This window comes from Nansenia antarctica, assembly GCF_963989245.1.
Source record: "Nansenia antarctica genome assembly, chromosome: 6".
In the NCBI taxonomy this organism is placed as follows: domain Eukaryota; kingdom Metazoa; phylum Chordata; class Actinopteri; order Argentiniformes; family Microstomatidae; genus Nansenia; species Nansenia antarctica.
This window is the reverse complement of record NC_137676.1, coordinates 27,710,878-27,778,148: the sequence shown is the minus strand read 5'-3', so window position 1 is coordinate 27,778,148 and position 67,271 is coordinate 27,710,878. Positions and strand designations below refer to the sequence as shown.

Here is a 67,271-nt window from a genome sequence, read left to right as displayed (position 1 = left end):
TAGCAGTAACAGTAGTAGCAGCAGGGCTAACGTTAGGTGTCATAGCAGGTTTCTTTGATAAAAACCCGACATTTTCTAGGCTTGACGACCCGGTCGGCAGCAGTGGCCTTTTTTTGGGCGGCATGGTAGCTACTGTATGTATATACTCCTGTATAGCTAATGAATGAATGTTTGCTTCTCAATAATAGGCTAGGTGCACAATCTCACTACTTCCTGAAAGGCAACTGGTGTCTCACTCTATTGGTTTAATTGATTAATCAGCTGTGCACTGTGTGTTCCAACGGTTTACCGCACAGCTGATTAATCAACCTTTTGCTGTTGCACAATATTCTACTGCGCCCCATGGTGTCTTGGTGGTGAAGTGCAGGCAGTCAAAGGCATACTGTCATTCACATGAGATTAATGGTGCGCGTAGTTCTTTTGGAAAACGTGTTTATTTTACAATATTTATAATATAAATTAAATAATATTCATTACATTGACATTTTGATCAAATAATAGTTGTGGTAATGTATTATTAGCGACCCCCACAGCTTTTTGATTTTACTGCCTTCATGGGAGCTCAGAGAGCCTCAGACCATCTCTATGGGAGCTCAGCTCCCATTGGCTCCCACATAACTCGAACCCTACTTTTAACCGTAAACTCGATGAACCGGGAGTTCACCCGGCCGCTGCTGCTGTGCTGTCCAGACATTTTCGCCGTTCACTCATGAGTCAAATGCCGGTTTTAACAGGGAATTCGCTCCGCGCTGTGTCCACGGTGATAGGAGTGGAGGATCGACTCCATTCAAAAACTTTTGAATTCCCTGGCTTCTCCTCTTTCCGGACACGTTTGAATTGTTATCCTAACCCCCGGTAAACCGAAGTTATTAACCCGCAAACGGCACCGTGTTTGTCTGTTAATAACACCGGCTGTGGAGGTGGTACAAACACAATACTCCTTTGCTAACTTCACCATCTGTCTATGGTCATTTTGAGCCCTTAACCACCGCGCTGACACCCCGAGAACAGGGTTTCCGTTAGAAAAATTTGCCGTCGGACATCGTGTCCGGGAAGAATTCGATTTACCGGACAAACGTGATATATTCCGGTCATCATATAAAATATAATATTTTTTTTTTTTTCCAAAATCATATTTTTTTTCTTCAAATCTAATATAGCTGTTTGTCGCGGTGATTACTGTTGTGTAGCGGCCTATATATGCCATTTAATGTCTATTTCTCATCCGATACGATTAGATGCGAGCTATATAATAATATAACATGATTTGACGCATGCGCGCTATGCCATGCGTCAAATCCAGCGCTGAACGGGTCCAGCGCTGAACGGGCGCCTCACTGGGAACTGAACAGACAGCATCGATCAATGAACGGACTCCACATTACGTTAACTGAAGTTTGTTAAATTGTTTGGGATTAATGTGAGTTTTCTATTTTCTCTTTCCAGTTTTACCCTTTTTTTTATTTTTATCAATAAAACAACGTCATTTCTATAACCAGGGGGGTGTTCCATCGATGTCGCTGGAGGAAAGTCTGGGCTTGTTTTGACAAGTCTCGCGAGATCTATCAAGATATGCCTGGATCTTTTTAAGAGTCTCGCGGGACTTGGCGAAGTAGGCCTAGGTTTTCCTTTGGCGACGTTGATAGAACACCCCCCAGGTCTCGCTGGTTGGGAAGGCATTTCGTTTAGCTGCCTGTCAAATCATACTTAGGGGATAGCCCTGTAAGCTCATACGGGTCTGTATGTCGTCCTGAAAACCGGTTGTTAGATCATATCGCTGAAGTTTGTCTCCATCTTAGTGTAAATGTTGTCCGTTTCGTTTGTTATCCTTGTTATTGTGCGATAAAGTTAAGGCTTTCCGCTTCGGGCCACCATTTTCAGCTGGGCACCGGACACATACACACTCGTGCACGCGCGGCACTGCCCGAGAGAGAAGGACCCGCCCCCTTTGGTTAGCCTATAGGCTGGCTGGAGGGGGCGGGTCCTTCTCTCTCGGGCAGTATTGTGTGTGTGTGTTTGGTGCTCAGCTGAGAATGGTGGCCCAAAGCCAATTTGAATACAAAATGTGAACTTTAGCGAATTGTATTCAAATTGTGCTTAGATGGAATTATTTTCACCGGACATTTTGTCCGACGAGTTTTCAATTTGTCGGACTTCGACAAATTTTACCGGACAAAGTCCGGGAATTACCGGTTAACGGAAACCCTGCCCGAGAAGTTATGCTTTTAACCGTAAACTCGATGAACCGGGAGTTCACCCGGCCGCTGCTGCTGTGCTGTCCAGACATTTTCGCCGTTCACTCATGAGTCAAATGCCGGTAGATTCGCGTCTTGTCGGCGTTTCCCGATGATGATACTACAGTTCATAAAGCAGACAAGTGAAGGCAGTGGTTTTAAGGGTTCAAAAAACATGACTTTATTATGTGTACATAGCTTCCTCTCTCTCTTTCTCTTTCTCTCCAAAAAAATCACGGCTGTTGTTGCTGTGTACACCCGGAAGCTTTTTGCCAGGCTGCGTGTGACGCGTAACTCCGCCTACTATCGTCTACTCCTCCTACTAGTCCGAGTCGGTTTGTGTATAATGGAAAACCAGAACAGATCAAAGTGACCCGACCTGACCTCGAACCGATACGAACTGCACTAACCCGGGCTGCTGATGGAAAAGCACCATAACTGAGGGGTAAGTAGACTATAACTGAGGGGTAAGTAGACTATAACTGAGGAGTAAGTAGACTATAACTGAGGAGTAAGTAGACTATAACTGAGGAGTAAGTAGACTATAACTGAGGGGTAAGTAGACTATAACTGAGGAGTAAGTAGACTATAACTGAGGAGTAAGTAGACTATAACTGAGGGGTAAGTAGACTATAACTGAGGGGTAAGTAGACTATAACTGAGGAGTAAGTAGACTATAACTGAGGAGTAAGTAGACTATAACTGAGGGGTAAGTAGACTATAACTGAGGGTAAGTAGACTATAACTGAGGGGTAAGTAGACTATAACTGAGGGGTAAGTAGACTATAACTGAGGGGTAAGTAGACTATAACTGAGGGTAAGTAGACTATAACTGAGGGGTAAGTAGACTATAACTGAGGGGTAAGTAGACTATAACTGAGGAGTAAGTAGACTATAACTGAGGAGTAAGTAGACTATAACTGAGGGTAAGTAGACTATAACTGAGGGGTAAGTAGACTATAACTGAGGGGTAAGTAGACTATAACTGAGGGGTAAGTAGACTATAACTGAGGGGTAAGTAGACTATAACTGAGGGTAAGTAGACTATAACTGAGGGGTAAGTAGACTATAACTGAGGGGTAAGTAGACTATAACTGAGGGGTAAGTAGACTATAACTGAGGGGTAAGTAGACTATAACTGAGAAGTAAGTAGACTATAACTGAGGAGTAAGTAGACTATAACTGAGGGGTAAGTAGACTATAACTGAGGGGTAAGTAGACTATAACTGAGGGTAAGTAGACTATAACTGAGGGGTAAGTAGACTATAACTGAGGGTAAGTAGACTATAACTGAGGGGTAAGTAGACTATAACTGAGGGGTAAGTAGACTATAACTGAGGGGTAAGTAGACTATAACTGAGGAGTAAGTAGACTATAACTGAGGGGTAAGTAGACTATAACTGAGGGTAAGTAGACTATAACTGAGGTGTAGGTAGACTATAACTGAGGGGTAAGTAGACTATAACTGAGAAGTAAGTAGACTATAACTGAGGAGTAAGTAGACTATAACTGAGGGGTAAGTAGACTATAACTGAGGGGTAAGTAGACTATAACTGAGGGTAAGTAGACTATAACTGAGGGGTAAGTAGACTATAACTGAGGGTAAGTAGACTATAACTGAGGGGTAAGTAGACTATAACTGAGGGGTAAGTAGACTATAACTTAGGGGTAAGTAGACTATAACTGAGGGGTAAGTAGACTATAACTGAGGGGTAAGTAGACTATAACTGAGGGGTAAGTAGACTATAACTGAGGAGTAAGTAGACTATAACTGAGGGGTAAGTAGACTATAACTGAGGAGTAAGTAGACTATAACTGAGGAGTAAGTAGACTATAACTGAGGGGTAAGTAGACTATAACTGAGGGGTAAGTAGACTATAACTGAGGAGTAAGTAGACTATAACTGAGGAGTAAGTAGACTATAACTGAGGAGTAAGTAGACTATAACTGAGGAGTAAGTAGACTATAACTGAGGGGTAAGTAGACTATAACTGAGGGGTAAGTAGACTATAACTGAGGAGTAAGTAGACTATAACTGAGGGGTAAGTAGACTATAACTGAGGAGTAAGTAGACTATAACTGAGGAGTAAGTAGACTATAACTGAGGGGTAAGTAGACTATAACTGAGGGGTAAGTAGACTATAACTGAGGAGTAAGTAGACTATAACTGAGGAGTAAGTAGACTATAACTGAGGAGTAAGTAGACTATAACTGAGGGGTAAGTAGACTATAACTGAGGGGTAAGTAGACTATAACTGAGGAGTAAGTAGACTATAACTGAGGGGTAAGTAGACTATAACTGAGGGGTAAGTAGACTATAACTGAGGGGTAAGTAGACTATAACTGAGGGGTAAGTAGACTATAACTGAGGGGTAAGTAGACTATAACTGAGGGGTAAGTAGACTATAACTGAGAGGTAAGTAGACTATAACTGAGGGGTAAGTAGACTATAACTGAGGGGTAGGTAGACTATAACTGAGGGGTAAGTAGACTATAACTGAGGAGTAAGTAGTCTACTTGTGCACGTCAACCTACGCCGTAGGCAAGGCGGGCCCACGCGGGACTACGCAAGGCTACGGCGTTGATTTTACGCAGAAGTCTAAATCGGCCTTTAGTCATGGCCTCATACACGATAAAATAGCCATTACACTCGACAATGTGGACATTAAACACAATATTATGGACATTATACACGATATTATGGACATTATAAACGATATTATGGACATTATAAACGATATTAAAGTCATTTATACCTTTCAGAGGCTGTTCTATCTTTCTTTGTTTATACCCGCGAGGCCATCTTGCTACCTCCGTATGTGCTTTCTGTCCTAATAAACTGTAACACACGACTGTTAAACATATACGTAGCACGTTAGGGTTAGTTTCTACTTACTCTGTAGTGAGCCATGGCAGTACTCTAAATCTGAATCTCTCGGTAGATAATAACTGACTGATGTCTTCAAACGTTCACCAAGACAACTTCCCTGACAGCAATCAACACACAGGCTCGCTCGTGCTAAGCGCATGCGCAGATAGCAATCAACACACAGGCACATTCCATTCCGTCCTCACATTCCTTTCGGCCCCACATTCCTTTCGGCCCCTGGCTGCAAGCCTGCAGCTGGACCCTTCTCGAGTGAATCGCTGCCTGAACTACTGGATCTCTTGAACTCATATGGACAGCTATCAGGATACAAGATAAACATGACTAAAACCCAAATACTCACCATTAATTACACTCCACCAAAGGAGATCAGGGAAAAATTCAATTTAAATTGGAATCTAAAGAAAATAAATTATTTAGGGATAGAAGTGACTATATAGGGCAAATTATGATTAACCGAGAATTATTAAAAGACATACATCGTTGGTCCACCCTAACATTGGATTTTAGCTCTAAGATTGATTTAGTAAGAATGAATGTATTACCCAGAATCTTATATTTATTCCAGGCATTACCAATCCTAAATTTCGTTGTTTGGTACCTGTACTGTAGCAATGACAAATAAAGTCTATCTATCTATCTATCTAATAGAGATACCACAAATACAATTCACATCATGCGACAGGATGATCTCTAGATTCATATGGGGGGGGAATAGGCCTAGAGTGAGATTCAGAACTCTCCAACTAAAGAGGGAGAAGGGGGGCTTGAGTCTACCGAACGTGAAAGAATACTTCCACGCAGCCCAGTTGAAATATATAAATTGTTGGTGTAAACCGGATTATAGAGCAAAATGGAAAGAAATGGAAAAATAATTTGGTATGTGCCCGATACAGAGTGTCATAGGAGATAGGGAAACATTTAAGAAGGTTAGGAATCAAATGGATTCAATCACAAAATTTACCCTGGAAATATGGTTCAGAATACTCAAACACAACAAGGCGGAGAAGGATGCAAATTTATTGAAACGGGTGGCTTTTGATAGCAATTTTAAACCAGCTGGGCACGATGGGGGTTTCAGACAGTGGGCGGATAAAGACATTACGGCTTGGTGCACACTGGTAGATAAGGGAAAGGTAGTGAGTTTCCAGGACTTGAGGGTAGTGGTGGTCTAGTGGATAGTGAGTTGGACTTGTGATCGGAAGGTTGTGAGTTCAAATCCCGCCTGAAGCCACACCACTACTAGTGTGCCCTTGGGTAAGGCACTTAGCCCTCAGTTACTCCAGGGGGAATGTCCCTGTAATTCGTAATTGTAAGTCGCTTTGGATAAAAGCGTCTGCTAAATGGCAAAATTTAAAATTACATACGGCCTGTATTGGAGGGAATTCTACAAATATCTTCAGATGCGGGATTACTTTGGGAAACGGATTGGACAGGAACTCTCCCTAAAAGTAAATGAGGTGGTACAAGTTATGATTGATGCATATAAAGGGACGCAGGTCAGGGCTATATCTAACTATTCGGATACAAGGAAGTCATGTTGGAGGAATTGTGGGGTATCTGAGGCTAACCATGCCCATATATTCTGGAATTGCCACAAAATAATAGGGTTTTGGGAAATGATACATGGGATAACACTTCCTTTTTATGTTTTTCTTTTGTTGTTTTTGTTGATGTTGAATTGTTGTATTATTGTTCTTATTGTTGAATAAAAAGAAAATTGCACAAAAAAAAGAATATAGATATAAGATATAGAATATAGAATAAAACTGGAAAGTTTGGTATATGTAAGTGCTACTGAAGTGGAGATTTCTGAGTAAGAGAAAAACCTCATTTTGAGAAAACGCCTTTATAATTGGTGAATTTAGGAGAATATACAGACGCACATAGACAAAATATAGTAAAATAAACACCAAATGTGTATTTTTTGGACGTCTTCTTTCCACCAGTGTGAAAGAAGACATGTGGAAGCAAAATAGCCCAAAATCTCAAAATTGACCAGTGCATGAAAAAACTATGATTTGGCCTGCCATGTCTCACCTTGCGAGAAGTCAAACTAGGGGCTTTTCATGATTCTGAATCGATTTCAAGCATTTATTTTGCACTAAAACCACTCCTTGGTGGAAAAACAGCCACGCCCACCTTTCCTGCTCATCGCAAACCCTTTTTTATGATATATGGCTGGGTACATGTAAATATGGCTGGGAGCATGCAAATTAAAGGTAGCTTTATTAGTTTATTTATTCATATACTTATGCATATGCCATGGTAACTACTTATTCTTTCTCACACTGAATGGATATGATCTTCCATGTAGATATTCAGGAGAAAATATCATGAAAATATAAAATATGTAACTCCTCAGCAGCCCAGTGAAGAGATGTGACGTGTCTTAGAAGCATTACTACTATAGATAAATAGAACTGACACTAATCAGATATGGGATCAATAACATTGCATTTCAGTCAATTTAGCTTGACTGTAATTCAAATTAAATAATTAGAAGAGTTGAATTTATTTTTCCATTCTCGTTTGGAATTCAATTTACTTCCTGAATTGACAGTTGACTTTAATGCAGTGATGAAAAAGTATACAAGCTAACTACGCATCATTTTGACCAACTGTGTACATTAACTGAACCTATTAATATTTTCATCTACAGTAAGGTTGTTTTATCTATTAAGTTTCAACACTTCAGTGAATAAAGGGAAAAAAACTACTTTCACTTCTCTGTCTTATAGTGTTGCCTTGTTACGTTTATCAGTGATTAAGTACAGTAGTTATAATAATAAAAATTATTATAAATATGCTATCAGATAAATATCTAAAGAAAGATTGAGCAACAGTAACTGTGTTGCTCTTGCAAGAACCAAACCAAGGAGTTTCACAGCATTAGGCAGAAACACAGCAAACAACTGTTCACTCATCCTATACAATTTATTTAAGTAGATCTTGAACATTTTTCACATGATTCTCATGACAGAAATGAACATAAAATGCAGATAAAATCATTAAGTGTCAAATGACACCAAACGAGGCTATTTAGTGCACGGAAAACTATTGAAAATAATACAAATGGAGTTCATCTCTTGATTGACATCCAAAGTAGGCACCACTGAGTATTCCTGTCAGTGTGATGTATGTGTCTTCTGCCTTGAACAAACATGTCCAACGCCTCCCAATATTCAAACTATGGCAACTGTAGTTAATAGCTCAAGCAACATTGCAAAGATTATGTGTAGAAAATAAAAATAAAAATACACATTTGCGGTATGTAAGACCAGGCCATTCGGTGAGTGTGATGAGAACTGTTGAAATGAACACATTGTGAGGGAGAATGTTGGAAGATTGGAATTGTATTGGCATGGGGTCAACTGTGGCATGAGGTCAACTCTAGCACAGGGTCAACAACAGTATAGGGCCTGGGCTCATCTCAGAGCTCCTGGGGTGTTTGAGTGGGAGTGTTGTTGGTGCCACAGTTGAGAACCGAAAACTAGCCTGTTCTCAGCTAACCTTAGAGGCATGCCAAATGAAAACCTCATCCAAAATGGATTCCTTAATTATACATAATTATTAATTATATATATTAATTTTATACAAAATGATGATAAAGTTATGTGCTAAACACAGAGAGAGAGAGGGTTTAGCTTGTGTATTTGGTCTCAGTATCAGCATAGAAAGTGATTCGACAGCTGCGGCTTCCAAAAACAGGTCATGTTTCACTGGAGTACAGAAAAATTAAAAGCATTCTTATTTCAAAATTCCATTTTCTTTCATGTGCTTACTGAACTTGACCCTGATCTGTGGTGGGTGGGAACTATTCGCCGACAACATCTGAGTGAGCCTCCATGCTGGAGACCCCAGTGACCAGTCTTGATGTAGTATCTGAAGATCTTCGCTAGAAGCCATCAGAGTCATCTTCGTGACATTTATCACCCTCATATTATTTTATTTACAAGTATATAAATTAAAGACAACATCAACAGTAAAGTCTCACATTTCTTCATGGTGGGGTTGATCGTGTTCTCACCCTTCAATGGACGTCTTGTTGTAATGGCCACCCTTGTGTCCATCAACCCCTAAATCCTACCTCCTACCCCCCAGGAACTTGGTAGGTAGGGGATACAGGCTTGAGAGAAGTTATTGAGGGGATGAATCTAGGGGTTAAGAGGGTAAAGGCTAGGGAGTGGAGGGTAGGGGCTAGGAGGTAGGGGCTAGGAGGTAGGGACTAGGAGGTAGGGACTAGGGGGTAGGGACTAGGAGGTAGGGGCTAGGAGGTAGGGGCTAGGAGGTAGGGACTAGGAGGTAGGGGCAAGGGAGTGGAGGGTAGAGGCTAGGAGGTAGGGGCTCGGTGCTAGCTAGCCTTTACGAGTGTCTCTCCCTCTCTCTCTCTCTGTCTCTCTCTGTCTCTCTCTGTGTCTCTCTCTCTCTCTCTCTCTCAGGGGAAGAGGTGGAGGTCCAGTTTGGGCGCCCACCCCCCCAGGGCAGTGTTGACCACGGCCAGGGCGGCCGCTCCCAGGGCTACGGTTAGGCCCATGACGGCCAGCCGCACGAACCGCCTGGCGGCGGTGGGCCGGGCCACCGCCATGACCCCCGCGCCCCCCCCTGAACCCTCCATCCCCGCCTTGTCTCGACGACGCCTCCGCAGCACAGCGTCGGGCCTCTGCTGAGCCGAGGCCAGCTCAAAGTCTTTAAAGGTGGAGGCAGCGGTCCTGGGGGGAGAGGAGACAGGGGGGAGAAATCAGTGTTAAAGACTCTTAAGTTCAGAATAGATTTCACGGAAAAAATCAAACTAAACAAAAGGCTGTTTTATTATTAGCCGTTTATGATCCGTTGAATCGACTGTTGGAACGTTGGTCATTTTGTGCGAGAAGTTGTTCTAATGTTTAGATCGATCTTGGGAAATGAGAGAGGGGTCAAAGTCGAGAGGGGGAAAAAGAGCCTCGTTCGTTGATCCGGACAGCGGCGTGCGTGAATAAGAGTGCCCTCGGTATCGGTGAAAGAACGAGAGCGAGTGAGAGAGAGAGAGACACAGAGAGAGAGACAGAGACAGACAGAGAGAGACAGAGAGACACAGACAGACAGAGAGAGAGAGAGAGAGAGAGAGAGAGAGAGAGAGTTGGGGAAAACCTGCAGGAAGGTAGCTCTCCAAGAGGAGGGTCTACCCTTGGGGGTAGATAAAAAATAAAAAATAAAAAAAAGAAAGAAAAGAAAGACATTTGTTTGATTGTGTGTGTGTGTGTGTGTGTATGTGTTGGTCCTACTGTTGGCTGTGCTGCTGGGCGGCCTCCCTGGCCATCTCAGATGGGGGGAACTGGACGAAGAGGTCTCCGGCGCGGCTGATGAGCGTCTCGTAAGGCAGGTCCTGGGGGATCTGGGACAGCAGGTGGTGCAGAGACGCCATGTCACACTCACAGTCCAGCACCTCGTCCTCCCGGTACAGCACGATCTGAAACACACCCCGACGTCAGCTTCAAAACATCCCCCCCCTAGTCCAGCACAATCTGAAACACACCCCGACATCAGCTTCAAAACACCCCCCCCCTAGTCCAGCACAATCTGAAACAGACCCCGACGTCAACTTCCAAACACCCCCCAAAGTCCAGCACGATCTGAAACACACCCAACACACCCCCACCTCAGCTTCAAAACACCCCCCTCAGTCCAGCACGATCTGAAACACACCCCCACCTCAGCTTCAAAACACCGCCCTCAGTCCAGCACGATCTGAAACACCCCCTCACCTCAGCTTCAAAACACCCCCCAAAGTCCAGCACGATCTGAAACACACCCCCACCTCAGCTTCAAAACATACCCCCCCCGGTTTCCAGTTGAACTCATTCAGTGCCAAGGGTGACTTTTTTAAGTCTAACCCAAAAAGGTCAACATTCTAGAGTGCGCCCTGGGTGACCTCGACATGAAACACTTGGCATCTTAGGTGGCGAGTCTTCTGGAATTCTTTGGCAGTTGGGGAGTTAATGATGACAACCCTATGATCACTGTTGTAGTACTAAATAAACTGAATAAAACACCCTCATGTAAACACTAAAAATAGTTGAGTGACCATTCTAGGAAGGGCTGGGTTATACCTTTGATTAGATTAGATTCAAACGTTTTGTCATTGCAGAGTACAACAAAATGTATTTTTTTGCTCTAGGCACAGGGTCAGCCATAGTTAGCACCAGTGGCGGCTGGTGCTAAACATTTTGGGTGGGGCACAGGTTATGGGGGCATGCTCCACGGGGAAGAATATCAACTTTAAAATCTGGATTTACAGTCGATTTTAGCATGAGAATAGCTCTACCCCCCTGTACAGACCTCGCCATCCCCTCTACCCCCCTGTACAGACCTCTTCATCCCCTCTACCCCCCTGTACAGACCTCTTCATCCCCTCTACCCACCTCTACAGACCTCTTCATCCCCTCTACCCACCTCTACAGACCTCTCCATCCCATCTACCCCCCTGTACAGACCTCTTCATCCCCTCTACCCCCTGTACAGATCTCTTCATCCCCTCTACCCCCCTGTACAGACCTCTTCATCCCCTCTACCCACCTCTACAGACCTCTCCATCCCCTCTACCCCCTGTACAGACCTCTTCATCCCCTCTACCCCCCTGTACAGACCTCTCCATCCCCTCTACCCACCTCTACAGACCTCTTCATTCCCTCTACCCCCTGTACAGACCTCTTCATCCCCTCTACCCCCTGTACAGACCTCTTCATCCCCTCTACCCCCCTGTACAGACCTCTTCATCCCCTCTACCCCCCTGTACAGACCTCTTCATCCCCTCTAGTGAGTGTGTGAGTGTGAGTGTGTGTGTGTGCGTGTGTGTGTGTGTGTGTGTGTGCGTGTGCTGGGTGAATACATAAACAAACAAGCGAAAAGACGACATTAGAAAACGTACCATGCTGACGATTTTACTAAATGTTTGAAGTAGCTTTTATCTTAGCTGACTCTCTTACCTTCAGGTCGAGTTTGTGTATTCTGGCTTCGCAAAACACCAACAGTAGCAGCCTAACAGCCGGTGCGGAGATTGCGACCACAAACGAAGTTTGACTTCGGTAATAGGTCCAGTTGCAATATCCTCAAGTTGGGAACAAAAGATGCCTCCTTCTAATCCATTTGTTCAATTTGTTTACAGAAATAAATCCTCCTTACATTGTAAACAACTTAATTTGTTAGGAGAGCAGTCCGGAAGCCCGGAAGTCGGAAGTCCTCAGCATAATGCATTGTCTGCTATTACAACCGGATATTCAGGACGCAACTTTTTGCGCCCCGGCCGAGAAATAGAGACAGCCAATTGGAGCGCTGCTACAGCTCACGTGTAAGCGAAAAGTATTTGGCCTGCGATAGACTTGCATTCGATCGGCGACCCGACTCCTCCCCCTATGTATTTTAACAGTGAATTTTACACACACACAGATAAAATGTTTATTGTATTGGAGGATTTTTAATGAATGCTGATAGGCGCCGACAGAATATCAGCCGCATTTTGTGAATAAACAATGTTTATTTATTTTTTAAAACTTTTACAAATCGCAACTAGGAAGTGAAGGTGGGGGCGGCGCCCCAGCGCCCTCTATCGGCCAGCCGCCACTGGTTAGCACCCCTGGAGCAATTAGGGGTTAAGTGCCTTGCTCCAGGGCACAACGGCAGTGGTAGGCAGCTTAGATATGATGCCAGCAACCCTCCAGTCACAAGCAGTTCCCTCCTGAGGCAGGGATCGAACCAGAGACCATCCAATTGCTAGCCGGCCTCTCTAACCTCTAGGCTACCTGCCTCTCTAACCTCTAGGCTACCGGCCTCTCTAACCTCTAGGCTACCTGCCTCTCTAACCTCTAGACTACCTGCCTCTCTAACCTCTAGGCTACCTGCCTCTCTAACCTCTAGGCTACCTGCCGCCCCATAAACCGTTTGATAGGCATGTAAACGCTCATTCGGCTTACTTGTCCAATCATAATAACCACATTTCTAATGCACATGCATTGGTACGCTGGCACAGCTTCCAAAGCCGTACAAAACACAGGGTTCCCAGACCTTCTGAAACATCCAATTCAAGCACCTTTCAAGGACTTTCAAGACTCAATTCCCTCAAATTCAAGGACCCAACACGGCATAGTTTGAGACAGATCTAGATGAGAATTTATATAATAGGAACTATCCGCTCACAGACAACAATTAAAAAGAGAGGCTTGAATGGTTGAACACTAGACGGTCTCTTGCCTTCTCTACCACATCACAGCAAAACAATATATTGTGAAATATGTGTAAAGTTAAGCAAGCAGTACAGAAACGTATTTACTAGTTGACGAGCTAAGTAAAAACATTTTTAATATATAGATTTTTTTTTGAGAGAGAGAGGGGAATTCAAGCACTTTCAATGACCCATGTCTATTTTCAAAAAAAGTTTTGCTCAAATTCACAAACTTTCAAGGATTTCAAGGACCCATGGGAACCCTGAAAACAGTTGCCAAACACATCATCAACAGGATGTTCAGATCAAACACATCATCAACAGGATGTTCAGATCAAACACATCATCAACAGGATGTACAGTGGCCTGGGTAAGGACAGTGGCGCATATACACTTCGTTCCAAATTATTATGCAAATTATATTTTTCTCTGATTTTCCTAAATAGTCGATGCAAATGACAATCAGTATAATTTTCAAGTCATCAACCGTTAGAGTATAATTCAAATTTTATTGAACAAACCTCCCAATGATAACAGTATTTTTTTTTTTAAATAAAAAACTCAAAATGCACTGTTCCAAATTATTATGCACAACAGAGTTTCAAAACATTTTATAGGTTGTAAAGAACAAAAAATGGTAATTTGATGAATTTAGGGTTAGGAGGTCATATTAGGAGGTAATATTTACTGAAATCAAAAGCTATTTCAAACAAAACATCTTAACAGGTCAAGTTACATGTTAACATAGGACCCCTTCTTTGATATCACCTTCACAATTCTTGCATCCATTGAACTTGTGAGTTTTTGGACAGTTTCTGCTTGAATTTCTTTGCAGGATGCCAGAATAGCCTCCCAGAGCTGCTGTTTTGATGTGAACTGCCTCCCACCCTCATATATATTTTGCTTGAGGATGCTCCAAAGGTTCTCAATAGGGTTGAGGTCAGGGGAAAATGGGGGCCACGCCATGAGTTTCTCTCCTTTTATGCCTATAGCAGCCAATGACACAGAGGTATTCTTTGCAGCATGACAGTGGGCTCAGAAATACATGAAGACTAATTTCCAAACAGTCTTGTTTACTGATGAGTGCCGTGCAACCCTGGATGGTCCAGATGGATGGAGTAGTGGATGGTTGGTGGATGGCCACCATGTCCCAACAAGGCTGCGACGTCAGCAAGGAGGTGGCAGAGTCATGTTTTGGGCCGGAATCATGGGGAGAGAGCTGGTAGGCCCTTTTAAGGTCCCTGAAGGTGTGAAAATGACCTCGGCAAAGTATGTAGAGTTTCTGACTGACCACTTTCTTCCGTGGTACAAAAAGAAGAACCGTGCCTTCCGTAGCAAAATCATCTTCATGCATGACAATGCACCATGTCATGCTGCAAAGAATACCTCTGTGTCATTGGCTGCTATAGGCATAAAAGGAGAGAAACTCATGGTGTGGCCCCCATTTTCCCCTGACCTCAACCCTATTGAGAACCTTTGGAGCATCCTCAAGCAAAATATATATGAGGGTGGGAGGCAGTTCACATCAAAACAGCAGCTCTGGGAGGCTATTCTGGCATCCTGCAAAGAAATTCAAGCAGAAACTGTCCAAAAACTCACAAGTTCAATGGATGCAAGAATTGTGAAGGTGATATCAAAGAAGGGGTCCTATGTTAACATGTAACTTGACCTGTTAAGATGTTTTTGTTTGAAATAGTATATAAATAATATGACTTCCTAACCCTAAATTCATCAAATTACCATTTTTAGTTCTTTATAACCTATAAAATGTTTTGAAACTCTGTTGTGCATAATAATTTGGAACAGTGCATTTAGAGTTTTTTATAAATAAATAAAATACTGTTATCATTGGGAGGTTTGTTCAATAAAATGTGAATTATACTCTAACGGTTGATGACTTGAAAATTATACTGATTGTCATTTGCATCGACTATTTAGGAAAATCTGAGAAAAATATAATTTGCATAATAATTTGGAACGAGGTGTATGTCTTCTTTTCGCTCTATACGGTTTGGTTGAAATCAAACAATCCCAATCTCTTATTGAAGTAGCGATTGTCAGCTTTTATTTCAAGTTATTTTTGTATAATGTAGGGTTTCACCATTCAGAAATGACAACACGTTATTTTTTCCATGGTCCTCCTATTTCAGGGCACCAAAAGTAATGGGAAAACTACCGTATTTTCCGCACTATAAGGCGCACTTAAAAGCCAATTTTTTTTTAAAATAACGACAGTGCGCCTTATAATCCGGAGCGCCTTATATATGGATCAAAATGTAAAAATTACATGACCAATATATATATATTTTAATAATAATAAAATGTTTCAGTACGACTGGTAAACTACAAAGCCGCACCGCTTGCAGCATTACGGTAATCAGTAAACGACGGCCGCCATCTTGGAATCTCCGCGAATGCTATGCTATTGTTATGCTATCATGTGCTCTGAATGGATGCCGTACTCACCCAACTGTTCAATTCGGACACTGAAGAAGAATAATTCAAGGGATTCGTGGACGAGGAATGAACTGAAAAAGTGAGCTTTACGTGTTATACATAACTGAACAATGTTGAGTTATGCACTAACGTTTGATTTAGTGGTATCAGACTGTTTCTTTTACTACGTGTTTACTGAAATAAAGTTTGAATGTTTGACTGAATTGAATTAATGAACATCTCATCCCTCTGTCTCCATGTCATTGTAGAACACCCATGCCTTTGGAATGTGAAGCTTGAGGTCTACAAAGACAAAGACATCTTAAATGAAGGAGGAGAACCTGACGAGACGGAGGATAACATCCTGTCCTTTTCTTCACAGTTGCCCGTGTATCATAGGCTTTAGATTTTGAACTTAAGATCACTCTGATCATTACGTTGTTATGAACCCCAAGAGAAGAGAGAACATTATCGATGGCAGTAGATACGTTTCCGACGACACAGTATACCTAACGACAATACTATCAGACTGTTTCTTTTACTACGTGTTTACTGAATCAGGGAAAAGTTCCCCTCCACGTTTGGGAGAAGAGTGAACAAGGCTGGGAGATATTGTTAATATTGTTAATATGTTATTGTTAATATTGTTAATATTGTTAATATGCACATTAACGTTTGAACAACGTTACCATGGGAGTGAACGGAGTTGTCAGAACGCTTAATAAAGTTTGACTTTATCTGACTGTGTTGTTGACATTCCCTTTAGCACAGCTCCATCTAGTGGATGCATAACGCAACCCCAGTCAAAAAAAACAAAAACGACAGTGCGCCTTATAATCCGGTGCGCCCTATATATGAAAACATTTCTAAAATAGGCCATTCATTGAAGGTGCGCCTTATAATCCGGTGCGCCTTATAGTGCGGAAAATACGGTAATGTTCTTAATTGACTTGCATTGATTAGACAGCTATTATAGTTTACCTGACTTCCGCCTACTTCGATCGTTCTAATGCCGAGGCGCCACGATTGCTAGTCCAGGGTTAACACTAGAACAGCCGTGCCGTTTCAATCTTTTTCAATGCTCACGCTGCTATTTACACACAACGACCACTAGTTGGCCGCTTGTAAATTAGCCTGCTTCCTACACAGAAAAACTAAATAGCTTTATACTAGCTTATCCTGATGTGATTTTGAAAATGTAAGGATACTGGGTGGTAGAACGCACATATCTAGGAAAAGTCATGAAAGGAGGGTCCTGAAATTTGATCGAGTGCAAAGACATTGACTTTTTTTTCCAATCTGAGAAGCTTCTCTCATCTGGAGTACTTGACCTTCTCCTCTCCTTCGGCCTTACCCTGTCCCCCTCTCCTCCGACTCATAAGGCAGGCAATCAGCTCGACCTTGTCTTCACCAGATCTTCCCACACTTCCAACCTTACCGTTACCCCTCTTCCAGTTTCTGATCACCACTTTATATCCTTCTCCCTTCCCCTCAAAACTTCCTCTTCCCTCTCAGCCTCAAACTAGGGGTGTAACGGATCACCTAACTCACGGATCGGATCACGGTTTTTGAGTCACGGATCGGATCATTTTTCGGATCAACACAAAACATTTTTGTTTTTATAAAAACTGCTTTTTCCTTGAATTCTGTAAAAACACCACTTTTACTATGTGACAAAAACCAACAACAAGATGTCAAAACTGGTAATATATATATATATATATATACATACATATATATATACATATATATATAATATATATAACATATTCTACACTCAAACATTACATAATTATACTGTACACTCAATTTAAATGATAGGAGAGAGGGAGGAGGCGCCTGGTTGCAGCAGTGAGTCACTGGGCTCTTTAAAGCAGATGAATAAACATGTTTTATGCCACTTTTAACTAAATAATAAAGTGAACCCTTATTTTGAACATGGTATGAAAAACATGCCTACATTATCAGAAGTTGTCGAGCTACCTTTTTCGTGCCTCCCGTCATAGTTGACAGAGAAGCCAAAGTGCTCCCATACATGGGATTTAAATGACGAGGGAGGCATTTCGAGTTGTTCTCCGCGTTCGTAAATTCGCTTTGAGAGCACCGGAGCGCACACTGGGTCCGACGTCATAAAGCGACCAAGTAATTTGATTGAAAAGAGGCGTTCCTTGAAAGCTGATCAGATTCCAGAGCGGATTTACGAACGCAGCCTTGTTGTTGTGGATTCCCAGCTTCACGTGTAGTGAGCAAACAACAGATTCTTTTTCTTTCGCATTATCAACCTATCATTGCGCTTTAGAGTAAAACAAAGGCCGCAACTGTCGCGTCTATCTTTTCATGGCAACTCTACATTGTGATTTACAAGAGATATTAAGCAATATTATTATTTGTTAACATTTTGCAATTGATCCGCGGTACACATGCGTTCCGAACCGTGGAGGGCGATCCGAACGGATCACGGAATTTCCGTGATCCGTTACACCCCTACCTCTAACCACTTAAGACCCTCTCGTCGTAACCTACGTACCCTGTCCCCCAGCACCCTCTCTTCTTCTGTCCTATCCTCCCTACCCTCTGTCGAATCCTTCTCCCTTCTATCCACTGATGCGGCATCCTCAACCCTCCTGTCCGCTCTCACCTCATCCTTCGACACCCTCTGTCCACTAACCTTGAAGCCAGCTCGATCCTCTCCTCGAGCTCCCTGGCTCTCTGAAACGCTACATGCTTGCAGACTAGAGCTCAGAGCAGCTGAGAGGAAATGGAGAAAAACTGGCCTTTCTGATGACCTTAACCTCTATCACTCTCTCCTTGCCAACTACGCCTCCTCGGCATCAGCTGCTAAAGCATCCTACTATCATTCCAAAATACATTCTTCTGCCTCTAATCCTAGAAAACTGTTCTCCACTTTCTCTTCACTCCTTAATCCACCTCCTCCCCCTCCCCCTTCCTCCCTGTCCGCCGATGACTTTGTCACCTACTTTGAAAAAAAGGTGGACGACATCAGCAGCACCTTTTCCCCCCCCACCTCTCCCTCCTCCCACTAACAATGCTAACACCCCTTCCAAACTCTCTCCTCGACACTCGGTCTCTGGATTGTCATCTTTTCCCCCCCTCTCCCCCGATGAGATTCTCACACTTATCACATCAAAGCGGGCAACCACATGCCCTCTTGATCCCATCCCCTCCCCCCTTCTCCAATCCATTTCCCCCGACATCCTTCCTTACCTTACCACCCTAATCAACTCCTCCCTATCACCAGGATCTGTCCCAGCGGCCTTCAAAATAGCCAGAGTCAAGACTCTCCTCAAGAAACCTACCCTTGACCCATCATCTGCCCACAATTACAGACCTGTATCCCTTCTCTCCTTCCCTTCCAAAACCCTTGAACGCGCGGCATCTAAACAACTGACTGACTATCTCCGGAAGATGGATCACTTAGACCCCCACCAATCCGGCTTCAAGGCTGGGCATTCCACTGAGACTGCTCTCCTTGCTGTCACGGAAGCCCTCCACTCTGCCCAAGCTTCCTCCCTCTCCTCTGTTCTCATCCTCCTTGACCTGTCTGCTGCCTTCGACACAGTCAATCACCAGATCCTTCTCTCCATCCTCTCAGACCTGGGCATCTCTGGCACAGCACACTCCTGGTTTTCTTCCTACCTGGCGGGCCGCTCCTACCAGGTGACCTGGAGAGAATCGCTATCTTCTCCGCGAACCCTCTCCACTGGAGTACCCCAGGGTTCTGTCCTAGGGCCCCTACTTTTCTCCCTCTACACCAAGTCTCTTGGCTCGGTAATCTCTTCACATGGGCTCTCCTACCACAGCTACGCAGATGACACTCAACTCTTCCTGTCCTTCCCCCCGTCTAATGTACACGTGGCAACCCGTATCTCAGCATGTCTCGCTGACATTTCAACTTGGATGGCTGACCACCATCTCAAGCTCAATCTTAAGACCGAGCTCCTCTTCATCCCCGGGAAAGCCTGCCCTCTCCAAGACTTCTCCATCACAGTGGAGAACTCTACTGTAACCCCCTCCCTGACAGCCAAGAACCTTGGAGTGATCCTGGATAACCGACTATCCTGTGTGGAGAACATTGCAGCAACGGCTCGCTCCTGCAGATTCGTCCTCTACAACCTCTGCTCTACAACATCAGAAGGATACGACCATTCCTTACCAGAGAGGCAGCGCAACTCTTGACCCAGGCACTGGTCATCTCCCGCCTGGATTACTGCAATGTACTCCTGGCTGGGCTCCCCGCTTCAGCCATTAGACCTCTGCAGCTCATCCAGAATGCTGCTACCCGGCTGGTATTCAACCTCCCCAAATACTCGCATGTCACCCCTCTCCTTCGCACCCTGCACTGGCTCCCGATAGCAGCTCGCATCAGATTCAAGACCCTGGTGCTTGCTTACCAGGCAGCTAAAGGGACAGCCCCTGCCTACCTGAAGGAAATGGTAACCCACCAAACCCCTGCCCGCTCACTCCGCTCCTCCACCTCGGCTGGCCGACTGGCCCCACCTCCTCTACACAGCAGTCGGGCTGCCCGATCACGTCTCTTCACAACACTGGCTCCCCGCTGGTGGAATGAGCTCCCCACGGCTGTCAGAACGGCAGAGTCACTACCCATCTTCCGTCGTAGACTGAAGACCCATCTCTTCAGGTTACATCTTGAGAAATCCTGAGAAATCTGAGAAATCTTCTGACCCTCACCACAACGTCTCCTAAAGACACCCGCTTTCCCCTCTACTGTGTCCCTAAGAACGTCTATTGCCCCCCTTGTACTGTTTCTCAGTTTCTCCAGTAAAAAAAAAAAAAAAAAAAAAAAAGTTTTAGTAGAAGGCGATAGGGAGAAGGTTTTTCCTTCTATCAGTGGCCCCGGGCCCGAGCTAGATTACTCTTCCTGCAACGAATGGTGGATTGCTGATTCACATGCTTAGTATTCAAATGTATTGATTGTAAGTCGCTTTGGAATAAGACGTCTGCTAAATGCCAAAAATGTAAATGTAAAAGACATAAACATTTATTTTACTCACAGGGGTCAAATGACCCCTCACGGTTGATTGGGGGTAGACTCACCACAGCAGCAAAGTAGATGGGCATGAGGGGATGGCACGCCAGGAAGAAGTCGTACAACCGCACAACATGGCGGAAGTCTGACAGGACGTGGCCGAACCAGGTGATGAGCCAGCTGAGAGCAAAGATGGTCCCCACCTCCGCCCTGGGGACACAGGTGTGTTTAGTGGAACACTCCTACTCAACTAAACCCTAACCTTGACCCTAACCATGGACCTTGTAACACTCCTACTAGTCAACTAAACCCTAACCCTAACCATGGACCTTGTAACACTCCTACTAGTCAACTAAACCCTAACCTTGACCCTAACCATGGACCTTGTAACACTCCTACTAGTCAACTAAACCCTAACCTTGACCCTAACCATGGACCTTGTATCACTCCTACTAGTCAACTAAACCCTAACCTTGACCCTAACCATGGACCTTGTAACACTCCTACTAGTAGGGCTGGGTATTGCCACTGATTTCCCAAAACGATTCGATTCCGATTCACAGCTCCCGATTCGATTCGATTCCGATTCGATTTAGTTACAATATAAATTTTCCTTGAATATGAAGAGATTCTCAGAACTAATGCTATAAATGGTTCAAGGAACCCTATAACATGTAGCATTGTTAAACATATACATGTTTACATTAAGAATTGACTCCAAAGCAGTTACATGAATGTACTTCTTATTGGAACATAAATGAACATCATTGACCAACATTTTGCTAAATCAGACACTACAAAAAGTGCTTTTTAACGTGCTTTACTGCAGCCAGTGTAAATAAAGGGGCTACAAACATAGCCTATCGGTAAACAAGACATCACATATCCCTCAGGACTGTCTCAAATAGCTTATTTGCATAATATATATGTATACAAAATAAAAATGTGCAAAACTCAAACGAAAATAGTGCAATAGATGAGGGTATTTTGGGGAACAAAAAAACACATTGTAAACCATAATGTCCATGAAACTAAAGCCCTTCATTACTGCTTTCTCACTTTTTGGATTTTATTCAGGAATAAACATAATTGGAAAATCAATGATTATTAAAATACTGTAGTATACAGTAACAATAAGTTCGTGTAAACACCACAAATCTACGGAACCATTTATTGAGGCATCACCCTGACGTGAAACATGGAAAAGCGGATCCGAAACAAGCCTCGCTGATAAAGTGGCAAGTGATTGTCAGGTACGAGTCCATTGCTCTGGATGTCCAGCTGTCACACGTTATGGCAACTCTCTGCTGGCTGAAGTGAAGTTGCGATGTCACGTTTCACCTGCGCGGACATGTCTGGGACTGTCACTTCACTCAACTGTTTGCGTGTCGGTAACACGTACCGTGGTTCTAGTACACTGACGAGAAAGCCAGCATTTTCGACAACGCTGTACGGGCGTATATCCTTGCAAATAAAAATTGCTACAGCCTCGGTTATTTGTTGGGCACGCAGAGAATTTGATTGTAATTTGCAACCAAACGTCTTTATCAGCGAGGCTTGTTTCAGATCCGCTTTTCCATGTTTCACGTCAGGGTGATGCCTCAATAAGTGGTTCCGTAGATTTGTGGTGTTTCCACTAAATTTAACCTCCACTGCGCACAGCTTGCATATGGCTTTGCTTTTGTCCTGCTCATCTCTATCGTCATAATTTGTACATCCAAAATGCACCCAGACATCTGCCTTTAAGCCTGGTGGTGACTTGAGTGTCCCTGCCATCACCATGTTTTTAGATTTTACAGTATTGAGACCTCTCGTTGCGTGAGATATGATAAATTATTGTAGCGTGAGATCTGGCCACGAGATCTCGTTGCGGGTTGAAGCTGCAAGCAGGAAAATGCATGAAAGATCGATCTCGGGATTTATGAATTGATAATCGCTCATTCAATGAAGAACGATTTAGAATCGGGAAATCGATTTTTTGAACACAGCCCTACCTACTAGTCAACTAAACCAGTGTTTCCTCTATATGCATTTATTCGTGGCGGGCCGCCACAAATGAATTTCCTCCGCCACTAATTGATTCAGACAGTCCACTTTGATTCAGGCTGCGCAGAAAGGCAGCGAGTTATTATGACCGGAGAACAGAAAAAAAGCAGATTGAAGCTAGATTTAGGCCGCTTCCAGACCAACATTTCGTTACGATTTAGGGTGTAGTTATTTACAATATGTTACAATGTTGCAATTAACCTCGTCGTTTGTGTTCGCACTTCAATCGACTGAATCGCTCTCAACAGGCGCGCGGCGCAAGGCGACGCGCTTTCAAAACAGTTTTGTGATTGGTCCGAATTTAGCGGGACACACGCCGGTGCCTTTAATCCCGTATCCTAATCGAAAATGCAACATCATCAGCGACGACTGTGGGTTATTGCATTTACTGCTGTTCTCTGGTTCATGTTCTTATACCAGTATTTTAAATGAACATTCGTAATGCATGTCTCTGATGTTCATGGTCAATTAAATCAGCCTATTTTGTGAAACAAATAATGTTCCCGCTAATGGGTTAACCGAGCATTCTCGCACCTAACGTGCAAGCACCTAGCTTCGAACTATTCATAGACGGGCTAAAAGAGAAATGTTGGTCTGGAAGCGGCCTAAATCTAGCTTCAATCTGCTTTTTTTCTGTTCTCCGGTCATAATAACTCGCTGCCTTTCTGCGCAGCCTGAATCAAAGTGGACTGTCTGAATCCATGTGGTGAGATGTGTTTCAACGTGAGGACATCCTATTTTTCCTTTTTGAGGGACCAATAACTTATTTTTTGCCGTGCTGTCGTTGGATGTTGATCGTGGTTAAGCTTTCCCACTTTTGGATGTGCTTGGAACTCACTGACGTGAGTTTACTGGCCTCTCTACTGTTTACTGTTATTGGTATGTATATATTTGGATGTATCACCAGTTCATTGTGGCGTACTGTTTAATCATATTTGGAACACGCAAAAAATTGAGAGCTAGAAAGGGACGAACATAAAAATAAAAGTTCCGCTGCAGCTGTAGGATATATTGGTATTTGATCACCTTCTATATAAAATCACCTGCTCGGCTTTAATGACTTAACCGCTATTTAAGAAATTATAATTGTTGCCACTCTCTAGTTTTTGGTGAAACTACGTCTTTGTTTTGAGCGCCAGTGCGCGTTTTATGCGCGTGCGCGCGAAAGACAACCGCTCCGCCACTAATGTGAAAAATCCTGGAGGAAACACTGTAAACACTAACCATTTACCTTGTAACACTCCTACTAGTCAACTAAACCCTAACCATGTACCTTGTAACACTCCTACTAGTCAACTAAACCCTAACCATGTACCTTGTAACACTCCTACTAGTCAACTAAACCATAACCCTCACCGTCTAAAGCGATGCGTTTGTTAGACTTGCGAGTGCAAACAGGAAGGCATCCCAGGCTGAGTCTCTCTGCTTTACATTTCTCAGAGCGCGGACCGGCTCGCTCCAATGTAGCACAATAATGTACAAGCTGCTGATGTCACAGGGGACGTGTTGTCAACGCAACCAACCACCTGCCTCAAACCTTGAACACACACAATGTAATGAGGGACGTGCTTTTAAAGGTATGGTTCACCATTGACTAAGCTGCTGCCCTGTTGTGATCCCACTCCATCAACCAGGCTAACCAGGGGATGGAAGCTCAATAATCCAGATATGCACGTTCTGGAGAAATTAACAATAGCACAGATATAATAACATATACTATATACAGTATGTATAGGTGTACAAATAGTTAACCACCCCTTTAACGCAACACGACTGTGTGAAACGATGTCCTGTACCATGAATCATTATTATCTTGAAGTGCTGCTTTTCTTGGCCAGGGCTCATTTGAAAAAGAGGCTACTGTCTCAATATGATAATAATAATAAGAATAATAATAATAATAAGAATAATAATAATAATACAAATAAAAAATGATGATAGTAATAATAATAATAATACAAATAATGATAGTAATAATGATAATGATGATGATAATAACAATAATAATAATAATAATAATAATAATAATACATACAACAAGATAATAATAAAAAATAATGATAGTAATAACATAATAATAATAATAATATGACAGAAAGGGATGCTTACTGCTGCATGAAGTCGTGCACCTCGGGGTTCACCCTCTCGATGATGGGCATCAGATAGTTCAGGATGTGTTTGGTGTTGTCCATGGTGGGGTCCATAAAATCCCTGGGAAAGAAGAAAAAAGAACAACAATTTCAAACAGGTAAGAGAGTCAACAACAATCTCAGGAATGACTTCAGTAGCGCTGTGCTCAGCTGTCTGTGTTTCTGTCTCCACTAGGAACACTTCTAGATGCCTCATTTCACCAATAATTTGCAGTGAATTAAAACGGTGCACTACGATCACTACAAACCCACAGGGGGCGCCGTTAGGTACTATAAACGGATACTAATAATATAATAATAATAACTTTTTATTTGTATAGCGCTTTTCCTGCAAACGTTGCAGCTGAAAGTGCTCCAATCATTATATAATCATAATTTAATATTTTTTTCATTTAAAGGCAATATTAAAAAGATGGGTTTTTAGTCTTGACTTGAACATAATGAGGTTGCATCCCTAATGTAAACTGGCAGTGCATTCCACAATTTGGGTGCATAAAATGAGAATATAGCCTCACCAAATCTCTTCATTTGTACATGTGGTACACAGAGAAAACCAGCGTCAGAAGACCTGAGAGCTCTATTGGGCTGATATGCTAGCAAAAGGTCTTTCAGATATTCTGGTGCTGTGCCAGTGAGAGGATGTTAATGTCTTTTCAAAATGGCTTTGTCCCCTGTTCCTTGACCCCAATTAAAAGCAAGGCTTTTGCGGGAGCTTCTGCACCACAGCGTTTAAAGGCACCATATGCGATTCATGAATGCTGATAAAACTGTTCCGAGGTCAACAATACGGAAAAAAACATGATGTTTCCTTCAGTAAAAGTAACAGAGAGACATTGAAGCGACACAAAAATGATCATGAAATATCAGTACAAGGTCACCTGTGCCGCACACATCTCTCTTTCTGCTCGGTACGTTCAGAGAGGATATTTTATAAACAAAGCAGTACAGACAGGGCATGCGTGCTGCTAACACCACCAACCTCACTACTTTGCCATCAAATTAAACTTCGGTGGCCAGTCAAGTAGTGAAACGGTCTCTCTCGTTCTGGTTAACTAGTAGGTAGGTGTTATACCTGCACTGTAAAAAAAACAACTACGCCTTATTCAGTAGAGTACAGTAGTATTCTGAATTGTTCAGACAGGAAAATGTAAATTACTATGAGTGAACGTAAAAATGTACATCAGAGGAATGGAATGGACCCCAATAAGTTCTAAACATACAATTGTGAATAAACTGAAATTGCAATTCGTTGTTGGGACAACATTGTGGATTTGTGCTAACCATAACCCAAAATGTGTTCATGGACATTGGCTCTGATTGCACACAGCGTGTGCGATCTCTTCAGAACAAACTCTTGATTTAATGCTTGTTTGGACAATAACTTGGTTACTTTCTTGATTTTTTTGTTTTGTTTTGTTATCTTGATTTGGCATATGTCCACGGTGACATGCTTTTTTTTGTACGGTTTTCATGTCTGCAACATTTTTGTTTGCACTTTGCGAAGTATTTTTTACATACATTCAGGAGAACCTTTGTGGTAAAGAACAACAATTATTTTGTTTGTTGTTGTCCCCCAGGAGTCTATTTCCCTGCCGTATAATAAAGCACAATGCTAGCTAGGCCTAGGAGAGGAGGGGCGATCAGGTCAGTAGGAAGTAGTCATGTATTTTAGTTCTCACAGTTGATATTAACCCTCTATGGCAGTGGTCTTCAACCGGGGGTCCGCAGAGGTACTGCAGGGGGTCCGCCAATTTTTGACACTTTTTAAACATTTTTTTGGACATTTTTCACCAAAATAATCAGTGAGAATAAAAAAATATAACAAATGATATTGAGTAAAGTACAAGCATTAATAGGCAATAATATGCAACAAGAAAACGCTACAACCCCCGACAACACATGCAACAAGAAAACGCTACAACCCCCGACAACACATGCAACAAGAAAACGCTCCAACCCCCGACAACACATGCAACAAGAAAACGCTGCAATTCAGTTCACAACACAACGGAAGTGTTCTCACAACACAACGGAAGTGTAGAAAACGCTGCAATTCAGTTCACAACACAACGGAAGTGTTCTCACAACGGAAGTGTTCTGGGGGGGAACGATAAGTGGAACGGACCGGAGACGTGTTTTTGAAGAAGTTCCGAAAAGCAGTTCTGAAGAGGTTGTGGAGTGAAGAGGCGACATAAAAGGTACATATTATATTTCTTATTTATGTCTGCAGATAACATGTGCTGTATTTCAAACCGAAGGGCTCATTCTATGCCCTACACCCTACGAAGGGTTCGTAGAAGCTTGTGCAGTGGAGGGATTCTTTATTGGGAATTCACAGCCGACTGAGGCACTCTCCCCTCCCGCGACGGAGGGTTATCAGCCTGGCTGGGGTTCCATACTATAATTGTGTTAGTATTAATGTTAATACTAAAATTGTGTTAATATTAAATAATAAACCATATCAATGCCTGTCTTCAAGGCTGCCATGTTTTGTCCTTTCTGTGGCCTACAGTTTTTGGCAGCACCTGAAGGCAACAGTGAGTAGACATGATGATTGTATTTGAGTTTGTTTGCAGAATATGGGGAACAACACACCTTTGGGAATACTAATGCAATAGTTTTCAGTATGGAAGCCTACTTTCCTGAATGTAAGATTGAGGTCATGATTAGATTGTAGACTAATTTATTAGAAATGTAAGTTATATAATAATTTTATACAATTTCTCGATGCATATGATTAAACAGTTGGGTATTCAGAACAACACATCCAGGTATTTTGTCCACGCGTCATGCCCCCGCCCCTTTTTTGGGAAAAGAAGCATAGATGTAGACTCGTAGATACCTCATTGGCGGCTGTTGTATATTGCCTCTATGCGTCTGCCATTCATCAGAGCAACGCATCCGGGTACTTTCCCCTCCCGTAATGTCCACGCCCCTTTTTGGGTGATAGAAGTTTAGAAGTTTGACTGGCGGTCAATGGGAATTTCTGGTCTTTGCTACTTTAATCCGATAAAATAAGAAAACCGTAGTGCTTTTTAGATATTAGGAGCACAAATCCGATGGCCAGTTAGGCAAACTATTATATAGTGTCATTGCCGATCAATGATCGACGTCGTTATATAGAGAAAATTAATGAAATAGGGGTTGATTCATCAGAGCAGTCATACGTCATCTCCCTGTCATCAGGGATTTGTAGTTCTTCAGTTGATTTGCCGTGTAAGTCCCCAGATGAGAGTGTTACATTAGTTTTCTTAAGATAGGACAATACATTTATCTGTTCAATGGGCATTTGCCAAAGTAGCCTACTGTTAATCAGTATTTATCCTGTATGGTGTATATGAAGATGTTATGACGTTTTATCATGAAAATAATGAACAGCAAGCTAGATCCAAAACTAGGGCCGGTGGAGGAGGGCAATTGTCACATTGGACAGACTACCAAAACAGAAAGTATCTTAACGACAGCAAAAGTGATGGATGTCAGAAATACATTACCTGGAGATTCAATAAGGTAGCCTACTTTTATATGACAGGATATGGGTTAGAGTTATATGACACCTGTAGCGAGATAGATTGATAGATAGAGCCAAAAGTAAAAAGTAGCTGAGAGACGCAAGCAGGGTCTGGGCTGGTAATTGTATGACGCGCCAAACAATCCGCTGAGATGAAAAGTATGTTTTAGAGCAGTGGTCTTCAACCGGGGGTTCGCAGAGGTACTGCAGGGGGTCCGCCAATTTTTGTCATAATAATTGACATTTTTCACCAAAATAATCAGTGAGAATGAAAAAATATAACAAAAATGATATTGAGTAAAGTACGAGCATTAATAGGGAATAATAAGCAACTTTTGACAAAAACTATTTACAAAATGATGCCCATGATTCTAGAGTCTCACATAACGTCAGCTGAAAAAAAAAAAAACACACCTGTCTAGCAAGCTAGGTGTTGGCTAAAACGCTGCAGTTCGGTCTTCATTGCGAAATTAACGTAATTAATAACTAGCATAACGTTACTAATTTAGTTACTAGTTTGATAATAACAAACCTGCCTCTTTGCTTCTCTATGCGCCGCTATAACGCGCTCCTTTACCATTCCGAGGTCAGATGGCTTTCCCGTGGATCAGTATTGGCGCGCGTCTTTGAATTACGCACAGCTATCCACGAGATTCTGCTACCGCGCGGAGCTGGCTGCGCATTTCAATGCATTTCCGCGGATTCCGCGGTGCCCTCGCCTGACGTGAAATGCGTAATTGTTGATCACTTGGAGGCACTCGAAAGTCAATTTGAGAAGTACTTTTCTGACACTGAGTCTTGGAGAAAGCACAAGACATGGATACGGTTAGCGGCCCCAAAGGATTCTGAGCCCAATTTATGTGAGTTTTGTGGGTCACACCGTGACTGTGTTGTACTGGAGAAAGTATGGGGTAGTTCCAAGTTCATGGGGATAAGTCAAGCTTTAGCCATGCCTTCAAAAGTTAGACTGTATCAGTGCTCCACTGGCGGTTGACGTCCAATAAAAGCTCGCAAGATAACATTGTGTGCGAGTCCAATAAATATCCACGCTACAATATCAATCAGGAGCTTTGTTCTCACAGATTAAAAGTTGATTAACGTTGATGAAATTCAATATTGTGGCGAATGTTATCGCCTGGTTACGCGTTACAGCTAGCTAACTAGTCACGGCTACTGTTATGTTCACTACTGTTATGTTCACTACTGTTATGTTCACTGCGTTGTTGTTGTTCATTGATTGGCCGCTTGGCCACAACTGATTTGCATATTAGTGGACCCAAAGGATTATGGGCACATTCTATGTAAGTTTTATGGGTCAAACCGTAGTTGTGTCGTACAGGGGGAAGTATGGGGTAGTTCGAGTTCAAAGGGATAACCCAAGCAATAACCGTGCCTTGAATTGTGACTGTGTTCGATGCCGTGCAACGGTCAATAAAAGCTCGCGTGATTACACTTAGTGTGCAGAGTCCAATTCATTTCCACTCTAAAGTATTATTGATTAATTTCATAATTTAGGTTATATAATTATCTTGGCTAATGAAAAAAAGTGAATGGGGTGCAAAGAAAGACGATTATATTCTCGATTAGCTTTTTGTAGTTCTGTGAACAACACCATTTATTGAACAAACAAATCTGCATTGGCAGAATGAAGAATTAAACGTGATGACCATTGGCAGGACAAACTAATATTAGTTGGAACAACATTCTAATATTAGTTGGACCAACAATCTAATATGAGTTGGACTAACGATCTAATATGAGTTGGACCAACGATCTAATATGAGTTGGACCAACGATCTAATATGAGTTGGACCAACGATCTAATATGAGTTGGACCAACGATCTAATAATAGTTGGACCAACAATCTAATATGAGTTGGACCAACGATCTAATATGAGTTGGACCAACAATCTAATATGAGTTGGACCAACGATCTAATATCAGTTGGACCAACATTCTAATATTAGTTGGAACACTAGGATGACCTGACCTGGAAGGACAACACAAAAGCCACCATCAAGAGGGCACAACAGCGGCTATACACCCTGAGAGTCCTCAGGAAGGAACACAGCAAGCAGGAGATACTGGTGACCTTCTACCGCGGCGCAGTGGAGAGCATCCTCACCTACGGCATCTGCAACTGGTTCTCCAGCTGCACAACAGCGGAGAGAAATGCGCTACAGAGAGTCGTGAGAACAGCACAGAAGATCACCGGCGCCCCCCTCCCCTCTCTGGAAGAGCTGTACAACACACACTGTCTCAGGAAGGCCTCCAAGATCTCCAGGGACCCGACCCACCCTGGGTACGAACACTTTACCAGGCTGACCTCGAAAAGGCGGTTCAGGACCCTGGCCGCAAGGACAAACAGACTGAAGAACAGCTTCTACCACAGGGCCGTCCAGGCCCTGAACACAGCAAAGACCTAAGTTCTGGGCCCTGGACAGTCTGGACGGATTGATGGCAGCTGCTGGACTGAAAAAATCAGGTGTAGTGCTGAGGCACAAACATGTACATTTCAAGCCTGCAAACTGTGACACTTTAAATAAATGTGAAATAATACTATTGTGCAATATGACAACCCTAGTCGTCTATCTGTACAGTATAGTACAGTGGATAGTGTACATAGCCTTTATTTATGTAAACCAGCTCCTTCCCTTCTTGTGCTTTTTTTTTTAAAGTTTTTTTTTTTTTCCCTTTCCTAACACCAGGGGAGCCACCCCTCCTAAATTTCGTTGTTTGGTACCTGTACTGTAGCAATGACAATAAAGTCCATTCCATTCCATTCCATTCCAACAACAAACTCAAAATTCTTAGTTGGAACAACAAACTCAAAATTGTTAGTGCATAAGGTTGCCTTGAATTTTTAAATATTCTCAACTATTCTTTTTTTTAGAGTGTGCAGTGATGGTTAACTAGTAGGTAGATGTTAACTAGTAGGTAGATGTTATACCTGCAGTGATGGTTAACTAGTAGGTAGATGTTATATCTGAGGTGGAGTTAGTAGGTAGATGTTATATCTGAGGTGGTGGGTGGAGTTAGTAGGTAGATGTTACACCTGAGGTGGTGGGTGGAGTTAGTAGATAGATGTTACACCTGAGGTGGTGGGTGGAGTTAATAGGTAGATGTTATACCTGAGGTGGAGTTAGTAGCTAGGTGTTATACCTGAGGTGGTGGGTGGAGTTAGTAGGTAGATGTTACACCTGTGGTGGTGGGTGGAGTTAGTAGGTAGGTGTTATACCTGAGGTGGAGTTAGTAGGTAGGTGTTACACCTAAGGTGGTGGGTGGAGTTAGTAGGTAGGTGTTATACCTGAGGTGGTGGGTGGAGTTAGTAGGTAGGTGTTATACCTGAGGTGGAGTTAGTGGGTAGGTGTTATACCTGAGGTGGAGTTAGTAGGTAGGTGTTATACCTGAGGTGGAGTTAGTAGGTAGGTGTTATACCTGAGGTGGAGTTAGTATGTAGCTGTTATACCTGAGGTGGAGTTAGTAGGTAGGGGTTATACCTGAGGTGGAGTTAGTAGGTAGGTGTTACACCTGAGGTGGTGGGTGGAGTTAGTAGGTAGGTGTTATACCTGAGGTGGTGGGTGGAGTTAGTAGGTAGGTGTTATACCTGAGGTGGAGTTAGTAGGTAGGTGTTATGCCTGAGGTGGAGTTAGTAGGTAGGTGTTGTACCTGAGGTGGAGTTAGTAGGTAGGTGTTATACCTGAGGTGGAGTTAATAGGTAGGTGTTATACCTGAGGTGGAGTTAGTAGGTAGGTGTTATACCTGAGGTGGAGTTAATAGGTAGGTGTTATACCTGAGGTGGAGTTAGTAGGTAGGTGTTATACCTGAGGTGGTGGGTAGACAGCTTCTCCACCAGAGCGGTGGCTAGTCGCTCCCCCAGCACCAGGAGGAAGGTGACCACGATGTCATGGTAGCCCTGGTAGTAATGCAGCTGGGTGTTCCTCCTCAGCACACGCAGGATGATGTCAATCAGCTCCTCCTGGAGACCCTCACGCTGCTCGTCAGGCATGCCTGCAGGGTCAGAGGTCAACAGCAGGGTCAGGAGAAGTCCTGAATCTTTATTTTTTCTGTCAGTAGTTTCTCCCACCAAGACAACGATATTGTACCTTCCAGGGTTCGACATTAACGGTTGCCTGATTGCCCGGGGCAAGTACAAAATTTGCAGGGTTTGTTTGCGCGACAGCGGCGACACTGCTGGATCCTGAATCTGTGTATCGGTATATCAGACCAGACTAGATGATCGTGGAGTGAAGATATTATTAAAGCGTATGCGCTGATCGACAGACAGGTGGACAGGCGCGTACGCTTTATCTTCACTCCACGATCATCTAGTCTGGTCTGGCGCCTGCGCCGTCCGTTGTTCTACCTGCACACCGATACACAGATCCAGGATCCAGCAGCATCGTCGCTGTCGCGCAAACAAACCCGGCGAATGTTTTACTTGCCCCAGGCAATCAGGCAACCTTTAATGTCGAACCCTGCCTTCTTTAAAACCGCCATCATGTCTTGATACCAGAACCCATCTCCACAACCACCTGATTATCACAATCGTCTCATCGTGCGGATGGTCTCCTTTACTAACTCTTCTACACTAACTGGCAATGATCACCACCTAGAGTGCCAAGTGTAGTGTTTTTTTGCTTGTTTCGTTTTTATGTGTTTACCTACCAACAATACTTTGCTTGGCTACAAAATGAAGCATCATAGTTCATGCATTTTTGGTGAATGAAGTCATCCTCTGCGCTAAATGACTTAACTGGGTCGTTTAGACTTCTGCTGGACTTTTTCGAGGAAAACGAAGAAAAAAAAGAGACACAGTCGTCCTTAAATCACAGAAATCCAATAAATTCCAAAGTGTAGGTAAGTCCAATGACTACTCTGCTTCCTGGGGTTTCTAGCCCACCGCCAATAAAACAATCTCTAAAAAGAAAAGCCATCTAGCACAACGCGTGAATGTCTGAGGAGGTTGAGTTGAGGTAATGTCTGAAGCGTCTAGGTAATGTCTGAGGTTATTGTCTTTAGGTCATGTCTAAGGTGTTTGGGTAATGTCTGAGGTGTTTATGTAATGTTAAAGGTGTTTAGGTGATGTTAAAGGTGTTTAGGTAATGTTTAAGGTGTTTAGGTAATGTCTGAGATTATTGTGTTTAGGTAATGTTAAAGGTGTTTAGGTAATGTTAAAGGTGTTTAGGTAATGTTTAAGGTGTTTAGGTAATGTCTGAGATTATTATGTTTAGGTGATGTTAAAGGTGTTTAGGTAATGTTTAAGGTGTTTAGGTAATGTCTGAGATGATTGTGTTTAGGTGATGTTAAAGGTGTTTAGGTAATGTTTAAGGTGTTTAGGTAATGTATGAGATGATTGTGTTTAGGTGATGTTAAAGGTGTTTAGGTAATGTTTAAGGTGTTTAGGTAATGTCTGAGATTATTGTGTTTAGGTGATGTTAAAGGTGTTTAGGTCATTGTAGGAAGCGGAGGCCGTGGTGGCGGAGGACCTGGCCAAGGGGAAGGATGTACGGGATGAAGAGGAGGGGGCATAGCACTGAACCCTGGGGGACACCGTAGGTGACTGGAGCAGTGGAGGATTTACAGTTATTATTATTTACAGTTAAGGTAATGTTAAAGGTGTTTAGGTCATGTCTGAGGTGTTTGGGTAATGTTAAAGGTGTTTAGGTCATGTCTGAGGTGTTTAGGTCATGTCTGAGGTGTTTGGGTAATGTTAAAGGTGTTTAGGTGATGTCTGAGGTGTTTGGGTAATATTAAAGGTGTTTAGGTCATGTCTGAGGTGTTTGGGTAATGTTAAAGGTGTTTAGGTCAGGTCTGAGTGGGTAATGTTAAAGGTGTTTAGGTCATGTCTGAGGTGTTAAGGTAATGTTAAAGGTGTTTAGGTCATGTATTGGATGTTAGAGTGCTTCAGCCACTCACCAGGAGGGAATCTTCTGAGGGAACGGCGGACATCCAGCAGAACCTGGTTGTAGTCCTTGTTATTTTCCCTCTCTACCTCCTCTGAGAAAGAAACGCCATCAACGACAACACAGAACATGAAATGTGTTCACATAAATGAACAGTCACTTTTAAATGCCAAATGTGCTCATGAAAATGTAGTGTGGTCCAGTGTACATGCAGTGTTTCCTCACATGAATTTTCACATTAGTGGTGGTGAGGCCAATCCTCGCGCGCAAAGCACGCTCTCGAATTATTATTTTTTTGCGTGCACACGCGCTCAAAACAACGACGTAATTTCACCAAAAACTAGAGGGAGCGTGGCAAAACAAATTATAATAATTGCGGTTAAGGCATTAAAGCCGAGCGGAGATGTTTTATATAGCAGGTGATCAAATACCAAGATATCCTGAGGCTACAGCTGCAGCAGAACATGGGGAACGCGCTACATACAGCACTGAACATAGGTTACCGTATAATATACATGTGACTGACAGATACGCCCAAGTCAAGACACTGACACAGACACACACACACACAGTGAAAGATAATCAGCTCATCGAATATGAAGTACACAAGAGTACACACAGAACCAAGAACGCGCATACAGCACTGAACAACATCCGTAGAATATAAACTTGTGACTGACAGTCACATACATACATATACACACACACACACACACACACACACACAGAGAGATCATCAGCTCATCAATACGAAGTATTGGCCTACATGAGAGCACAAAACCGGCTAACGTTACTCATTAACCGTTTACTGTAGTGCCGAGAGACTGGAGTCGTAGGCGGCGTATCAAATAAGAAAGCTAAACGTTTAATGTAGGACATGAACGATTGTCAACAACACACTCAAGCAGTAAATAGAACTGAATAAACAACTCGGGTACCACGCACTTATCTGTCCGTGCGGAACAATACTCCCAACCCATAGTTCCGTGGGTGAATTATGTCAACCCACCACATTACACAAGTAAAATCACAGTGTGACAGTCAGATGGAACATTCGGTAAACAGCTGAGTATCAGCTGAGTTAAAGAAAACCAACTCTTACCTTTGATGACACCTACATGAGCCCTGTTTTCCCGTACCTCTCCCTTGTGTCTCTTATTGTCCAAATGTTCCCTGAATTTTAGCTGCATGTTTTTCCAGCATGTCATTCCGTTGTCAATAAAAAATCGACTCCCCTTCTTTTCCCCTGCCAATACTGTATCGTTGCTAAAGTGATGGCTAGGGATGGGACGATTATCGTTTTTATCGTTAATCGCGATAAAAACACCCGCGATAACTTAATCGTGGAGAATTTTTATTATTTGAATAATCGTCATAATCGTATGTTGTGAATAAACTGTGTTTAACAAATGTCTGGCGCTATTTTTCAGCCTAGGCTACATTACTTTTGCAGTCAAGTTAGCGACTGTTACTGTAATATAATTGCAATTCCTCACATGAGCCGCGCGCGAATATCCTCACAGAACTTGTCTCGCGCTATTGTTCAGCCTGCATGGGTAACGTTACTGTCAACAGCCTTGTCAGTCAGTCACTAGGTAACGTATGCTAGCCTTCTCACCATGGCTGGTGAAAAACTTTAGACGGGATACTGTCATTGGCCTTCCTTGTTATTACCAGGCAGTGACAGTCTATGGCTGCAAAAGGCACGGTCGCCCCTAAGCTTTAGCAAATATATTGTGGTTTACTTAATACTGTTCAGCACTTGAGGTTACATGCAATGCATGACTTGTGCTATAGGCTAAATACAATTATTAAAGCGGCAAGTAGCAAGTGTGCGCATCAAAGGCATTAGGCACGTAACATCCATGCTGTATAAACACATGACAACCGTCCGTTATTTCCCGAACTTTGCCCGAACCCCCTGCGAGGACCCGGGGAACAACGGTACGCTCCCCGCGGCTGCTATCAGACTGGCCGCGGGAGTGAGTGTTGAGGGAGAGAGTGTTGAGGGAGAGAGGAGACGGCAACACTCGCTCGCCATAGACTGTATCCCTACTCGTCTCTCCTGAGCTCGGTTGTAACGTGAACCGTGGAATACAGGATATGTTAGATGCTTTACAGTAATTCCCCAAATGACCAGAAAAGGAAGTTAGATTTGTCGCTGGTCGCTTTTGACTAATTAAGTCGCCAAGGGGCTCTGGAAGTTGGCAACACTGGGAGTGCGTTCTTTAAACTTCCTTGCGTACGTTAATGAAAGGTGCTGATTGGCCGAAAAGGAATTGCTCTTTCTTAAGGACCCGGATTATGGCCAGAGATATGTGCCACTAGAATCTGAATTTGAATTACTGACTTAAAATGTCCTAAAAATACAACAAAATCTAAGTTAAAGTGATTACAGTGTGTTTTAATGGCATTAATATTATCTCGCGATAATATCGTGGATCGCGATTATTTTGCCCACGATAATCGTGACATGACATTTTCTAATCGTCCCACCCCTAGTGATGGCACATAAGAATCGTTTTTTGACTTGCTAATGTCTGCTGATACACCACCACAGCTAGCCGATGCTGATGGCTCTCCTTCTGCCACCCGCAAAGTAGCTGCTGCTTGTTCTCCCGCTGTAGTTGTAGCTGCTGGTGGTGGTACCCCGCCATAAACGTTGTTAGCTGATCCATCCATGCCGTTTCGGATCTCTCATAGCCACTGCTAGCTTCAGCAATGTTTGAAGTGTCTGGGACATTTTTCTTCTTGAAAAATCCATCCATCTGTCGCTGTTTTAACGTGTTATTTAACACGTTATTTAACGTGATATCTTATGTGTGCACCTAGCTAGCTAGATCAGCTTTTTGTATCTTTTAGATGGTTTACATTTAGACCAATCGGGAGTAGCCCTTGTGTCAAGTCGTCAACTGAATGTTTAATGTCATTAATCTGATTTTGGATCAGCGGTTAGAGAGAGATGGGCTTGGATTTAGGTGCACTTTTAGTCAACATCCATTATAGCGCTGATCTAAGATCAGATATATTTTAATCAGAAAAATGTTCAGAGACAGATTTTTTTTAGGTGGAGAAATCACCCAGAAGACATCTAGAGCCACACACCCATAAATACAGGCAAAACCCCACAGCAGAACAGTGAACAATGGGGAACAAAATAATTTCGGGACTGTTGGATGCAGTGTTGCCAACTCAATCTGTAATGGAAGTAGCTGTTGGCTCTCCCAAAAGTAGCTATATGACGTAATCAACTCATTTGCATAATATGCCATTCTGAAAGGCTAAATGAATAGAAAAAGGCTGACCAGGTTTACAAACTAACTATTTACGTATTTACAAACTTGTTTACTTTTTTGCAATAAGTTTTTACTGAGCGGTTGGACCTGAGAGGGTGCGACTCATGCGAGAGACTGACTGAGACAGAGTGAACCGTTTGAGGGATTTTTGAGTGTGAAACTAAAAGACAGAGTGAATATTATTCAAACGAAAACATATCTACAAATATTATACTGAACTGTACAAAATCATTGTTGTGATTGGACGTTAGTGGTCCGCTGCAGCAAGACTGCGAGGCTGCTATCAGACTGGCCGCGTGAGTGAGGTGATGTTTCTTTTCAAGGGACCGGCGAAAAGAGAGGGAGAGGAGAGGGATATCCTGAAATCCAAATTTCCCGCTAAATTCGGACCAATCACAAAACTGTTTTGCAAGCGCTTCGCGCGTGTGGGGGCGATTAAGTCTGTAATATTGTAACTTACTGCTCCATAAATCGGAACGAAATGTAGGTCTGAAAGCGGCCTAAATCTAGCTTCTATCTGTTTTTTTTTTCATAATACCTCGCTGCCTTTCTCGTTGCGCAGCCTGAGGAGAAATCGTCGACTTAGTGGACTGAGGGCCGGTTTCACAGACAAGGCTTAAGCCTAATCCTAGACTAAAAAACATCTTCAATGGAGATTTTACATTGAAAGTGTGATTTAGTCCAGGACTAGGCTTAAGCCTTGTCTCTGAAACTGGCCCTGAATCAATTAGTGGCGGAGAAAATTCATTCGTGGCATCCCGCCACGAATCAATGCATAGAGGAAACACTGTACATGAAAGCAGCATCTTTCTCCCTGGTCTGTTCTCTTCTCTGTTCTCTTCTCCCTGGTCTGTTCTCTTCTCCCTGGTCTGTTCTCTTCTCCCTGGTCTGTTCTCTTATCTGTTCTCTTCTCCCTGGTCTGTTCTCTTCTCCCTGGTCTGTTCTCTTCTCCCTGGTCTGTTCTCTTCTCCCTGGTCTGTTCTCTTATCTGTTCTCTTCTCCCTGGTCTGTTCTCTTATCTGTTCTCTTCTCCCTGGTCTGTTCTCTTATCTGTTCTCTGCTCCCTGGTCTGTTCTCTTATCTGTTCTCTTCTCCCTGGTCTGTTCTCTTATCTGTTCTCTGCTCCCTGGTCTGTTCTCTTATCTGTTCTCTTCTCCCTGGTCTGTTCTCTTCTCCCTGGTCTGTTCTCTTATCTGTTCTCCTCTCCCTGGTCTGTTCTCTTCTCCCCGGTCTGAATGGACCAGCTCACCTGGGTTCTCAGGCAGGGTATCGGTGGGCACGTTGAGTAGCCGCGGCCAGACTTTACAGCGGATCTCATCACTGAGCAGTCCTCCCTCGCTGATCGCCATCCGCCTCAGAGCAGCCACATCCACGGGCGTCATTTTCAGCGCCTGAGAGATGTCCGCCACCTTCCTCTTCCTCCTCGAGTCCCAGTCTGTTCACACGACAATCACACAACAACTCAACTCACAGTAGCCGCACACAACGAAACATCCTTCACACATGATGCCAAATAGCTACCAATGGGCTGAATTGAGTATTCTGTTGCAACTGAATGTAATGTAATCCACAACCTTTTCCCTGGAATCATGAGGCAATTTTCCTGCGTTTTGGTTTAGTGATGCCCTTAACTTGCTGCACCATGAGGGCCAGAACCAATACCTGAGTGATTGTCTGGTTTGTGTAAGAGGCAAAATAGGTGCTAACGAAACCATATGGCATGACATAAGGATTTATCTTACACTTCAAGATAGAATACACGACATGCGTATGTACGACATACGTAGTGGTGATCTAGTGGATAGTGAGTTGGATTAGTGATGGGAAGGTTGTCCCGCCTGAAACACCACCACCACCACCACCACCACCACTAGTGTGCCCTCACTTAGCCTACTTAGCCCTCAGTTACTCCAGCGGTAACTGCTCCACCTGTAATTCGTAATTGTAAATCGCTTTGGATTAAAAGCGTCTGCTAAATGGCCAATTCTAAGACAATGTAGGCCTAGCCTACTGCCTGTCTATAACACTTGAAAGTTAACTCTCTTAGGGCCGGTTTCACAGACAAGGCTTAAGCCTAATCCTAGACTAAAAAACATCTTCAATGGAGATTTTACATTGAAAGTGTGATTTAGTCCAGGACTAGGCGTAAGCCTTGTCTCTGAAACCGGCCCTTAGAGATTTAGAAGGGGGCGTGTCAGAGTGACAACCGGTATCATTGATATCCATGCAACTGAACTAATGAAGAAACTGAGATTACAAGCCAACAGTAGTGTCCAATATTAACCTAGCTAGGCGCGAAGCCAATTTAGCCTGGTATTGGTAGCTAGTTAGCTAGCTAGCGATGGGACCAATATGTATTGAAGTGGACTTACTAATACTAATACTTAGTAAGTGAGGTACAGAACTCTAGTAGCTAGCTAGATACTGGAAGGGTTATGATGCAAGGCTACAGTAGCTAGCTATCCTGTTTGACGCTAATACTGACATGTGGAGTGGTCATTTAACCAACATAAAATAACAGGGTAGTTAGCTATCTTCTTACCTTGTTTCCCGACCCCATTCAAAGGTGAGGACGCACCAACACTTCTTGATTTCTTCATATTTTCCCACTACAATCTTGTCGTCATCGTAGATTACAAAAAGCTATAGTCTTCTTTTTCCACCAGATGTGTACTAGCTAGCTAGATACATGAAAAATATTGTCACCTAGCCGATTAGCTAGCTAGAGAGCTGCTATTTGTCCAATGAAATATGCCACATCATCATATTAGCTAGCTAGGTACTGAGACTAGTTTTCTGCAAGCTAAAGCGACTTAAAAACATCATTCGGAAATAGGCTATCCAGAAGTATTAATGAACCTTCAAAAGAGGATTTTTCAGGCAAAATGAGAAAACATGGATCTGTGTGCAGTCAACGACCATTCAGAACAACACATCCGGGTATTTTGTCCACGCGTCATGCCCCCGCCCCTTTTTGGGAAAAGAAGCATAGATGTAGACTCGTAGATACCTCATTGGCGGCTGTTGTGTATTGCCTCTATGCGTCTGCCATTCATCAGAGCAACACATCCGGGTACTTTCTATGGAGGACCAAGTCTGACAAAATTAACAATAAATATATAGACACATAAATGAATGTATGAACAAATACACATACAAATACACACAGTATACCGCAATACATTTCTATATGTATTTATTCTTTTCCACATTTATTCTTTCTTTTCCACATTCATTCTTTCTTTTCCACATTGTTTTCCACATTCATTCTTTCTTTTCCACATTGTTTTCCACATTCATTCTTTCTTTTCCACATTGTTTTCCACATTGTTTTCCACATTCATTCTTTCTTTTCCACATTCAAGCTTTCATTCTTTCCCCGATTATCAGTAATGTATGCAAATATAGGGGCGTGTCTTGCATGTTGTCCTCGCCCCACGCATTTTCATTGGTTGATGCCCCACGCATTTTCATTGGTTGATACCGCGCGTGACGTGGTAAAAGCGACAAAGGTTACATGTTTTCATTGTTAACATACTAATTTTAAATTAATTATTTTTTTTAATACATACTGTGTTCAAAACTGTGTTAACATACTAATTTTAAATTAATTATTTTTTTAATACATACTGTGTTCAAAACGGTGAAGAACACGTTCAAAACAAAATGATTTGGTGCATTTTTGCAGTAATCATATTCCTATCATATATGACAGAAAGCTCACAATAAACTGTTTTTTTGCACAGTGTTTGAGTGACTGTTATTTTGCACTCTATTGACACTCTTCAGTTCCAGCACCTCAGCAAAGTCTGATAATGGATGAGCGGTGGTATTTTCACTATTTGCAGTAATCATATTGACATGTCTAGAAAATATTAGCAGAATATTAGCAGAATATATACAATGAAATGAAATAGACTATATCACTGTAGAGTATTGGGCATTCATAGATGTGTGTGTTTCATATGAACAATATGTAAATCTACAGAAAATACAGTATGTATGTTACGGTACATGTGGGAATATGGTACATGTGGGAAAACTAGGGTTAGGGTTAGGTGCTAGGGTGACTTGGTACATGCTGGCATGTCTAACCCTAACCTTAACCCTAACCCTACCCCTACCCCTAGCACCTAACCCTAACCCTAGTTTTCCCACATGTACTGTATTCCCACATGTACCGTAACATGTACACTACTGTACTGTATCACAACTCAATGCAAACACTACAGAGGATCCATTACACACAACAATACTCACTGAAAACAATGTTCAGGGTGTGATGTTTTTTTAATTTATGGAACTACACCACACACACACACACACACACACACACACCACAATCATTTGCAACAAGTGTCTTAAATTTTGAGTCGTTATGTTTAATGAATGAAGCCAGGTGTGTTCATTGTGTTCAAATTTTGCTGACTGTGGCAAGCATTTTGCATCACATGAGCTTTAATTTGAGAATTTGAGCAGAGTTTTTTGCAACTTGTGTTTTAGCAAGACAAAATGTGTTTAGACTTATGAGAAAAGGAGGATTGTGTTTTGTGAATTGTGTCTTCATGTGAAATGTGTTTATGGTTTTGGCAAATGGGAGCTAGTTTTATTAAATGTGTTTAGAGATGTCACGACCAGAGGGCGGAACCCAGAAGCAGACAACGGAGAACAGGTAGTATGATAATAACAGTGATTTAATATAGGGTTTGGGGTTAGGGGAATCCGGCTGGGGGTAGGTTGTGCAGGTAGGGGTTCTGGCAGGTAGGCAGGTACTCAGACAGGCAGGGGGTCGGGTAGGTAGGCAGGTAGTCAGACAGGCAGGGGGTCAGGCAGGTAGACAGGTACTCAGACAGGCAGGGGGTCAGGCAGGTAGGCGGGTAGTCAGACAGGCAGGGGATCAGGCAGGTAGGCAGGTACTCAGACAGGCAGGGGGTCAGGCAGGTAGGCAGGTACTCAGACAGGCAGGGGGTCAGGCAGGTAGGCGGGTAGTCAGACAGGCAGGAGGTCGGCAGGCAGGGAATCCTTTAACGGGGAACAGGGAGAATAGGGTTAGGCTAGGGTATCGGATAACGTCTAGAGTAGAAGGAACGAACATATGAACCAACCATTAAGTGGTTACGGTCTGGCGTTGACCGGAAGCAGGAGCAGGGCTTAAGTAGGAACCAGTCGCGGTCTTAATCGGCCACACCTGGCGCCACTGATAGATGGCTGATGAGCCGGGGGCGGAGCTGGGGGCGGAGCTGGAGGCGGAACTGTGACAGTATCCCCCCTCCGATGGACGCCTCTGGGCGGACCACCAGGCTTGCCGGGGTGTCGGCGGTGGAAGTCCTGAACGAGCGTAGGGTCGAGGATCTGTCGCCGAGGGACCCAGCACCTCTCCTCAGGACCATAGCCCTCCCAGTCCACCAGGTACTGGAAACCTCGACCACGGCTACGAGAATCCAAGAGGCGGTGGACGGTGTAAGCAGGGAGGTCATCAATCATCCTGGGGGGGGGTGGGTCGGGAACTGGAGGAGACAGGGGACTGGAGGACACAGGTTTGAGGAGGGAAACATGGAAGGAGGGATGGACACGGAGGGTACGGGGAAGCTTGAGACGCATGACCATGGGGTTGATCACCCGCTCAATGGTGAAGGGACCAATGAACCTCTGGGACAATTTCCTGGATTCAGTCCTTAGTGGTAGGTATTTCGTGGATAACCATACCTTGTCCCCGGGGGCATAATTGGGAGCAGGGATAAGCCGGCGGTTGGCCTGTCGTTGGTAACGCTCCGATGCCCGAAGAAGGGTGGCACGGGCCCGATGCCAGGTCCTATGGCAGCGGCGGAGGTGAGCCTGGACGGACGGGACCAGGATCTCCTCCTCCTGGGAAGGGAACAGGGGAGGCTGATAGACGTAAAGGCACTGAAAGGGTGACATACCTGTGGCCGAGGTAGCCAGGGTGTTGTGGGCGTACTCCACCCACGGTAATTGGGTTGCCCAGGTAGTAGGGTTGGCAGACACCAAGCAGCGCAGGGTGGACTCCAGCTTCTGGTTGGTCCTCTCCGCCTGACCGTTGGTCTGGGGATGGAACCCTGAGGTCAGGCTGATGGATGCCCCGAGGCCGGAGCAGAAAGCCTTCCAGACCGCCGAGGTGAACTGTGGTCCCCGATCAGACACCACGTCAGTGGGTAGGCCGTGGGGCCGGAACACCTCTCTCACCAACAGATCCGCCGTCTCCCTGGCGGAAGGAAGCTTGGGCAGGGGCAAAAAGTGGGCAAATTTACTAAAGCGGTCGACCACAGTCAAAATCACAGTCATGCCGTCAGACATGGGCAGACCCGAAACGAAATCCAGGGCCACATGGGACCAGGGGCGACGGGGAATGGGCAGAGGACGCAGTAGGCCCGAACTGGGCTGGTTAGAAGATTTATTCCGGGCACATACAGAACAGGCCAGCACAAAGGCCTTGGTGTCCTCAGGCATGGTTGGCCACCAAAAGCGCCGGCGGAGGAACGCCAGGGTCCTAGTCACCCCAGGGTGGCAGGTGAGGGTGGAGGCGTGAGCCCATAGTAGCACCCGGGATCTCACGGTGTCAGGGACGAATAGGCGACCAGGAGGACCGTTTCCCGGGTCGGGCTGAGCCCGCTGAGCGGTCCTGACCGCCTCCTCAATTTCCCAGGTGATGGCCGCGACCACGCAGGTGACCGGCATGATGGTGTCTGGCACTGAGCTGGTCTCACTCTCCTTGTCGTAAAGGCGGGACAGGGCATCGGGCTTCACGTTCCTGGATCCCGGCCTAAAAGTGAGGGAAAAATTAAAACGGCCCAAAAACAGCGCCCATCTGGCCTGGCGGGAATTGAGCCGTTTAGCCGTACGGATGTACTCCAGGTTTCGGTGGTCAGTCCACACGAGGAAGGGTTGTTCCGAGCCCTCCAGCCAATGCCTCCATTCCTCTAACGCCAGCTTCACGGCCAACAGCTCACGGTTACCCACGTCATAGTTTCTCTCCGCCGGAGAGAGACGGTGGGACAGGAAGGCGCAGGGATGGACCTTACCGTCCGTAGCGCGTTGGGAGAGGACAGCCCCCACCCCGGTGTCCAAGGCATCCACCTCCACCACAAACTGCCTGGAGGGATCCGGCTGAACGAGGATGGGTGCTGAGGAAAAGCGGTTCTTGAGGTCGAGGAAAGCCTTCTCGGCCTCGGGGGTCCATCGGAACTGGCAGGAAGTGGAAGTGAGAGCAGTGAGTGGAACCGCGACACTGCTATAGTTGCGGATGAACCGCCTATAAAAATGTGCAAACCCTAAGAATCGCTGGAGCTGCTTACGGTTACCAGGGACGGGCCACTCCAGGACTGCTCTCACCTTAGCGGGGTCCATCCTCACCTGACCATTAGCGACGATGTAACCCAGGAAAGATACCGACGGGACATGGAACTCGCACTTCTCCCTTTTGACAAACAGCCGGTTCTCGAGGAGACGCTGGAGTACCCGATGGACATGCTGGACATGGGTGACTGGGTCCCTAGAAAAAATCAAAATGTCATCAAGGTATACGAAGACAAACAGGCCTATCATGTCCCTGAGGACATCGTTCACTAAGGCCTGAAACACCGCAGGGGCATTAGTGAGGCCAAAAGGCATCACCAGGTACTCAAAATGGCCTAAGGGAGTGTTGAACCCTGTCTTCCACTCATCCCCCTCTCGTATCCGAACCAGGTGGTAGGCGTTGCGGAGGTCGAGCTTCGTGAACACCGTGGGTCTCTGGAGAGAGTCGAAAGCAGAGTTCATGAGGGGTAAAGGGTACGAGTTCTTGATGGTAATATTATTCAACCCGCGGTAATCAATGCAGGGACACAGGGTCTTGTCCTTCTTAGCAACAAAAAAGAACCCAGCGCCCACGAGTGAGGAGGAGGGACGGATGAGGCCAGCAGCCAGGGAGTCCTTGATGTAACACTCCATGGCCTCCCGTTCGGGTTTGGAGATGCTGTACAGGCGGCTGCTAGGAAGGGGTGCTCCGGGCAGTAATTCAATGGCGCAATCATAGGGCCGATGAGGGGGTAGGGAAAGGGCTAACTGTTTGCAAAACACCTGTTGGAGGTCCCGATACTCCGGCGGAATAGAAGACAGGTCAGGGACCTCTGGTCTGGGTGCCTGGGAGGAAACAGAAGTTGACACAGCGGACCGAAGGCAGGTGGCATGACACTCGAGACTCCAACTATCTACCCTGGCATGGGCCCAGTTGATATTAGGGTTATGTCTAGCCAGCCAGGGGTGACCCAGAACAATGGGAGCATGGGGAGAGCATGTGATGAAAAAACTCACCTCCTCCTGGTGGTTGCCGGACAGTAACATTGACACAGGCTCCGTCCTATCCGTAACCTTGGCGAGGAGCCTGCCATCCAATGCGATGGCCTCTAGGGGTGCATCTAGGGGGCTGGTGGAGAGACCTAACTGCTCTACCAGAGACACATCCATAAAATTGCCATCAGCACCAGAGTCAATGAGAGCAGGGAACACAGTGGACTGACCTTTAACGGAGATTGTGGCGTTGAGCTGGGTCCGGGTGCGGGGAGCGGCAGAGATAGCAGAACGGCTCGTTAGGGTCCTCCCCTCTCCTGACGAGCCTGCTGGTTTAACGACCGAGTGGGGCAGGTGGAGAGGTAATGACCGGGCTCCCCACAGTACAGGCAGCTGTTGTTTTCAAAACGCCGGCGGCGCTCCTCCTGGCTGAGGCGCATCCGACCAAGCTGCATCGGTTCGGGATCCGAGGACGTCTCCCCTCTAGGAGTGATGTTGGGCTGAAAGGGACGAGAGTAACTACTAGGGTTGGGAATAGATGGAGCACGCCGGCTGGCGACGCTAACGGGAAGACGACTTACGCGTTCACGTCTCCGTTCTGAGATCCGATTATCTACTCTGATGGCCAGGGAGATTAATCCATCCAGGTCGGAGGACTCGGGATGTGAAACCAGCTCGTCCTTGATGGTCTCAGCGAGTCCACCGGTGAACGCCGCGACGAGGGCTGCATCGTTCCACCCACTCTCAGCTGCCAGGGTGCGGAAACTAATCGCATAATCAGCGACACTCCGGGTGTCTTGACGGAGGGCGAGGAGGCGCTTGGAAGCGTCCTGTCCTCGGACCGGGTGATAGAAAATTCTCCTCATCTCGCCGGAGAAAGCTGTGTAGGAAGCAGTGAGCGGGTCCCCTCTCTCCCACAGCGCCGATGCCCACTCCAGAGCGGACCCACGGAGGAGACCGATCACCAGGCAAACCCGACCCCGGTCGGTGGAGAAGGACGTGGGCTGTTGTTCCATCACAAGCTCACACTGTAGGAGGAAGGAACGGCAGCAACCCTGTTTGCCGTCGTAACGATCCGGCATGGGAACCCGGGGCTCTCGGATCACCGGAGCGGGTAGGAGCTGGGGGGTGATCGGTGTAGCATTAGCAGCGGCGGCTGCTCCCGTGTCCTGGAACCCGGTCAGAGTGGTGCTCATGTCACGGAGCCTCCCCACTATCTCCTGTAGGAGGGAGTCGTGTTTCTCCAACACGGTGTAGTTATTGTTAACCATCTGCCGGACTGTCTCGACTCTCGATGTCTGCTGGGTTCGACATGGCCAGATCGTACTGTCACGACCAGAGGGCGGAACCCAGAAGCAGACAACGGAGAACAGGTAGTATGATAATAACAGTGATTTAATATAGGGTTTGGGGTTAGGGGAATCCGGCTGGGGGTAGGTAGTGCAGGTAGGGGTTCTGGCAGGTAGGCAGGTACTCAGACAGGCAGGGGGTCGGGTAGGTAGTTAGGTAGTCAGACAGGCAGGGGGTTAGGCAGGTAGGCAGGTACTCAGACAGGCAGGGGGTCAGGCAGGTAGGCAGGTAGTCAGACAGGCAGGGGATCAGGCAGGTAGGCAGGTACTCAGACAGGCAGGGGGTCAGGCAGGTAGGCAGGTACTCAGACAGGCAGGGGGTCAGGCAGGTAGGCGGGTAGTCAGACAGGCAGGAGGTCGGCAGGCAGGGAATCCTTTAACGGGGAACAGGGAGAATAGGGTTAGGCTAGGGTATCGGATAACGTCTAGAGTAGAAGGAACGAACATATGAACCAACCATTAAGTGGTTACGATCTGGCGTTGACCGGAAGCAGGAGCAGGGCTTAAGTAGGAACCAGTCGCGGTCTTAATCGGCCACACCTGGCGCCACTGATAGATGGCTGATGAGCCGGGGGCGGAGCTGGGGGCGGAGCTGGAGGCGGAACTGTGACAAGAGAACTGGTCATTTGGTTTAGAGAATTGGCTTTTGTGTATTAGCAATTGGGAAAAACTGTAATTAGATCAATGTGAAAGTCAATTGAGAATATAAGTTCAAAATAAATGTAATAAGGACGCTTAGTAACTAGCTAGATAAACATTACCACTAACTCTAAACTAGCTTGCTAGCTAAAGTTACCTGAGGTAACTTACCTCTAAATATGGATCTGACTGGGGCTAAGTTAATTTATTTGAGGGGGTAAACACACACTTTATTTGTTTTTTTGCTTTGAACAAATTACTTACCAACAAGGCATCTGCCTATGGTCCTAGCGGTCACCAGCAACTAGACTCACTGAACATGTAACTACAGAGATGTGTGAAACCTGGACATAAACAAAACCTTCCAAAAGGGTTTAGGCAAGGCACGTTTATTTGTATAGCACATTTCATACGACAAGGGCAATTCAAAGTGCATTATATGCACACATTATATAAAGACAATAGCCTACAGTAAGAGGAGTAAGTAAGATTTGTATGTATTGTATGTGTTATTATCCATATTCTAAAGGCTTGCTTAGATTAGTTTTAGATTAGTTTTTACTGATTAGATTTCTATTCTGGAAAAGTCTGTATATTTTACAGATTACAATACAAATTATATATAATGTATAACCCTAACCCTAACCCTAAACCCATGGATGGGTACATTTATTGTTTTCAGAATTTTTAAGTTTAAATATACAAATTATACATTATCTACTTAAAATAGGCATTTTCCCAGACTTTTCTAGGGATGTATAGGAATAAAAAAATCACATCTAGAATTTGCCCACCCAGATGGTAATTAAATGTTCAGGTAATCTTGGCTGAGTGCTTTACCACGTCACGCGCAGTATCAACCAATGAAAATGCGTAGAGTGCGTCTAAGATACGCCCCTATATTTGCATACACATCTGACAATGACAAAGACAAACTATTCTATGTGAATAAGCTAGGTGAAAACAACATTGTCTTTCGCTTTATCAGTAATGTATGCATTATCAGTAATGTGAATGAATGAATGAATGAATGAATGAATGGACTTTATTGTCATTGCTACAGTACAGGTACCAAACAACGAAATTTAGGAGGGGTGGCTCCCCTGGTGTTAGGAAAGGGGGAAAAAACACTTTTAGAAAAAGAAAAAAATAATCACAAGAAGGTAAGGAGCTGGTTTACATAAATAAAGGCTATGTACACAATCCACTGTACTATACTGTACAGATAGTCAACTAGGGTTGTCATATTGCACAATAGTATTTTTTCACGTTATTTAAAGTGTCACAGTTTGCAGGCTTGAAATGTACATGTTTGTGCCTCAGCACTACACCTGATTTTTTCAGTCCAGCAGCTGCCATACAATCCGTCCAGACTGTCCAGGGCCCAGAACTTAGGTCTTTGCTGTGTTCAGGGCCTGGACGGCCCTGTGGTAGAAGCAGTTCTTCAGTCTGTTTGTCTTAGCGGCCAGGGTCCTGAACCTCCTTTTCGAGGGCAGCCTGGTAAAGTGTACGTGCCCAGGGTGGGTCGGGTCCCTGGAGATCTTTGAGGCCTTCCTGAGACAGCGTGTGTTGTACAGCTCTTCCAGAGAGGGGAGGGGGGCGCCGGTGATCTTCTGTGCTGTTCTCACTACTCTCTGTAGCGCATTTCTCTCCGCTGTTGTGCAGCTGGAGAACCAGTTGCAGATGCCGTAGGTGAGGATGCTCTCCACTGCGCCGCGGTAGAAGGCCACCAGTATCTCCTGCTTGTTGTGTTCCTTCCTGAGGCATCTCAGGGTGTATAGCCGCTGTTGTGCCCTCTTGATGGTGCCTTTTGTGTTGTACTTCCAGGTCAGGTCATCCCGCATGTGATGTCCCAGGAATCGGAGGGTTGAGACTCTCTCCACGCTCTCTCCGTCGATGAGCAGGGGCTGGATCTCGGACTTTTTCCTCCTGAAGTCTACGATGAATTCCTGGGTCTTTGACTTGTTCAGCAGCAGGTTGTTAACCTTGCACAGCTTGCTCAGTTGCTCTACCTCATCCCTGTACGCCGTCTCGTCCCCCCCCGAGATACATCCCACCACGGTGGTGTCGTCTGCAAACTTTACGATGTAGTTGCTGGGGTGGACGGGGGTGAAGTCGTAGGTGTAGAGGTTGTAGAGGATGGGGCTTAGCACGCAGCCCTTGGGGGACCCAGTGCTGAGGCTGAGGGCTGTGGAGGTGTGGGGGCCCACCCGCACCCTCTGGGGGCGGTCGGTCAGGAAGTCCTTGATCCACGCACATATAGAGTGTGATAGACCCAGGTCTAGTAGTTTGGTCACTAGCCTGTCTGGAAGGATGGTGTTGAAGGCGGAGCTGAAGTCCACGAAGAGCAGTCTCGCGTAGCTGTTTCCACTCTCCAGGTGGGATAGAGTGGCGTGGAGAGTCATCGCGATGGCGTCCTCTGTGGACCTGTGGGCTCTGTAGGCGAACTGGTATGGATCCAGGTTGGGCGGGAGGCGTGTGAGTATTTGGGCCCGGACTAGTTTCTCGAAGCACTTCATGATGATTGGTGTGAGTGCCACCGGGCGGTAGTCGTTTAGGCAGCTCACCGTGCTTTTCTTCGGGACTGGGATGATAGTTGAGGTTTTCAGGCAGGGTGGGACGGTGGCCTGGGACAGGGACTGGTTAAAGATGTTGGTGAAAACCCCGGCCAGCTGGTCGGCGCAGTCTCTCAGCAGCCGTCCCAGGACGCCATCCGGCCCCGAGGCTTTCCTGGGGTCCACCGCCTTCAGTACGTGTCTCACTTCATGCTCTGTGAGGGTGAGGCTGCTGAGAGCTGGAGAGAGTGGTGTTTGTGTTGCGGTTACCTCCGTTCGCCCCTCGTCGAACCGGGCGTAGAAGGTGTTCAGCTTTCCCGCCAGCAGGGGGTCGTCCTCTGCGGCTGTGAGCCTGTTGGCTCTGAAGTTTGTCATCTGCTGAACCCCCTGCCACATCCGCCTGGAGTCGTTGCTCAGGAGGCATTCCTCAATCTTCTCTCTGTGCTCTGCCTTGGCCGCTTTGATTCCGCGCTTTAGGTTGGCCCTGGTGGAGCTGTACAGCGGTGTGCTCTTCCCTGCGAAGAAGGCGTTGTCCCTCTCGTTGATCAGTTTTTGGACCTTCCCAGTCATCCATGGCTTCGTGTTGGGGTAGACCCGGACCCGTTTGTCCACGGTGACTGAGTTGGTGCAGTTCACTATGTGGTTCAGAACCGACGACGTGTACTGTTCCAGGTCCTCATGCTCATATTCCTGCCATAGGGTGTCATTTAGGCAGATCTGCAGTGGATTCAGATTCAGATTCAGATTCAGATAACGTTTATTGCCACTATGCATTACACATATAGGAATTTGCTTCGTCACCACAGCAAGTGCGTTTATACTTTTTTCACGTGTCAAAAAACAGGACAACACAACAACAACAATACAGGACAGACAACAGTGCATTGGATAGTGCGGTATAAAGTGCAGTGCAGAGTTTTTACAGTGAGTCCAGTGCATATTCAGTCCTGGGCAGACTTGGGGTCGGGGGGGAGGGGGAAGCCAGAGTTATTTTTCAGCCTGGCGGCTGAGGGGTAGAAACTGAGCCTGTGGCGGGCCTTCAGTGCCTTAGGCAGCCGCAACCTTCTTCCAGAGGGAAGCAGGGTGAGGAGGCCGTGGCCGGGGTGGAAGGGGTCTGCCATGATCTTCCTTGCCCTCCTCAGAGCCCTGGTGTCATGCAGGGAGTTGAGGGAGGGCAAGGGACAGCCGATCACCCTCTCTGCTGAACGTAGCACCCGCTGCAACTTGGCCTTGTCCTTGGTCGTTGCAGCAGGGAACCAGGTGATGATGGAGTGGGTGAGGATGGACTCTATGATGGCCGTGTAAAACTGGACCATCATGGACCTCGGCAGCCTGAGTTTCCTCAGCTGCCGGAGGAAGAACATCCTCTTCTGGGCCTTCTTCGTGAGGGCCTCGGTGTTCTGCTCCCACTTTAGGTCCCGGGAGATGGTCATGCCTAGAAAGCGGCATGACTCCACGGAGGCCACCGGGGTACCTCCCAGCGTGATGGGAGGGGGCAGGGCTGCTTTCCTTCGGAAGTCCACCACCATCTCCACTGTTTTCAGAGCATTTAGCTCCAGATTGTGTAAACTGCACCAGCTCTGCAGCCCCTCGATCTCACCCCTGTAGGCAGATTCGTCCCCCCCGGAGATGAGGCCCACCAGGGTGGTGTCGTCTGCAAACTTCAGGAGCTTGACCGAGGGGTGGCGGGAGACACAGCTGTTGGTGTAAAGGGAGAATAGTGCTGGAGACAGGACGCAGCCCTGCGGGGAGCCCGTGCTGGTGGACCTGGAGCTGGAAATGCTCTTCCCCAGCTTCACCCGCTGAGACCTGTCAGTCAGGAAGTCCGTGATCCACCTGCAGGTGGAGACCGGCACCTGCAGCAAGGATAGCTGGTGCTCCAGGATGTGTGGGAGGATCGTGTTGAAGGCCGAGCTGAAGTCCACGAACAGGATCCTGGCGTAGTTGCCTGCAGTGTCTAGGTGTTCTAGTACGTAGTGCAGAGCCATGTTCACGGCGTCCTCCGTGGATCTATTGGCTCTGTACGCGAACTGCAGGGGGTCCAGCACAGGATCCGTGATGAGCTTCAGGTAGGCCAGGACAAGGCGCTCCAGGACCTTCATGACGACAGAGGTCAGAGCGACGGGTCTGTAGTCGTTGAGGCCTGTGACCTTTGCCTTCTTGGGGACGGGGATGATGGTTGATGCCTTGAAGCACGCTGGGACGTGACACAGCTCCAGCGAGGCGTTGAAGATGTGGGTAAACACCGGGGCCAGCTGGTCGGCGCAGTGCTTCAGGACAGAGGGAGAGACGGAATCCGGACCAGGGTGGGGGTAGCAGGAGGGACATTGGCCCCCCTGGGGGACGGGGGTGGTGGTTGTAGCCGGGGGGTGTGGAGGGAGAGGGCGGGGGTGGGCGGGAACCTCTCTTTCTCAAACCTACAGTAGAACTCGTTCAGCTCGTTAGCGAGAGGGAGGTTGTCGGACATCAGCAGGGACCTGGGTTTGTAGTTGGTGATGGTCTTTAGGCCTTTCCAGACGGAGGCGGAATCCCCCTCAGAGAGCTGTTGCTGCAGCTTCTCCGAAAAGCGATGCTTCGCCTCCTTCACCGCTTTGGCGAACCTGTACTTGGCCTGCTTGACCCGGTCCACGTCCCCACTGCGCCTAGCCACCTCCTTCTCTGACCTCAGACGCCTGAGTTGGGATGAAAACCAGGGCTTGTCGTTGTTGAAGGACTTCCTGGAGCGGAGGGGGACACACACCTCCTCGCCAAAGCTGATAAATGATGTAACAGTGTCTGTGTATACATCCAGATTGTTACCAGCCTCTGGCCCCGCCCACTCCACCAAGTCCTGGTCACAGCCTGCACTCTCCAACCAGGCGCAGAGTCGCTCACATGCCTCACTGGACCACACCCTGAATCGCCGTACAACAGGTTTAGAGAGTTTTAACCTCTGCCTGTAGCGAGGGATCAGGTGTATGGGGATGTGGTCACTGTAGCCCAGTGCAGCACGGGGGACAGAATGGTAGGCTTGACGAGCTGTACAGTAGCAATGGTCCAGAGTGTTCACCCCCCTGGTGGGACACGTGACTTGCTGCCTGTATTTGGGGAGCGCCCGGCTAAGATTAGCCTGGTTAAAATCCCCCAAAACAACAACAAAACTGTCCGGGTAACTACGTTCCACACTCATCAATTGCTCTGCCAGTGTGTCTACTGCTGCGGTGACGTCAGCATCAGGTGGAATGTAGACACACGCGAGAATGAATGAGCTGAACTCACGGGGGGAATAGAATGGACGGCAGAGGATGAATAGGGATTCTATAGCCGTGGAACAGTGTTTGTGGAGCACTGTCACCTCGGAACTCCAGCGCACGTTTACAAAGAACATTAACCCCCCACCCCTAGACTTGCTCACCGCCTCGAAGTCTCTGTCAGCCCGGTACGCGGAGAATCCCTCTAGCTCCACCGCCTCGTCAGGGACAGATGAAGATAGATGCGTCTCCGTGAACGCGAAGACAGCCGAGGAGTGGAAGTCGCTGTTCCTTGCAACGAGACACCAACGAGAGTTCATCCATTTTATTGCAAAGGGAGTTCACGTTGCTCAGGAATATGCCCGGGAGTGGTGGTCGCGTCCCTCTCCGCCGAAGGCGAAACAAGCAGCCAGCTCTCCGACCTCGCTGCCTTCTGATCCACCTCACAGCTCTGGCGAAAAACGCGGTCCCCCTCACAAGCATATCCAGAATGTCCGTGGAACGGGTGAGTAGTTTGGGGAAGATGTCCGGTGGGGTTAAACCCCTCATGTGCAGTAGAACGTCGTTTGTGTACGACGTTAGGCAGGACACAGAGACACAGAACAGACAGAACACAACAAACTGTAGCGACATAGCAGCCATGGTCGGCGCCATCTTGGATCACGTCAGCACGTCACGTCAGTGGAGAGGACCCTTCTGGCCAGGTTCTGACAGTCTTAGTGGTGATGGGAGCACTTTTCCCCATGGTAGTGTATGCAGGAATCAGGAGGATTGACACATGGTCAGACATGCCTAGATGAGCTAGCGGACTAGCCTTGTAAGCACATTTGATGTTGGTGTATACCTTGTCCAGTGTTTTTTCTCCTCTCGTTGCACATTTCACATGCTGATAGAACTTGGGTAGTATTGCCTTCAGGTCGACATGATTGAAATCCCCCGCTATGATGTGAATAGCCTGTGGATCAGTGCTTTGTTGGCCACTGATGACTTCATATAGTCGCGCCAATGCTAGGCTGCTGTCTGCGCTAGGCGCTATGTACACACATGTTATGAGCACCGCGTTAAACTCCCTCGGGAGGTATGTGGGTCGGCATTTAACAGTCAAGTATTCCAGGTCTGGGGAGCAGTGGCTACTTACAGTTTTCGTGTTTAAGCACCAGCTATCCTTCGTCGATATTATGATCCCACCTCCTCTTGACTTGCCGCTAAGCTCCGTTCGGTCAGCGCGATGTAAGGTCCTTCCCTCTAAGCTAACAGCTGAGTCCACAATAGTGTCATTTAGCCAGGTTTCGGTCAGAATAATCACACAGCTATCCCCCACGTTGTTGTTTTTGGCAACCTGTAGTCTCAGTTCATCCATCTTGTTCGTCAGGGACCTGACGTTGGAGAGGAAAATACTTGGTAAAGCAGGTTTGTCTGGGCTACGTCTTAATCTTGCTAGCAGGCCTCCCCGGCGGCCCCGTCGTTTCCTACGGTCTCGCCGCCGGCGTTTACGCCTCAGGGAGGGAACTGAGTACCAAGGTTCTCCCGGTAGACGGGCGATCTCTTTGTGTATCCTGTTTTGCTCCAGAAACTCCGCTGTAACTATCTTGTCGTTATGCGTGCCGACTTCTAATAAGTCGAGCCTGCTGTAGGTACTATTTACACAACTGTTCCCTATAAGTACTAAAATAAAAGTGTACATACAAATGTACTTAAAAACACAAAGAAACACCAGTGTAGAAGCCACTCCAGCTGCAGCGTCTAAGCGCACGGCCATCTTGGACATAACTAATGTATGCATTATCAGTAATGTATGCAGCATGTTGTCCACGCCCCTGCGCATTTTCATTGGTTGATACTGCGCGAGACGTGATGAAGCCCTCAGCCGAGAGCAGACACTCCATTCCACTCATAGCATGTTTTTAAAATTAAAAAAAAGGGTTAGGGCATATGAATCATAGTGGAGGTATGATATATCGCATATATATATATATTCTTTGGTGGAAAGGCATTTTTTAAAGCCATTTTTAGTCACCACAAGTCTGTTCAAACCCAGGCAGCGAGACCAGCAGGAAAACACTTCTATAATTCTAACTGGATAGTACTTCGTTTCCAGTCATAGTCAGCTAGATTGCTTACTTAGCTACTTAGTAATTGTTTTCAGAATTTTTAAGTTAAGTTAATAATAGCAAAGTGGCCTTGACCACGCCTCCACGTCTTAAGTTTAGATCTACCGCCTCGTCTTATTGATGAAGTGCATAATAGGGCCCATAGAGTGCTTTATCCCGCATATTTAATAAAGTTACATCATTGACAAAGTTCCAGGCTGGGTTTTATCGATGGTTTGCTGTGCTGGGCTGTCACTACCATTTTCACCCACAAGAGTGCAGTGTCTAGCCATTTATGGAGGCCTACGTCGAATGAGAGCAGCAGTTCCAATTCACTTTTTACCCCAATATAGAGTGCCATATGCCCCCAATAAAGTTAGAATTCATTGAAAAAACACTTCTCCCTTCAAGCAGGACACCTTGTGCATTTTCGGAGGGTTGAGACTCTCTCCACGCTCTCTCCGTCGATGAGCAGGGGCTGGACCTCAGATTTTTTCCTCCTTAAGTCCACGATGATTTCCTGGGTCTTTGACTGGGTCTTTTGACTGGGTCCTACTGTTCAACTTTTTATTCATGATAATGCATTTCATAACATCCAAGTATTGTTTAATAATTACAGATCCAATGATATGATTCCCGATTAAACTGTACTACATATTTGTTTTGCAGAAACAGATATCTCTGTTTGTATTTATTATCCTAAATCATGTTTTTTTCTTTTAGATTAGATTAGATTCAACCTAATTGTCATTAACAGAGTAGAAGTACTAAGTAATAAGACAACGAAACGCAGTTCGTCATCTAGAAAAAGTATATTAACTAATAAATAAAAGTTTTATTATTATTATTATTATTATCTAACTAGATGCGTTGTGCAAAATCCATGAATGTTTCAGGTTTATTGTTACGTCACATTACACGAGTCATTGCAGCACAAGACATAAGGGAATAATAATAATAATAATAATAATAGCCTAATAATAATAATAACGTTTTATTTGTATAGCACTTTTTCTGCAAACGTTGCAGCTCAAAGTGCATAATATACATGAACTAGTTTATTTTATATAAACTAATAAACAATTGTATATAAACTAATACAATTATAGGCATAATGAGCTGCAACGTAAAAGGAAAAGCGCTATACAAATAAAAAGTTATTCTTATTCTTATTAATATTATTAATATTAGTATTATTAGTATTATTATTATACAAGATAAAGGTGACAATATTACAGGTAAGACAGGATACAGGATAAGGCCTCCAAGATCTCCAGAGACCCATCCCACCCTGGGTACGAACACTTTGCTCGGCTGGCCTCGAACAGGCGGTTCAGGACCATGTTCGCAAGGACAAACAGACTGAAGCTCAGCTTCTACCCCAGGGCCATTCAGGCCCTGAACACAGCAAAGACCTAGGTTCTAGGCCCTGGACAATCTTGACAAATTGATGGCAGCTACTAGATTGAAATCAAGTGTAATACTGAAACACAACTGTGAACATTTCAAACCTGCAAACTGCGACACTTTAAATGAATGTGCAATAACACTATGTGCAATATGACAACCCTCGGGTACATAAGGTTCAGAGATAGGAAATGTTAGAATAGGTATAGCATAGCATGGAGTACAGCACAGTGTTTTATTTGTATAGTATAGTATAGTGGATAGTGTACATAGCCTTTATTTATGTAAACCAGCTCTTTTCCCTTCTTCTTTTTAGTTTTTTTTTTCCTAGCACCACAGGAGCCCCCCCTCCCAAATGTCGTTGTTTGGTACCTGTACTATATCAATGACAATAAAGACCATTCATTCATTCATTCAATTGAAATTCAGGTCTCGTCATCGCCAAATAAAATTGGGAGTGCAAAAAAAAAAAAAAAGTGGTGCAACTAGTGATAATAGAGAGTTCAGTAATAAAGTGGCTGTGCGCCAAGGTTTTCGTAGTCCGTATACATGGGGTGTGTTTGGGGATGATAGTCAGTTGTCTACAGTGGGCTTGTTCATGTATGGATCATCACCTTCATTGTATGGACATTGCATGGTGTATCATTGTATGGACATTGCATGGTGTATCATTGTATGGACATTGCATGGTGTATCATGCAATGGACAACATTGCAAGGTGTATCATTGTATGGACATTGCATGGTGTATCATTGTATGGACATTGCATGGTGTATCATTGTATGGACATTGCATGGTGTATAATTGTATGGACATTGCATGGTGTATCATGCAATGGACATTGCATGGTGTATCATCGTATGGACATTGCATGGTGTATCATTGTATGGACATTGCATGGTGTATCATTGTATGGACATTGCATGGTGTATCATTGTATGGACATTGCATGGTGTATCATGCAATGGACATTGCATGGTGTATCATTGTATGGACATTGCATGGTGTATCATTGTATGGACATTGCATGGTGTATCATGCAATGGACATTGCATGGTGTATCATTGTATGGACATTGCATGGTGTATCATTGTATGGACATTGCATGGTGTATCATTGTATGGACATTGCATGGTGTATCATTGTATGGACATTGCATGGTGTATCATTGTATGGACATTGCATGGTGTATCATTGTATGGACATTGCATGGTGTATCATGCAATGGACATTGCATGGTGTATCATTGTATGGACATTGCATGGTGTATCATTGGACTTATCGGGAACGTTACCCTTATGAAGATGTTCATTACTGTGAAGTCAATGCGTATGGTGCTCAACTTGTTCACGTCAAGCCTCGCACTACGCGCATTGAATATGAATGTAAAAAGGCAATATATTTGCATGAATATCAATATGAAATGTACAGTAAAGATATATGTACAGTGTGATGGGTACAGGACAAGGGCGAATATATAATAATAATAATAATAATAATAATAATAATAAAAACTTTATTTGTTTAGTGCTTTTCCTGCAAACGTTGCAGCTCAAAGTGCTTTAATCATTATATAATCTTAATTTAATTATTTAGTCATTCTTATTAAAATATTAAAAAGATGGGTTTTTAGTCTTGACTTGAACATATTTGCTGAGGTTGCATCCCTAATGTAAACTGGCGGTGTATATGTACAGTTAAGATATGTGCAGCACGTATATTCTTTGTGTGCACTCCTAACGTCGTAAAAAAAAAAAGTGGATCTTGGCTGAGTGCTTTACCACGTCACGCGCAGTATCAACCAATGAAAATGCGTAGAGTGCGTCCAAGATACGCCCCTATATTTGCATACACATCTGACAAGGACAAAGACAAACTATTCTATGTGAATAGCTAGGTGAAAACAACATTGTCTTTCGCTTTATCAGTAATGTATGCTTTATCAGTAATGTATGCAGCATGTTGTCCACGCCCCTGCGCATTTTCATTGGTTGATACTGCGCGAGACGTGATGAAGCCCTCAGCTCTCGCCTCAGATTTTAAATCCTCAATTTTGGCCGCCATTGGCTAAAATCTGTAATTTGGCTCTACAAGTGTTAATGTCATTTTATGAAGTTTTTATATGTTTTCAGGCGAGAAAGTAACCATATATATTCACAAGTTTATCAAAATAACCCGTTTATATATCTGATCTGACGTTTTTCCCCCCACTTCTGTGGGAAACTTCGCTAGCAACATGAGTAGAGCTTTGCATCTGCATCGCACGTTGAAGTACGTCAAGTCCATCCCACCAGGTTGCGCCAGAACGGTGGGTCACGGTCCGCGGTGTGCACGGAGCGTTATTGAGTCAACTGGTATTGTGGTTATCACCAAGTTCTCCCATACAGTGCTGATGGACTAGTATAGACCATTGCCGACATGTGTGAAAGGGGACAACACGGGAATAGCTTGGGATGTCATAGACATAGTTTGGGATTCCATGGAAATTATAGGGAGAAAGACGCTGTGAGAGAATGGGGCTATAGACTCTCTACCCGTCTGTGGTAATAACAGTGTCGCTGCTTTCATACGTCACGCGTGGTATCAACCAATGAAAATGCGTAGGGGCGTGGACAACATGCAAGATACGCCCCCATATATTTGCATACATTACTGATAAAGTGGAAAAGAAAGAATGAATGTGGAAAAGAAAGAATGAATGTGGAAAAGAAAGAATGAAAGAATGAATGTGGAAAAGAAAGAATGAATGTGGAAAAGAAAGAATGAATGTGGAAAAGAAAGAATGAATGTGGAAAACAATGTGAAAAAGAAAGAATGAATGTGGAAAAGAAAGAATAAATGTGGAAAACAATGTGGAAAAGAAAGAATGAATGTGGAAAAGAAAGAATAAATGTGGAAAAGAATAAACACATATAGAAATGTATTGCGGTATACTGTGTGTATTTGTATGTGTATTTGTTCATACATTCATTTATGTGTCTATATATTTATTGTTAATTTTGTCAGACTTGGTCCTCCATAACTTTCCCCTCCCGTAATGTCCACGCCCCTTTTTGGGTGATAGAAGTGTAGAAGTTTGACTGGCGGTCAATGGGAATTTCTGGTCTTTGCTACTTTAATCCGATAAAATAAGAAAACCGTAGTGCTTTTTAGATATTAGGAGCACAAATCCGATGGCCAGTTAGGCAAACTATTATATAGTGTCATTGCCGATCAATGATCGACGTCGCTATATAGAGAAAATTAATGAAATAGGGGTTGATTCATCAGAGCAGTCATACGTCATCTCCCTGTCATCAGGGATTTGTAGTTCTTCAGTTGATTTGCCGTGTAAGTCCCCAGATGAGAGTGTTACATTAGTTTTCTTAAGATAGGATAATCAATAAATCTGTTCAATGGGCATTTGCCAAAGTAGCCTACTGTTAATCAGTATTTATCCTGTATGGTGTATATGAAGATGTTATGACGTTTTATCATGAAAATAATGAACAGCAAGCTAGATCCAAAACTAGGGCCGGTGGAGGAGGGCAATTGTCACATTGGACAGACTACCAAAACAGAAAAATAAAGTATCTTAACGACAGCAAAAGTGATGGATGTCAGAAATACATTACCTGGAGATTCAATAAGGTAGCCTACTTTTATATGACAGGATATGGGTTAGGGTTATATCATATGACACCTGTAGCGAGATAGATAGATAGATAGAGCCAAAAGTAAAAAGTAGCTGAGAGACGCAAGCAGGGTCTGGGCTGGTAATTGTATGACGCGCCAAACAATCCGCTGAGATGAAAAGTATGTTTTAGAGCAGTGGTCTTCAACCGGGGGTTCGCAGAGGTACTGCAGGGGGTCGCCAATTTTTGTCATAATAATTGACATTTTTCACCAAAATAATCAGTGAGAATTAAAAAATATAACAAAAATGATATTGAGTAAAGTACGAGCATTAATAGGGAATAATAAGCAACTTTTGACAAAAACTATTTACAAAATAAATGATGCCCATGATTCTAGAGTCTCACATAACGTCAGCTGCAAAAAAAACACACACACACACCTGTCTAGCAAGCTAGGTGTTGGCTAAAACGCTGCAGTTCGGTCTTCATTGCGAAATTAACGTTAATTAATAACTAGCATAACGTTACTAATTTAGTTACTAGTTTGATAATAACAAACCCGCCTCTTTGCTTCTCTATGCGCCGCTATAACGCGCTCCTTTACCATTCCGAGGTCAGATGGCTTTCCCGTGGATCAGTATTGGCGCGCGTCTTTGAATTACGCACAGCTATCCAAGAGATTCTGCTACCGCACGGAGCTGGCTGCGCATTTCAATGCATTTCCGCGGATTCCGCGGTGCCCTCGCCTGACGTGAAATGCGCAATTGTTGATCACTTGGAGCCACTCGAAAGTCAATTTGAGAAGTACTTTTCTGAGACTGAGTCTTGGAGAAAGCACAAGACATGGATACGGTTATCATTCAAAGACAATGCATCCGACGGCTCAAACCTGACAGCCGCTGAGGAAGATCAGCTGATCGACCTAACCACAGACAGTACACACAAGAATGTGTACGAGTCACAGCCTCTCACCCAGTTCTCGATGAGCCTCTTGCCTTTTGCAACAACTTATCTTTGTGAAAGTGGATTCTCCTCCCTCACCTACCTGAAGAGCAAATACCGTTCCAGACAGCAGTCTGAGGATGACATGATGCTCTGCCTGACAACCTCCATCTCCCCCAGAATAGACAAGCTGTATACAGGGTCGCTTTAAGGGGGGGCTAGCTGGGGCGGTGGCACAGGGCCTCGCGCTTTGGAGGGCCTCGCGTGAGGCAGGTTTTTTTTGGTACCCTGGCTGGCGAGGCCCTCCAAAGCACCAGGCAAGGGACCATATTATTATTTTTGCCTTTAATACATTTCTAAATGTTCACACATGTGATAATCATAGTCAATCATATATCTCAAATCTAGCATACCTGTAGGACAGGGAGATTCTTAGCAACAAAAAAAAGTTATTTCCCCCTATGACACCTACGTGAAACGTGAATTTTGGGCGCGCGTTGACACTATGTTGTGCATAGTGACTGCTTAGTGCAACGGACAAAATGCAGAGGGAACGAAACCGAGGAAGAAAATGTTAATCGGGTGCTGAAAAAATAAATAAAAATAAAAGAAAGGAAGGCTTCAGGGCCTCGCTTAGAGGTTCGTTCGAAACATTTCTAAAAACAAGTGAGGCTCCCGTTAAAGTCCCGCGAAGTAGAGGATACGGAGGCGGAAGATGGAGCTACTCAGAGCAGCAGCAGCAGGGCTGAGAGTGAGGAATGCAAGACGAGCCTACGGTGTCAGATATGTCATGTATGATGATCCTGGTAAATTGGCCGGTACATATGGACTCTACAGTTACAGAAGTGATCATTAGAAGAGGTCCCCCAAAGATGAAACCTGGATTTAGTTATCCTAAAAATAATGAGAACAGAAACTTTAGTGAAACTTTATTTCTCCGAAAACTACCAAATGGGGAAAAAATAGAAAGAAAGTGGCTTGTGTAGGCCTACTCTCAAAAACGGGACATTTGAAATCAAACAAACATGGTTGTAAACTATCTAAATAAGTAGATATTCTATTGTCTATCAGCACAGCATGTGAGCGCATTTCTTGCAATATATCGGTGCGTGCGTGTCGCGCGGTTATAATAGTAGCCTACATCATTATAAAAGGCCTCGCAAATCTGACTTCGCACAGGGCCTCGCATATCTCCCAAACGGCCCTGGCTGTATACCACCAACCAGGGCCAGTCATCTCACTGAGGTAGGCAACTACGGTGGCCAACAAGGGCAAACGCGCTGCAAATACCGAAACGTGCTGCATATAGAGAAACGCGCTGCATATAGAGAAACCGACAAGGGCAAACGCGCTGCAAAGACCAAAACAAATACATTAACAGCAAACGCGCTGCAAATACAGAAACGCGCTGCAAATACAGAAACGATACGAAGTCAAAAACACATACAACCCCCGACAACACATGCAACAAGAAAACGCTACAACCCCCGACAACACATGCAACAAGAAAACGCTACAACCCCCAACAACACATGCAACAAGAAAACGCTCCAACCCCCGACAACACATGCAACAAGAAAACGCTGCAATTCAGTTCACAACACAACGGAAGTGTTCTCACAACACAACGGAAGTGTAGAAAACGCTGCAATTCAGTTCACAACACAACGGAAGTGTTCTCACAACACAACGGAAGTGTTCTCACAACGGAAGTGTTCTGGGGGGGAACGATAAGTGGAACAGACCGGAGACGTGTTTTTGAAGAAGTTCCGAAAAGCAGTTCTGAAGAGGTTGTGGAGTGAAGAGGCGACATAAAAGGTACATATTATATTTCTTATTTATGTCTGCAGATAACATGTGCTGTATTTCAAACCGAAGGGCTCATTCTATGCCCTACACCCTACGAAGGGTTCGTAGAAGCTTGTGCAGTGGAGGGATTCTTTATTGGGAATTCACAGCCGACTGAGGCACTATCCCCTCCCGCGACGGAGGGTTATCAGCCTGGCTGGGGTTCCATACTATAATTGTGTTAGTATTAATGTTAATACTATAATTGTGTTAATATTAAATAATAAACCATATCAATGCCTGTCTTCCAGGCTGCCATGTTTTGTCCTTTCTGTGGCCTACAGTTTTTGGCAGCACCTGAAGGCAACAGTGAGTAGACATGATGATTGTATTTGAGTTTGTTTGCAGAATATGGGGTACAACACACCTTTGGGAATACTAATGCAATAGTTTTCCGTATGGAAGCCTACTTTCCTGAATGTAAGATTGAGGTCTTGATTAGATTGTAGACTCATTTATTAGAAATGTAAGTTATATAATAATTTTATACAATTTCTCGATGCATATGATTAAACAGTTGGGTATAGGGAGTGTTTTTGAGTCCCACTGCCATGGGGTAGAAACAGGTCTTATGACCTGAACTTTTGGTCTTGATAGATCTCAACCTCTTACTAGCAGGGAAGGGGTTCAAACAAATGGTGTTCAGGGTCAGAGGGGTCTGCCATAATCTTTCCTGCACTTCACCTGGTACTCAAGGCCTATAAGTTAAGTCCTGAAGAGAAGGCAGATCAGATGATGTGCTGCAGCTTGACCTAGCAGTCTTGTTGTCTTTATTATATTTTTCTTTCTTTTTGTTTATCAGGCTCAGCATCAGACAGCCCCACAGAAGAGGATCTGATTCGAAAGTACTTCCATGATGGCTACAGCTACGATGACATTTCCGATTTCCTGGCAATGACTCACAATGTTAAAATGAGCCTCATTCTTTTCAAAGACACGTCAGAACTCTAAGAAGGAACAGAAACAGAAAACAGCGAAGGTATGCTCTTTAACATTGTTTTTATTAGTATAGAAGTCACTTCCCCTTGATGTTCAACCACAATGGTCATCTGACCAACTAACTAACTAACTAACCAACTAACCATCAAACAGTGATGATGAGGAAAACGAATGGAGTTTACTGTAGTCCAAACCCTGGGGAATTTTGTATCCCAAAGTCCATGTTGTTCCGAAACTCATTGTAATTCATGGCCATCGGTATCTCTATTGTGTTGGCGCAGGTTCTGCTCATTGGGAAGCGTGATGTCCACAGAAAAAGCAGTTTGGGTGGTGGCTGGATCCCAGAGGGAGGCAGTGCGTTGAGTCCTGTGGCAAACATGATGATGTCCTGGAGGAAGATTCCTGTTTGTTTCTCTGAAAAAAGTAGATTTAGTTTAGTTAGTAAAATATAATATTTCAATGGAACTGCCAGCAATAGAAGATGATATCAAGATGACATAATTAAAATATCTGGGGACTGTTCAGGTCTTCTGCAGGGTAGGGAGTGTGTTTTTGATGAGATAATTAAAATAAACCTTCTGTGTCAAGAAGATAGTCTCTCCAGAATCCGAGTACACGGGTTTCTTCCTGTCGCCTTGTGCACCCTGCTTCACTGAGCTGAACCTCAAAGATGTCCTCCAATGTTTCAGCTGTTAGATGTTGAGCACTTGAGCACATAAAGACCCCGAATACAGATGCATGCTGTTCCAAAGCATGAATTACATCTAGTGTTGCAAGTCCATCCTTGAATCTACAAAACATTAAGAGCAATCATCGCCTAACATGCTAACAGCAGCATCTTCAAGCAGTCCCACCAATCATACATCAATGTCAAATTTGTCAAAATGTACATTCTGCCAAAATAACTGTCACCTTACCTTTGAATTGCGAAATGGTTGCGATATATTATGTACCACTGCATGAAATCCTGGATGATCTTCTTTTTGTCACCCACACAAACAGGGTACTGAAAGCAACCAGCAGTCTGCAACATGCTGGAATGTCTGTCAACTAGTACAACTAGTTCGTCCAGCGTAGCTGCGTTGGATATCTAGGGTAGACAACAATCATCATAAACATAAAGAGAAAGTGACTAAATGAGCTTTGTTAATATACAGTACCAACCTACCTCAAGCAGGGAAGCTCTAATGGTGTCGTCCGTTACATCTTCAACCATGGCTACAGTGTCGGTGTTTGTTCCTGTGAGGTGCTCGTAGAGCATCTTGGACAGGAAGCGAGGACCTGGACCACCATGAACTATCGAGGTTGCAATCATCCTTCCAATGTGAAAGTACTCATCATCTCTTGCAGCTGTTGATCATTTTTGTTCAATTAGTACCACATTAACCAACATTATACAACAGTTAGTTCCGACCAACTAATTTGATTGGTCAAGAGGCATTCCATGAGTGCTGATATTCAGTTTAGCAGAACTGGGACTTTTTAAGTATATATATTTATATCACTCCGCTGCCCATAAATAGAATGTTCAGGTTACATCAATAGTCGGTATCAAACTATCACATTTCTATTATCAAAGAACACAATAAATGGAAACATACAGATAGTAGTAAAAGATACAAAGTAGCCTAGTCATAGTAGCCTATGTGCGTACCTACGACCAAACAGCAGCCGTGCTGACATACAGTATAACATCACTCCCTCTCGTGTGATATTGCCAAAGTAGCCACATTCTTAAATGTGTAAGAGATTCCATTTTCACTTGGAATAGCAGCTCCTGCATTTCCAGTGTGAAGCACAACTTGAACTTGCGGAAATGTAATGTGTAATTATTTATTTTTTAATAAGAGTTACATTCTGAACTAGAAAAACCGCATAGCGGATGAATGCCTCCGCCCATTAACAAACATCGTACGGACGTACATACGGACAACCCGAATCCATAATGCCTCCCTCCAGGCTATCCGCCTGGCGGTGGCATAAACATGATTACCTGCACTGTCAAACGTCAGAAATCTCCTGTCCTCTGGGCCATCAAAGATTCTTCGTGTTCTCAGGCTGTTCATTAGGAGGGTCAGGAACTCGCGCTTGGGACCACCAGTGTCCACTCCTTCCTCATATCGCCCCTCATCATCAGTAAACTTCACTATTATGTCATGAGATGGGTCATATGAAGCACGTTTGAAGCCGCGGACTGCTCCGTCCCACACATTGGCTCTGTTAATATTGAACCTGCTGCAAGATGTTTTTATTATCTTTGCTGAGAGTTCTGAAACAATGTCTGCAGCAGTCAAGTCCTCTGTGCTGTAAAAGAAGATGTGGTGTACTATGATTTCAAATAATAAAGCCACAAATAACACAAGTTATTAATTATTAGTATTTCATACCGTTCCTCTGCAGTGTGCTCCTTCTTTGCAGTGTGCTCCTTGTCTTCTTCTGGCTCAGACTCGCTGTCAACAAGTATCGGTGCATACACATGTAGTTGCTGTAGTGAGAGGAGGGTTGAGTAAACACTTTAAAAATACCTACGGCTTAAATTCAGATGTCAATCCTCGTCTGGTTTCTTTGAAAAACATTAGGTTTAAAACATACAATACCAGCACATTTGGCATATTGGTGCACACTGCCCGTAAACATTTGACAAAGATGCAAGAAATAAATTGAAAATCCACACAATTCTGAGTAAACTAGCAAATGTGT

General features: G+C 44.7%; 1 protein-coding gene across 1 annotated transcript; it reads right to left on the bottom strand.

Moving 5' to 3' along the window:
* Positions 1-8,163: 8,163 nt before the first annotated feature.
* tbc1d20 (TBC1 domain family, member 20) lies at positions 8,164-40,527 on the bottom strand. The gene is made up of 8 exons (XM_080533568.1): positions 40,215-40,527; positions 38,922-39,107; positions 34,390-34,470; positions 32,295-32,481; positions 24,918-25,019; positions 20,831-20,972; positions 10,386-10,570; positions 8,164-9,833 (listed from the first exon to the last, which is right to left on the bottom strand). Exons 1-8 carry the CDS (start codon positions 40,270-40,272, stop codon positions 9,560-9,562), a joined length of 1,215 nt encoding a protein of 404 aa, XP_080389694.1. The 5' UTR covers positions 40,273-40,527; the 3' UTR covers positions 8,164-9,559.
* Positions 40,528-67,271: the final 26,744 nt, after the last annotated feature.

Bases quoted from the DNA above. Each gene is read 5' to 3' on its own strand.
- tbc1d20 (XM_080533568.1), bottom strand. From the start codon at position 40,272: ATGAAGAAATCAAGAAGTGTTGGTGCGTCCTCACCTTTGAATGGGGTC. The intron at 34,471-38,921 runs GTGAGCTGGTCC...TTTCTTTCTCAG, and splicing joins TACCCTGCCTGAGAACCCAG to AGGAGGTAGAGAGGGAAAAT. The intron at 9,834-10,385 runs GTAGGACCAACA...CTCTCCCCCCAG, and splicing joins GCCCAGCAGCACAGCCAACA to GACCGCTGCCTCCACCTTTA.